A 72,089-nucleotide genomic window follows, 5' to 3' on the forward strand; every position below is an offset into this window, starting at 1 on the left:
TCTACTAAATGATGTAAGACTAAAAACAATTACATGAATAATTCTACACTTTAACAGTGAGGCGTACAACTAAATAATGAGTAAATAAACTTGTAGTAGAAGACTTAATGGTTCAGTACTTTCTTTTCAGATAACATGCAGAGAATATTCTGCAGTTCCTATCTCAGTAGAAACAATTTTTCTTTCATTTATACACAGAGGCCGGGAAGCTAAAAATCTTGTGCCGGTAAGCAGTGTCTTACGGTGCTGGTTTAGTTCAATACAGCCTGATGTGGGCTGTGACCATAGAAAGCCCTGGTTGGCAAGTTGGACATTTTCTGTGAAGGAGACGATAACCACACATAGACTATTATGAGGCGTGATTATTCATATATCTTGTAAGTGCAATTTTAATCTTTTATTTGATTTGAATAAAGAACACTGTGAATCACAGATGCGCTTTTCTCTTGCTTTCTGTTTATTCATTTTTTATTATTGGTTTTCCATGTTGGTAGCATTTCTTGTTTGATATGCAAAATATCCTTTATTGTGCACCTCATTCAGCACCAGATGTTACTGGCATGAACACCTACTAACAAAACCTAGTAAAAATAAGTGAAGTAATTCATTGTTTGTTAAATAATCTCACTCCTCAGTAATGTCACATGCATTTTAGAGTGTAAGCTTTTATGTTCCTGTCTAAACAGGAAATCTTGTTCAAGACCTCAGCTTATGCATAATAGTTTCTAATAGTAATAATAAAAAAAAATCTATCTTTTTGAGATTATAATGCTGACAGCTAGTGACTGATTTGTTGATGCTCATTCACATCAAACATTAAACATCAAGAGAGAATTTTGCCTTTTGGGAAAAAAAAATTAGACGCAGGCATAAACTTCTGATCTTGTGATAGAGGTGTCTTGGAAATGTACTTAATTTGAAATTAGAAAATCTGTAGCTTTTGATTTAATTTATTTTTTACATGAAAAGAGAATATTTCTTTTGAATGGAGTTTTTTTTTTTGCTTCTTAAACCTTTGGCTTAAAGATAAACTGTAGTTCAAATTAAATTGTTTACATTTTAAGGGTCCATTAAAGTAAATTTTTTGTATAGTCATCCAGCAATTAAATATTAAAGGGATAGGAAAGTCAAAATTAACCCCTTAACAATCGTGACATACCCTGTACGTTGCTGGTCATTAAGGGATTGTGTAGCTATAATAGCTCGGCAAGGCAACGCTATTAGACCCACCCACCCTCGCTTGCTAGGCGAGACCGCACTATAGAAAGCATCACAAGGTATTTTGCTGGTCATTAAAGGGTTAAACTTACATGATTCAGATACAGTATGTAATTTTAAGACACTTTTAAATTTATCCTCTTGGTATCCCGTGTTGAAAAAGAATATGCTTATATCTTACACTAGTGGGAGCTAGCTGCTGATTGGTGCCTGCACACATATGTCTCTTGTGATTGGCTAACTAGATGCGTTCAGCTAGCTGCCAGCAGTGCAGTGATGTTCCTTCAAGGGATAGGAAACTCACAACATTTCAATATTGCTTTGCATAGAACACTGCATTCAAAACACTTTTGCAAATACTGATTATCAAATATTTACAATTTTTAAGCATTTTACCTTTAAAAATCGATCCCAGACCTCCTTAAGCAAATGGTAAACTGCCAATAAGTGCGATTGTACGCACGTATCAGAATCTCCAATCATGGCCGCCAGCAGATGCGCACTATTAGCTGTACGCTACAGTAACTCTCATATAGATCCAGACAAGTGTTTTACTGTGAACGAGCAGGCTAGATGAAGGGCTGGGCAGAGGGGCGTAATCTAAGAGTGCTAGACACTCCTACATGATGCATAGCAATTGCTTTCTGAACAGCGTGAATTCTGCAAACAGTGTTACTGCATTGTTTGACCCATAACGATCACTATGTTATTCTTTTATCTTTTTCTAAGAAATTGCAACTGGAATTATTATGCATAAATATTAAAGGTTATTTTAATTCATAATTTGTATTAAATTCTTTAAACTATTTATGTATTCATTAGTGTTATTTCAAGGGTTTTTGTGAGAGGAACAATGAATTTTAAACCGTATTTTAGAAATTACAATGATACTGGTACCTCAATCATAAATTAATTTTTGTCTTTGTATTGGATGTTTAAATATTTATATAATTTTAATATATTCAAATAATAATAAATAAATAAATAAATGTATACAGTATATATATTGTTTATTTACGACCCTGTTTTATCCATAAATAACAACAGATTCCGTTTTAAAAAGTTAAATAAAAACTTTGTTTATTTATACATGGAATTGTGTATAAAATCAATGATAATAATTTGTTTTCTTTGATAAATTTCCGCTTGCACTTGGTTCCCCTAGGATACACAGGTATCCTGCAGTGACACAATTTCTGTATATTCCCAGTGCTGGCATTTATGTATGACATCATCAGCACTTGGAGCATGCATGAATACTATATTAAAGGGGCATGAAATCCCAAATTTTTCTTTCATGCTAGAGCATGCAATTTTAAACAACTTCCTATTTTACTTATATTATCAAATTTTCTTTGTTCTATTGGCATCTTTTGTTGAAAAGCAGGGAAGCTCAGGAGTGTCCACGTGTCTGGAGCACTATATAACAGCAGATTTTCAATAGCACTAGATTCCCTGCCATGTAGTGCTCCACACACCTACCTAGGTATCTCTTCAACAAAGAATACCATGGGAACAAAGCAAATTTGATAATAGAAGTAAATTGGAATCTTTTGTTTAAAAATCACACTTGGCATACCTATATTTAGAGGGCCTTGTGCACAAGAAAAGGGATCACAAAGTATTTTTATTTTTCTCAGTAGCAAAGCAATAGTTCAAAATTCTCTTTAGAAATATGCATTTTAAAGGCAGATCTGTTGCAGTGCAGTGCTTTCTGTCATTTGTACAGAAGAGTACTGTAAACGTGTTAATGTTTGCATGAAAATAGTTCAAGCGATATTAAACCGTATGAGATTGTAATATAAAATGTTTCATAATGTGTGGTTAAAAAACTTTGCAATATGCTTTCATTACTTATTTTGTCCCTGTTTCCTGTAATTTTACCATGAAAATTGTTACTTTCTATAATGTAATGGGAGCCGCCCTTTATCTATTTCCCCTTCTGAAGACTTAAAACAGGCAATAAAAGAGACTGTCCAAACAAAGCTGTGGATCATAGGATAATCTAAAAGGGATTTCACACAGCTTTGTTTGCACAAACAGAGATAAATAAAAGTTCAAACATTTAGGCTCCCATTATTTTATAGAAACGAATGTACTTTATAGAAACGAATGTACTTTATAGAAACAAATGTACTTTATAGAAACTAAAGCTTTACACTTATATTTTCAATATTTAAAGAGCTAATATAATTGTAAAAATACATCTACACCTTATTCCAACGTTAATCTTTGCTTTAAATACATCATGTCTGGCGTGTATTTACTGTTTAACATCCCTTTAAAGGGACAGTAAACACCTTGAGATTTGTATATACAATGTTTAGTTATGCATAATGATACTATATTGCAATATATATTCATTATTTATTTTGTCCCCCTTTCATGTAATTTACGTCATGTGTTAATGAATGGGGCTTAGAATTTTTATTGCTTTTAAATTTTGAATACAAGGAACATATTTGCAATACACTTATATTAGTAAAATGTTTCCGGTGAATGTCACCTTCAGCATTATTGCCAACATGATACAAATTATATAGTTTGTTTTGATAACAGTTTCTACATGGCATATTATGTGCATATGCTCTGAATGATTGTGCCCAATAAAGCTATCACTGAAACAGGGATAACTCTTATTAAAGGGACAGTCAAGTCCAAAAAAAACTTTCATGATTTAAATAGGGAATGTAACTTTCCGATTTACTTTTATCTCCAATTTTGCTTTGTTCTCTTGGAATTCTTAGTTGAAAGCTAAACATAGGAGGTTCCTATGCTAATTTCTTAGACCTTGAAGACTGCCTCTAATCTAAATGCATTTTGACCACTAGAGGGCATTAGCTCATGTGTTTTATATAGATAACATTGAGCTCATGCACGTTAAGTTACCCTGGAGTGAGCACTGGTTGGCTAAAATGCAATTCTGTCAAAAGAACAGATATAAGGGGGCAGTTTGCAAAGGCTTAGATACAAGGTAATTACAGAGGTAAAAAGTGTATTTCTATAAAAGTGTGAGTTATGCAAAACTGGGGAATGAGTAATAAAGGGATTATCTTTCTTTTTAAACAACAAAAATTCTGGTGTTGACTGTCCCTTTAAACATTTTTTATTAAGTGTATTAAAAGAAATTATTCTATTTAAAATTGAATTGAACTGATGTGCATTTCTATTTTACTACAATATGCCTATGTTGTGCAAACATGCAGTAGTGAACAGCAAAAAATTATTGTCATAGTTGAAAATAAAAAATCATTGAGTTGTTGACATACAATTTCTAGATTAAAAGAAATTCTTACATCAGTATGTAAATAATATAATATAAAAATAATAGAAGCAGCCCAATACAAAATGAAAAAGCTGTAAAATAGCGTGCGTTTGACTTTTATATCAACGCAATACGCATTCAATCATGTTGTATAATCTAGGAAATGAACATGTTAGTGTTGCTATGATTATTCATTTGTTAAGGTTACGACACTTGATTAAAATAAGCAAAGCAAGTATGACCTCTAGAATAGTTCTTTATAAAACAGTGCACTGTTCCATGAACACTGTGCTTTCAAGCTTGAATTCTGTACTTTACAAAGGTAACATAGGATCTATAATAAGCCATGCAATGGTTTACATGCCACTATTTTTAGTAAATACATAGCAGATGAATTACTGTTGGTAAAACTGACCAAGATTGCCTGTCTCTATGATCTTCAAGAAACATAAAACAAATAATTTTATTTACTCTCTGTATCTATACTGTTTTGATATATGCACTCCCCAGCCTAGTAATAAGAAGGTATGATGCTCAAAATTCAATTTATTAAAGAGACACCACTAAAACAGTTTAAAGGGACAGTCAAGTCCAAAAAAAACATTTATGATTCAAATACCGCATGTAATTTTAAACAACTTTCCAATTTACTTTTATCACAAATTTTGCTTTGTTCTCTTGGTATTCTTAGTTGAAAGCTAAACCTAGGAGGTTTATATGCTAATTTCTAAGCCCTTGAAGGCCGCCTCTACATTTAACAGTTTTTCAACACTAGAGGGCATTAGTTCATGTGTTTCATATAGATAACATTGAGCTCATGCACATGAATTTACCCAGGAGTGAGCACGGATTGGCTAAAATGCAAGTCTATCAAAAGAACTGAAATAAGGGGCAGTCTGCAGAGGCTTAGATACAAGGTAATCACAGAGGTAAAATGTGTATTATTATTACTGTGGGGGTTATGCAAAACTGGGGAATGGGTAATTAAGGGATTATCTATCTTTTAAAACAACAACAATTCTGGTGTTGACTGTCCATTTAAGTCATTATTCTTTATTAAACTTTTTATAAAAACTATACATTATTTTCCAGGTTGTCATCTCAATTCTTTACAAAGGTCACAGGTAAATAGTTATAGTAAATAGTAAATAGTTATACTTAATATTAAATAGTTAAAGTCTGACTTAGAAAATAACTAAAAAAAATCCCCCTTTAGCCCTCCGCACTTATATACAGTTAGCTGCTTCCACAAACAACCAGTACTTTGGAAATTTGAAGTCCCCAGTTAGAACCCAAACTTACAGAGTAAAGCCCTAAAAACTTAATTTGGTGCAACTATATAATAACCCAAAGCTGCATACCTCCCAAATATCCCAATCTGAGAGAAGTCCCTCATTCCTAACCAGATACGTCCACCATCTGCTAGACACACCCTCTATCTCGTCCACTATCTGCCATGACTCTGCCCCTCCTGCTGCAGTCCAGCCCTTTTTCCTGAGTCTTGCATACCCAATAAATGTTGGGAGAAATATAACTGTCTCTGGTAGTCTTGTTCAGATTTTAGAAATATATGGGTTGGGGGATTGCAGAGTCTAATATTAAATCTCAGGTATCTCTTGTATATTTATATAAATGACTCAACCTTTGAGTTATCTTGAAGAGATATCTGATGCAGTGAACTGGTTAAGGCAAACATGCAACAACTAGTTAAACTAATTGTAATAGAGGATACAATCCAGTTTAAAAAAGAAAACCAGTGCTGCAATGGTATAATACTAATTAGCTCTGCTGGAGCAAAGGTGTACACAAGTTAAAAGTGTTCCATTTCATTCATACTATTAAACTTTATTAAATCAACAAGGAACTCACACACATTCAGTGACAGGGCTAAGAAATTAAAAACACTTAAACTCAGTTGACTGCGCTGTCGCAATTGAGTATAAAGAAAATTATTCAAAGTATCCGCCAGTCCTCAGTCTGAAATATAATAAAAATAGACTAAGCCCTTACATTCCGAGGGCTAATTATTATTACCATTACACTATTAAAGGCGTCCCTCGAATTCCGATTGGCTGATAGGATTCTATCAGCCAATCGGAATTAAGGTAGGGAAAATCTGATCAGCCAATAGAATGCGAGCTCAATCTGATTGGCTGATTGGATCAGCCAATCGGATTGAACTTGAATCTGATTGGCTGATTCCATCAGCCAATCAGATTTTTCCTACCTTAATTCCGATTGGCTGATAGAATCCTATCAGCCAATCGGAATTCGAGGGACGCCATCTTGGATGATGTCATTTAAAGGAACCTTCATTCGGACTTAGGACGTCGGAAGAAGAGGATGGATCCGCACTGGAGGTCTTCAAGATGGAGCCGCTCGTCATCGGATGAAGATAGAAGATGCCGCTTGGATCAAGATGGTTGCCGGTCCGGATCTCCTCTTCTGCCCGGATAGGATGAAGACTTTGGAGCCTCTTCTGGACTTCTTCTTGCCGCTTGATAGAAGACTTCAGCCGGATGATGGATCTCCAGCCCCGGCTTGGGCTTGGATGAAGACTTCGGAGCCTAGAACGATCGGTGATACCTGGCATGGTGAAGACAAAGTAGGAAGATCTTCAGGGGCTTAGTGTTAGGTTTATTTAAGGGGGTTTTGGGTTAGATTAGGGGTATGTGGGTGGTGGGTTGTAATGTTGGGGGGGTATTGTATGTTTTTTTTACAGGCAAAAGAGCTGAATTCTTTGGGGTATGCCCCGCAAAAGGCCCTTTTAAGGGCTGGTAAGGTAAAAGAGCTTTTCTATTTTAATTTTAGAATAGGGTAGGGCATTTTTTTATTTTGGGGGGCTTTGTTATTTTATTAGGGGGCTTAGAGTAGGTGTAATTAGCTTAAAATTGTTATAATATTTTTATTATGTTTGTAATTAATTTTTTTATTTTTTGTAACTTAGCTTTTTTTATTTTTTGTACTTTAGTTAGTTTATTTAATTGTATTTATTTGTAGGTATTTCATGTAATTAATTTATTGATAGTGTAGTGTTAGATTTAATTGTAGGTATTTTATTTAATTAATTTATTGATAGTGTAGTGTTAGGTTTAATTGTAACTTAGGTTAGGATTTATTTTACAGGTAATTTTGTAATTATTTTATCTAGGTAGCTATTAAATAGTTATTAACTATTTAATAGCTATTGTACCTGGTTAAAATAAATACAAAGTTGCCTGTAAAATAAATATTAATCCTAAAATAGCTACAATATAATTATAATTTATATTGTAGCTATATTAGGGTTTATTTTACAGGTAAGTATTTAGCTTTAAATAGGAATAAGTTATTTAATAAGAGTTAATTTATTTCGTTAGATTTAAATTATATTTAACTTAGGGGGGTGTTAGTGTTAGGGTTAGACTTAGCTTTAGGGGTTAATACATTTATTAGAGTAGCGGTGAGGTCCAGTCGGCAGATTAGGGGTTAATACTTGAAGTTAGGTGTCAGCGATGTTAGGGAGGGCAGATTAGGGGTTAATACTATTTATTATAGGGTTAGTGAGGCGGATTAGGGGTTAATACATTTATTATAGTAGCGGTGAGGTCCGGTCGGAAGATTAGGGGTTAATTATTGTAGGTAGCTGGCGGCGACGTTGTGGGGGGCAGATTAGGGGTTAATAAATATAATATAGGGGTCGGCGGTGTTAGGGGCAGCAGATTAGGGGTACATAGGTATAATGTAGGTTGTGGCGGTGTACGGAGCAGCAGATTAGGGGTTAAAAAAATATGCAGGGGTCAGCAATAGCAGGGGTGGCAGATTAGGGGTTAATAAGTGTAAGGTTAGGGGTGTTTAGACTCGGGGTACATGTTAGGGTGTTAGGTGTAGACTTAGAAACTGTTTCCCCATAGGAAACAATGGGGCTGCATTAGGAGCTGAACGCTTCTTTTTTGCAGGTGTTAGGTTTTTTTCCAGCTCAAACTGCCCCATTGTTTTCTATGGGGGAATCGTGCACGAGCACGTTTTTGAAGCTGGCCGCGTCCGTAAGCACCGCTGGTATTGAGAGTTGCAATGGCGGTAAATATGCCATACGCTCCCTTTTTGGAGCCTAACGCAGCCCTTCTGTGAACTCTAAATACCAGCGGTATTTAAAAGGTGCGGGAGAAAAAAAGCCAGCGTTAGCTACGCGGGTCGTTACCGACAAAACTCTAAATCTAGCCGTGTGTCTCTATCAAGTATTCCGTTTATGGATAAGAACAAAAAATATATTGGGTAGCGCTAGTGGAAGCTTAGAGATATAAAAATTAAAATAGTAGTAATAAAACTAGATATGTTAATGTAACAAATATCTACTTTATGTGTTATGATATATATATGTAACAAGTTGTTTATATAAACCTGGTGTGTTCTGAGCCTCTAAAAACTAGGTGGTGTGAAAACAGGTAGCTGGGGTGAAATGTCAGTGTTAGATACCTTGCAAACTAATTGTGAGATAATGTGACGAAATAAGTAAAAAGTTAATAAAAAACAAGTGAATCCTAACTAAGACAAAGCTAGATACATTGATATTTAAAACATAATAGATTTAATACTTGATGCGAATACGAACAAATAAAACAGTATTTTTGTACAAGGGGTGCCGGCACCAAATGTAATAGTTGAATTATAAAACATCAAATTAAAAACATATATTTATATGCAGTTCATATACGTTGTGATGTGATCGTAACTTAGTAATTGGCAATTGAGCCGTAATAGAAGAAAGCAGTTCACTTCCAAATGGATTGGTAATATTACTGCAACTTTATATTTGAAATTACCGTCCTTTATTAGAAGTCCCGTTTGGTCAGGAGGTATAGTGTAGAGTTCTAAGGTAAGGATATCCAATGCGGTGTGTGGCCGCAAAACAATTTTAAACTTCAAAGAGCGGTTGAAATTGCCAAAAACAGCGGCATGCAAGTTAAGTTTGTAGTGTTTATGTAATGGTGCAGGTATTCCTGGGACTGAGGTATTTGCTGGCAGCCACAATCTCCTTACGGGCTGTACCTACAGGTCCTATTACCTGTTCCGGTGTTGGAGGTCACAAAATGCCGTCTGCCGTATAGATAAAGGTTGCTATATAAACAAATGTTGCTAAACAACTTGATGAGGCTAAGATCAGTGAATAATTGGTATATAGATCCTGGGTGAGGAATTACGCATATGTATACACCGCTTAGAATATCATAAACGGCTTTAATGCACCTCACCTACTATAACCAAAATTAGCACAGAGAAAGTATATGGATGAGCAAATCTACGCGTTTCAGCCCGGTAGGCCTTTATCAAGGCACTTTTAAAGCCGTTTATGATATTCTAAGCGGTGTATACATATGCGTAATTCCTCACCCAGGATCTATATACCAATTATTCACTGATCTTAGCCTCATCAAGTTGTTTAGCAACATTTGTTTATATGGCAACCTTTATCTATACGGCAGACGGCATTTTGTGACCTCCAACACCGGAACAGGTAATAGGACCTGTAGGTACAGCCCGTAAGGAGATTGTGGCTGCCAGCAAATACCTCGGTCCCAGGACTTACCTGCACCATTACATAACCACTACAAACTTAACTTGGATGCCGCTGTTTTGGGCAATTTCAACCGCTCTTTGAAGTTTAAAATTGTTTTGCGGCCACACACCGCATTGGATATCCTTACCTTAGAACTCTACACTATACCTCCTGACCAGACGGGACTTCTAATAAAGGACGGTAATTTCAAATATAAAGTTACGGTAATATTACCAATCCATCTGGAAGTGAACTGCTTTCTTCTATTACGGCTCAATTGCCAATTTCTAAGTTACGATCACATCACAACGTATATGAACTTCATATAAATATATGTTTTTAATTTGATGTTTTATAATTCAACTATTACATTTGGTGCCGGCACACCTTGTACAAAAATACTGTTTTATTTGTTCGTATTTGCATCAAGTATTAAATCTATTATGTTTTAAATATCAATGTATCTAGCTTTGTCTTAGTTAGGATTCACTTGTTTTTTATTAACTTTTTACTTATTTCGTCACATTATCTCACAATTAGTTCACAAGGTATCTAACACTGACATTTCACCCCAGCTACCTGTTTTCACACCACCTAGTTTTTAGAGGCTCAGAACACACCAGGTTTATATAAACAACTTGTTACATATATATATCGTATCACATAAAGTAGATATTTGTTACATTAACATATCTAGTTTTATTACTACTATTTTATTTTTATATCTCTAAGCTTCCACTAGTGCTACCCAATATATTTTTTGTTCTTATCTGTTTTGAGGTTGGTCATAGGAGATATTCCAACCTTTTTTGGGTAAGCTTTTTAGAGATAGAGAGTGTTAGTATCTTTAACACCAGTATCCCCCTGTTTATTCCGTTTATGGAGTCAAATAAATATAGGTTTTATTCATCATTTTTTTCAGCTCTGCCTATAAATCAAGTTATAAACTGTTTTAAGGCAATTTATTAAACATTTCTAGTCAACCTGAAAATATATATTATTTTTTTACCTTTTGATCACGTTTTTCTACTGTCCTATTGAAATGTAGGCTGTTAGACGACCGTCACTAGACGTCATCCGCCCACTTATTCAAGAGCACATGCGCAATTACATTTTTCTGTGGATTACAAACCGCGCTCCCGTTTTGTGCATGTATTCTAGTTCCAAGTAGGAATCCCTTAATACGTGGTTGGCAGCATCGGAGAGTAGCGCATGCGCAGTTTAATTGTGAATCATGAATGTGCTGTTGAGAGACGTAGAGAGCGGGTGGGACCACTCAAGACATCACAGCTTGCAGCACAGGGAAGAAGGGCTTGGTAGGAGTCGGCGGCCAAACGGTGAGGGAATTTGAAATATATTTTTACTGATAAATATACCACTAATAATAAAAGAACTTGGACGAATACATTAAGGTACTATTAAGAAATGGTTGGTTAGCTGCAATACCTGATCACTTTACCTTCACTTTAAGACAGCGCAAAAAAATAATAAAAAATAAATAGAAGAAACTAAACCAAATATATTGATTTTAGTAAAATATTTAATATAAAAAAAATGATCATCACAATAAAAAACAACAATTAATACTTGCGCTGCTAAATCTTTAACAGGAAAGTATTTACGCAGTAAACTGCACACTGTAATAAAAAACACAGTCACTGGTCCGTGTGTCCTCCACAAACGGGTGCAACAAGTTACGTGATCACAGATATTACCCTATCATAGTTCCATCTGACTGATAGACAAGCTTACCAGCCAATCATATGTAAAAGGCTAGTAATTAAAAAAACAGATAACATATTCATATAATTTATTTGAATAGGCTATATATCTAAAACATTTCTAGGACTAATTAAATGAATTCACAAAAATCAAACTATCAACCTCTATCCCCGCATAGTTCGTTATAATAACTTCACAATAATAGTATGAAACTTATCACGGTTGATGCTTAGTGGTCATTAAAATATCGAACATAAACAGAAACAAGAGTATTGAGAATACACACCACCTTACTTGAACAAATTTTAAGGGAATAACATATTGTCACATATACGGCAAAAAAGCTAGAATTCTTGTTAAATTGTAAGAGGTGTTTGGTGTGGCTGTTAACGAATACGGCTAGCATTGCAAACTAAATATATAATACTTGCTAGACATTGCTTTTATGATAGTTAAACGGCTAAACCAGATAGTGTAGCCACATATGTCTAGAAAGTTTAATAAGAGATACAGACTTGATCCAAAAATTTGGTCTCATTGGAATAATAAACCCTAATTTGTTTGTGAATATATTTATATGTTATGTGTAAAGTCAGAAATCCGGGTAATGCTAGGATTACCCAAACGGCTGTGGATAAAGCCCGATGTACTGTAATTCAGATGTGGGTAAAGCCCGATGCACTATAATTCGGCTGTGGGTAAAGCCTGATGTACTGTAATTCCCCATCTACACTTTTTTTTATTATTTTTTTTTACCAAGAAATTTTTATTGTTTTTTAGCAAATCAAGAAGTACAACAACTGTACGAGCGACTCGTACAACAAGTTCAATTACACTGAAATAAGAAAACAGACAATACAATCTTGACGTAAAAGTTAATATAAGAAAGAAACCATTATCTCATTAGGACATGAGACAATATTGGGGGAGAGGCAAGGGAAGGGGGGGGGAATGAAGCAGGAGAATCCCTAGGGGGAGGGATCTCACAAAAGGAGTCAAATCGGGCATATTGAATGTGGGGCAGGGAGATCTAATAATATGTCAGGAGTCATTTTGACCTAAGTATCAAAGCTAGGGAGCCAGAGTGTGTCAAACCTACTCTTCCAGTCAGACCAAATTAGTTCAAAGAAATCAGATCTACCTGAGGTGTAATAAATGTTTTTCTCCATGGAGTATATGTAAGCCATAGTTACTATGATATCCGACCAAGCTGGGGGGAGAGATCTTTTCCAAGAGATCGCTATATTAAGTTTAACCGCAGAAAACAAATAAGGCAAAATAGGTTTGCTGTAGGCCGCTTGCATTAGCCGATCCCTAAAGGTAAAGTGGTGAAAGCATCGGATGATACCGATCGTGGCCTGAGAGCCCTTTCCATGGCGTGCATGTTGCCCTCTAAGGGACCCAAGATAGTGGTGAACAGGGAGATAAGGAAATCCTGTAAATTTCCAGTGGCGACCGTCTCTGGAATGCCTCTGAACCGGACGTTGTTCCTCCTGGCTCTGTCCTCCATGTCTGCTAACTTTAGCTCAAGCTGGGAGATTTGCTCCGCCAGACTCTCTGCATAAGACAACAGGTTCAAATGGTCTGTAGCAAGATCATCTTGTTGTCGCTCAAGGGAATCCACTCTATCACCAATTTCAGCGATGTCTTTTTTAAATTTGGCTGAACTTCTTTGGATCTCAGAAGTAATAGATTTGGTCTGAACTGCAAGCAATTTTTGCAAGGTGCTCTCAGTAATGTAGTGATTGAGGTGAGTAGCCGACTGGGAGCTTGACTGTGAACCTTCATCCTGAGACTCAGGATCGCTGACTTCTTTTCTGTCGGGATTAGACACCTTACGTGGCTGAGAGAAATGATCTAGAACAGTCTTTTTCAAAGATGGATTCTTGGAGTTTTTTCTGGAGGAGTGTGACATAGCTGGTCTTGTAAGGAAATCAGATGCTAAATCGTGGATTTATTGTGGAGCCCCACCCTGACCACTTATACACAGAGAAGTTGTTAGAGCATTAGATGGATTGCACAGAGTAGTAAAAATTAACTAGACTATCTTAAAAGCTGAACTACCACATTTAGTTAGAGCATTAATAGCCAATGATATACTGTGAGAGCGGGGCTAGCACAACCCTCAGATACAGATTATACCTGGTACATGATGTTCAAACACATACATTAATTTCAGAGAAGGCCCAACTAATGGACCAGCAGCTGACGATTGTAATGGTCCCTAAGGACCCCCACGCACCTCAGGGAGAGGGGATACAACCAATAGGAAGGGAAAAAGGAGAGTGGCAGTGACCAGCCCAGACAAGCTGGGCCGGAAAGGGGGAGGCGCGAGGGGGACCAAAGCAACCAATCCCTCTCTGTGGGACTCACAATCGGACCCAGAAAAGTACAGTGTAGAGTGAGAAAGGAAAAAAAAAGAGAGAAAAACAATGCTCTTGGAGAGAGGTTTATAGTCTAGCAGGAAGCGAAGATGCAACCTCGAAGCTACAGTAAAGCTCTGGGTATGTCTACATTCAAGTGGGACTAGAGTGCTCCTTAGGGGAACTTAAAGGGTATTATACTAGTTATTTAGCTACCCTCCTGGGCTGCTTCCACAAATGGGGGTAGATATGGAGGGGTTGAAGGCTGTAAGGAGAATTAAAGGGATCTTAGTCAGAATGTAAGGGAGCAAAAGGTGTAGCGGAGCACCCAAAAAATTAAAGAAAAAATAACAGGTAAGCAGATGGTACCTGTAAGGGTAGGGAGGGGATGAGGTTTAGAGAGGGGAGCCTACTAGCATGAGATCAGTGGTGAAAATAGGACTTAGAGGACAGGATAAGCATATATTTATACCCAAGAGACAAACATGAAAATAAAAATAAGAGAAAAAACACTCCACTCTGAGCCTAAGCTGCAGAGGTGCATATGCTAACACAGCAGCCTAAAGAATGTAGCACATAAACCAAACTCCAGGGTGCCAATAGTAGCACAGTCCAGGCCCATCTATATGAACAGTCACCAGGGTAGTGTTAATATAGGAGTATGTCCAGTTCACAACAGGAAGGGAGTCACAGTTAGGGAACAGGAAAGGAGTCACAGTTAAATTAACCCAAATCAGGGCAGAGAACTTCCAAGTTAGGGGAGGCCTATAAACAGCAGTGCAGTCTTGGAAATTAACCAGTAGAATAAACTATTAGCTGTGCCTGGAGAAATCATAGGTATAGGGTTCTCATAAGAGGTAGGATGATTTAGGTAGACCTGCCTCACTCAGCAGTAAGAGCTCTGTAAAGTACATGCAAGGTGTGCCCATATAGGTCTGCAAGGTCCCTGGGGGTTGGTACATGCAGGGATAAGTCCTTGTCTATAGAGAATTTTCAAATACCCTGGCTGGCCCTTATAGACCCACGTTACTCTGAGGGGTAGCTTGATGTGAAAAAGGGGGAGAAGGGGAACAAATCAAATCCCCTCTCCGCTCAGGCCCAGGGACTGCAGGGTGTGTGAAAGTGCAGGCTTACCAGTGTCTCAGGTAAAAGAGGATCTGTTGAGGAGCCGGTCCCTCCGGGTAGTTGAGGACCAGAAGAGGATCAGTACAGAGTGCTTCTCGGCACCTCACAGAGACGGGTAGCCAGATCCGGATCCTAAAGCAGTGGGAGAGAGACGGTCTCAACTCCGGAGCGGAGCCCCGACCCTCCGGAGCTCTGAGAAGGCCTGTGCTGAGCTGTGAGGGAGGAGTCTTGCCTTGCGTGGCCACAGATAGTGAATCTGGATGTGAAGAAGCGGTCACAGGTCTCGCTCAGACAGACTGCGCCACCACTCTACAAATCCTGCACCGGGCAAAATGGCGCCTGTTCGCGCCACTTCAAGTCAGGCATAGGAGACTATGGGCAGGTAAGTGCCGAGTGTTCGGCGGTGAATCCACAAGAAGGGGGTGGAATTAGGCGCCGGAGACGCCAAAGAGGTCCCCTCAAAGACCGGGTACCGGCCCCAGGGGTGTTCTTTCCTCGGCTTCTTCTCAGGCGGTGTCCGCACAGCAGCTGCAACCGGGACGGCTCCGGAGCGGAGCCCCAACCCTCCGGGTCGCCGGTAGTGTTAGGAGGTAGGATTAGCTTTGTCAGATCAGAGGCAAATAGGGGTTTTCAGATGGAGCGTCCGGGCCCCTAGTAGCGTCACAAGCCAGATATAGGGGGTCGCTAATCCGCAGCTCTCAGCAGGGGTTCCCCTCAGATGAGGTACCAGGAGGTGGTAGGATCCTTAAGGGGTAATATAGACTAGTCTTCGATGTAGATTTTGCCTAAAAAACACACTTTTAATCCCCTTTCCGGACGTAGCTCGCCAGGAACACGACCTCTCAAAGGCTAGATCCACCCCCCCATCTACACTTTTTTTTTTTGTCCCACCGATCCTCTGGCATCCACCTCAAGTGAAATTTGGTGAATGTGGAACCTTCTCCCCCCTTGAACCCCCCCAGGCAGAGGCAAAAAATGATAGGGAAAATGGGGGAATTACAGTGCATTGTATATATGTTTGTTGCAGTGACTCTATCAGTCTAAGGGAATTTATGATATACTGTGTATATATATATATATATATATATATATATATATATATATATATATATATATATATATATATATATATAGGCAAAAAGAGTCAGTTGCACTCTCACAAACAGTTCTCCAAGGGCCAGGGTGCTAGAGTAGTTGGAATGTAGCAAAACAGGAAACAGCACTCTCTGGACTTAAGTAAAAAACAAGTAGTTTATTCAGTCACTGAATAAACTACTTGTTTTTTACTTAAGTCCAGAGAGTGCTGTTTCCTGTTTTGCTATATATATATATATATATATATATATATATATATATATATATATATATATATATATATATATATATATATATATATATATATATATATATATATATATATATATATAAAGTTCCTGATGGTTCAGCACTCTCAATTCAAGTCCGGGGTGCACAGCAAAAAGTTAATAACAGAAAAGAAATAAAAAATCACAATTTTTACTTTTCAAAGTGACGTTTCGGGGTTTTACCCCCGTCTTCAGACTTACATACAGTGTTCAAAATATTGTGTATACTTTTACCTACTTACCCCTCTGCTTTCTAAATTAATCAATCAATTAACCCACCTCGTGCAGCTCCCAGCGGTGTGTGCCCGGCGCATAGACTACGTCATCAGCAGGAAGACGCCGCTCATTGTTAGGCACCACCACCGGAAACCGTCAATCACCTTCCGTTGCTAACCCAGCATGTACTCGTCATTAGAGGCACCGTCTGTTGCTAGGGAACCCTCCACTCGGTGACCGCTTGCTTAACAGTGACTATGTGCATGAAATAAAAGCATTTAAAAACATCATGTGCAGTATGTAACAATAATTTATATAACTATGCTCAATACTTCTACCAATATGCGTAAATCATAACTACCAATATACGCAACATTTATAGAATCCTAGCTCTTCATACATTCCTATAGTGTATCTGTAACAGTCTGTCTAAACTATAGTAATTATGTGATAATATTTTAAGAAAATGCTTTAAGATAATGCTACAAGAGAATGCATATATGTGAGATACTACCCAGGTGATACTAGGAGGCAGTAAATAACAATATATAACTGTAGAGAACATATTTACAGAAGGGATGAATAAGCACATAGGTACATTTTTAGTCATGTGTGAAATTAAACACATAGAATGTGAAATTAAATAATAGATAATATCTTTTTAGAAAAATTAAACACATAGCCAAACTTATTCAAAAGAAGCACTGCCAGTCCAATTTCACATTTAAGCCTTTTGGTGTTATGGTGTTCAACTCATAAGTCCATCTTGCTTCCTTTTGTAATAGGATTTTATCCCTATCACCCCCTCTCCTGGGGTTAGGGACATGATCAATCAATGTGTAGCGAAAGTCAGATATATTATGTCCACTCTGCAAAAAATGGCGAGCCACTGGTTAATCTGACTCCTGATTTTTAATTGCTGCCCGGATAGAGCTCCTGTGGTTGGCCATATGGATTCTCAGGTTATCTCCCGTTTTCCCCACGTAAAAAACAGACTACACGGACAGTGTAGTAGATATACCACATGACTAGTGGTGTACGTCATCCTATACTTGTGGATATATTTCTTTCTGCTTCTAGGGTGATGGAAAAACTGACTTGTAATCATCCCGTTGCATGTGGTACACCCACTGCATTTAAAACATCCAGGTCTAGCATCTTCCAGCCATGTTCTGGTTGTATAGCAGTGTATAGGATCAGTTAGCTGTAATATATCTTTCAACGATCTCCCTCGTCTATAGCCAATCCTAGGAACCCCCATCCCCTTAAACGGGAGGGTCTCTTCCGTGCTCAGTATCTTCCAATTTTCTTTCAGGATTACATTCAGGCCATTTTTGTCTGCCGCATAAGTGGTCACCATAGTCATTTTCTCCCGATCTTCTTCAGGGGTCCCTTGTTTTTCTCTTATCTCACTTGAATTCACCTCTGTGATGTGTTGTTGTAATAGTTGTTTTTGATATCCCCTTTTCAGAAAACGACCTCTCATCTCATTAGTTTGCTTCTCTGCTCTGTTCTTATCAGTGTTATTTCTCTTTACCCTTACAAACTGGGATTTCGGCAATCCCTTTTTAGTGCTGGAGGGTGACAACTTGTTGCTTCAAGGAGAGAGTTTCTGTCCGTTGGTTTACAAAACAAAGTGGTACCCAATCCATCATCATCCCTGTAGATTTTTAGATCTAGAAACTCAATTTCTTCTTGGCTCCGATTCATCTTGAATTTAAGCGTAGCATGCTCCGTATTTAGCTCATTGAACCAGACAAGCAGATCTTCCTCTTTTCCAGACCAGATTATTATGAGATCATCTATGAATCTCTTGAAGTATATTACTTCTTTTCTCTTGAAACATCCTGTGCCATTGCTCTCAAATTCCGACATGAAAAGATTTGCATAGGATGGGGCCACATTGGACCCCATCGCTGTCCCCATTAGTTGTTGGTAATACTGTCGCTCAAACCTGAAGTAATTCTTCTTTAGGCAGGTTTCCAAGAGGTCCAAGATAAACTCTTTTGGTGGTCCTACATAAGGATATCTCAATAGTTGCTTTCTTGTCGCCGCCAGTCCCTCGTAGTGGGGTATCACCGTATAGAGGCTAGTGACGTCTAATGTTACCAGCCATTCTCCTCATTTTAGGGGGATTTCTGTCAGAGTCCTAATTACATAATTGGAATCTTTAATGTAGGTACCCATGTTCCGTACCAGTGGTTGCAGTAAGCTGTCAATATATATAGCCAAAGGCTGTAGTAGTGAGTCCACTGCTGAGACTATCGGTCTACCGGGTGGTCTCTCCATGCTTTTATGCACTTTTGGGAGTGTATAGAAGATAGGTGTTTTTGGGTAATCCTTAATTAGGTACTTCATATTATTTTGATCAATCAGATCATCATCCAGGGCTTCCTTGAGGTATTCATCAATTTCTTTCTTAAACCTTATAGTTGGATCCCTTGGTAGTTTAGAATATACATGGGAGCTGCACGAGGTGGGTTAATTGATTGATTAATTTAGAAAGCAATTCTTGTTAGGAAGTTTAAGTTATTGCTGTTCACCGCATATGGCTTGTGAGCACGTCTTTATAAGGGTTCAATTCGGCCTGTTAATGCCTGTAATGTCCTTAGAAATTGTGCTGGTAGTGCGTCTGGGTCCCAATGAACCACGGGGTCCCTGAGTCTAGTCATGGATGTCACCCCATGATGGTGGCCCCAACCTTTATGTCCCTTTAATTAACCAAACAATTCCAGGCTGTGGTAGTGAGACCAGAGTTGGGTTTACCTTATATAACTAGTTTTGTACTAAGAAGCCACACAATCGTAAATCCTGAGTTGCAGCCACTGTGTCATAATGAAAAAGATAATTTATCATGAAATACAAAGTTTTATCACACTCAATTTAACTAGTATATTGCTGAATAGGGGTAAATAGTGTCTTACTGGAAATATAAATTTTTCATGGTGCTCAAGTGCTTTTTTATGCTTCATGTAATATGAATTAAAATTTTTACCTTGGGAAAAAATGTAGATGGGATGATGCTAAAATAAGAACATTACATTTTTTTCAGTATTAGGTTTAATTTTCCATCTCTTAACATATATCAAACCTGTTTTTATGGTCATATATTTGCGGTTTTATAAACTCATGACCTCTTTTGTCCTAATTAGCAATTTCATGTTCTCATGCACACGTTAATATCTCACAAGTGTATTATAGTACTTGTTAAAGAGACATATGCTAAATTATTTAATTTGATTTAATACCTATCCACAAATGTTGGGAAATATGACACAGCATCTTTAACTAATGGTAGTTTATTTTGACCAGTTTTTCATGTAAATAAAATTACATTCTTTAAATACTATAGCACAATATACAGGGGCGATAATTACACCTAAACAGTTTCTGCAAATACCTTTCCCAGCACAATGCCAGTTGTAAAGAACAAATTTAAAGGTACATGATACCCAAATGTTGACCACTTGAAAGTGTTGCAGCATAACTGTAAAAACTAATAAGAAAATATCATCTGAATATCTCTATGTAGAAAAGGAAAATTATTTTACCTCAAAATGTCTTCAGCTTACCCGAGTAAGTGCTCTGTGTGTAGAGATTTTTTTTACAGTCATCTTCACCAGTACTGAGTTCAAATGTTACGTTACTGTAGTCTCATGAGATTTCATAGTAAACTTCCTTAAACTGAGGAGGGAAATAAAGTAACCTTGCCTACACATGCACTATCTCTTGCAAGACTGATTGGCTGCTGAATGTCCCTTTACAATGGGCTGTGGCTACTGAGTATATTTTGAGGTAAAATATCTTTATTTTTTACATAGAGATGTTCGGGTCATATTTTCTAGTCAGATTTTTACAGTTATGCTGCATCACTTTCAAGTGCTTCAACATTTGTTGGTTATTATGTCCCTTAAAATGCGTTCTCTGACTGTCGTGTTCAAATAAGGTATTTGTAGAAAATGTTTAGGTGTGATTTTTTCCCATATATATTGTTCTATAGCCATATTCACCAATGGGTATTTAAGGTGTGTCTAATGTCGGCTCGGTTTGTCGGCTCGGTTTGTCCGCATTCAGTAAATATAGTAACATTGAGAAAGGCGTATTAAACGCTGAAACGCGTTTGTGTAATTTATCGGTTCTCACACCTCTGTCACCTGATGCCGATGTATGCAGTTATCGACCAGGAAACAGGGAGGTGTGGGACCGTATGAATGTTATTTTTAGCGTGGTGGAAGCTGTTGTAAACGGTTATCCTGAACTATTTTATACCTATATATTAAAAGTTATATTTTATATTGTTCAATACTAGTTACTACAATCCCTTTCTTTGCCCCACTTTCTCTTAGTTAGGGGTTTTGTTGCTCTATCATACCTCCCAACATTTGTGGCTAAGTATTAGGGACTTGGGAAGTTGAGGGGGCGCCATCACTGTTTTGGGGGAGTTATGGGTAGATAGTGGGTGAGATCGTGTGCATGTTTGGGTGGTACATGAGCATGCCTGGGTTAAAGGGATATTGAACTAAAAAATGTTCTTTCACAATTCAGATAGAGCATGCAATTTTAAGTAACTTTTTAATGTACTCCTATTATCATTGTTTCTTTGTTCTCTTGGTATTTTTATTTGAAAAATCAGGACTGTAAGCATAGGAGCCGGCCCATTTTTCGTTCAGCACCCTGTATAGCACTTGCTGATTGATGGTTACATTTAGCCACCAGTCAGCAAGCAACATCTAGGTGCTGAATCAAAGATGGGCTGGCTCGTAAGCTTACATTCACTCTTTTTCAAATAGGCTTGGTTGTACTACTGCCTTTTAGTTAACAAATAAAAATAGCTTTATTTTATTTTTGTTTTTATTAAATTTCCAAAGTGTGTTTTTGGTCTGTCACTGCCTATGTGGGTATTGAACCCAGGACTGCTGGTTAGTATTGTGTTACTGCTGAGCCACAAGTTAACCTTGGATTTTGCTCTATTTTTCTTTTGAAGATAAGGGATGTGGTGTTTCTTAGCAAAGCCAAAGTCTAGGAAGTAACCCGCAGAAGGAAGAGTGCTGGAAGAAGGATTTTAGTCTTGGAAGAATCATCTATAAGGTCTAACCATATGAGTTAGACCTTCCCTTTTACTGTACAATATAGGCAAAGACCCAGTGTTCTCCTTAGTTTCTCTACCTCAGTAAGACAAAGGTAGTTAATATCCATAGGCTCTGCTGCATGTTTGGACTGTACTACAGGTAAAACTTCCAGCAGAGATTGAATTCAGGGAGCCAGACGAGAAGTTGGACAAATGACTTTATGCGCTCGATTGCGCTTCTGCATTCTTTCATGATATCTGGCATGAAATCGAATGCATAAATCAATATAGGACTCCAAATCTTATGGAAGATCCTTGTAGACCAATAAATCTTTTATTTATGAAAAGCTGAATCCCAATGTCTTACCTCTGACACCAGCCAGTGGAACTCAACAGCCTACTGTGCCACTTTTTTGCGTGCCCTATTGGATATGCTGGAGAAAACACTCATCGGCAGCAGACCTGACAGTCTTATGAAAGACTGTCTTAAGTGACAATAGGTACTTTTAAGCATCATGCAGAAGTGGATTGTTACACTTCAAATAAGGTGAGACCCAGGCTAAGGCCTTCCCTTTAAGAAACAATATGATGAAAGTCATCTTACCATCAGAGGAGGAAAAGAACTCAGAATGATTTCTAAAATGTAGGCAACAGACATTCAGAAATCCTCTGCAGTCCAGTTCACCCCTGAATTTTCAGGCAAAGCTAGTTTAGGATTGCATAGACACAGCAGGCAGCAACACAGCAGGCAGCAACACAGGAGCTGAAACTGGTTCAAGAGAGGGGTAGTACGGCTATGCAGTAAGGTTTTCATCATATTTGTGAGTTCATCCAGCTTGGCATCCATTGTAGTGAGATGATTCTCTTAGGTTCCAAGTTGCTGTCACTGAAGTGTGATAGCCTTCAGCAACTCAGCCGGGTCCACTGACGTTGTGGCCTATTTGTGATGTAAGGTCTGCAGCTAGGTATACCCTCTGCTTCTGGATGCTAGTCAGCGCCTGTTGATATAGTTTGTGGTGGAGAAGTGGTAGAGGCCAAAGCAAAGACATAGTGGAACAGGTAAGGTTGGCAACAGGCAGGCAATGTGGCATTAAAGGGTTATACAAGAGAGTGGTCGAAACAGACATGAAGTCATCACACAGTATGGCAATGAGATACAAAATCAGAAAGCAAAAGAGTAGTCAGGTTCAGGCAAAAATGGTCAGAGGAATAAATTGGCAATATGCAGCAAAGCATAGGAGCAAGTCCAGTAATCGGGCATGGATGCCAGGAAGTGCTGAGTACTTATAGCAGAAGCTGATATAAGATCTACTGGGGCTGGCAGGCAGGTGGAGCCAAAGAGTTAAGAAAACAAAACAAAAGAACAAGAATAGAGCAGAAACAAAGCCTAACATGTGGCTCAGCTGTAACACACTGCAATACTAACTAGCAGTTCTAGGTTCAATACCAACACAGGCTGTGACAGGCTGTGACTGTCTCACAAATGTAATAATGTCCAGTATTGACCCTCATTGAAAAAAGAATATGGAATAATTTGGTCTCAACTTTAAATATTTTAATATTAAATACAGTAGAATTGCATAGTTAACAAATGCATAATAAAAATACAATGCAATAATGCTTACGCTGATTTTCAAATAAGCGGTAGATAATTTTTCTGACAAATTTGTTTTCCCCATTTGCCGGCTTCTTGTTTAATGTAACAACCAATCGCCAGTCACAGAGAAGTATATGTATACCTTGTGAGCTTTTGCACATGCTCAATTGCAGCTGGTGCATATAAAAGTTTGATCATTGAAGTAAATTGTGAAGTCTCTTAAAATTACATGCTCTTTTTTGAATCATAAATGTTTAATATAAACACTAAATACATAAATAAATCATCCAAAACTGGCCACCCTTCTTTACCTACCCATACCCTCAGCTATAAATGGGAGTAGGACAGCAGAATATATTGACACCTTAAAACATAACATTAATAAACAGATTAAAATATATTTAATACAGTTGGGATTACATACCCTTGCAGAATTTATGATTTCCTGGCCATTTTTCAGAGAATATGAATGATAACACAAAAACTTTTCTTTCACTCATGGTAAGTGTTTGGCTGAAGCCATTTACAGTACAACTCCAAAAATCCGGACTCCAGAAATCCGGACAACCTGAGAATCCGGACTCTGGAGTGATTACAACTTCCGGGTGTTGGTTTGTCACTGTGCATGTGCAAATTGGCATTCAGAGCTGCAACAAGCGACGGCACACGAAGGCAGTGAGAAATCTGAGCTCCACAACTGTGCACTACAGTTTGCCATACATGACCGGTACCTGTGCAGGTATTTACCATCTTTACACTGCACAGTACTGTTATACCTTTATATACTGTACTATATTGTACAGTAGTGTACTGTACCAATGTTTCCTAAAGTGGATAAGGGTTCTAAACAGAAGCAGAGGAGAAACACTCTGAAATCACTGGGCAAAGCAGAAGCACCATCCACAAGCGGTTCACCGGGCGCAGCAGATGCTAGCGCTCCGTGAACAAGCAGTTCAGCATGTGCCAAAGAAATACCTGTAACGGAAAGGAATGTACATATGCAGGTGCAGTACTCTATTTTAATAAACAAGGTGATCTGTACAGTATTTATTTATAATAAAAAACATTAGCACGTCTTCTTTTTTATTTACAGGTATTTTATCAGCAATGTCCGAGAATACGGAAAATCCAAAAATACGGACCAGGCAAATCCCCAAGCAGTCCGGATTTTTGGAGTTGTACTGTATTATCAATCAACTGTGTTTACTCTTTTTAAATCATAATGACAACATTGACTACCCAAATGACCCTGATCAAAAGTGTACATACCCTGGTGATTTTGGCCTGATAACATGCACCCAAGTTGACACAAAGGGGTTTGAATGGCTATTAAAGGTAACCATCCTCACCTGTGATCTGTTTTCTTGTAATTAGTGTGTGTGTATAAAAGGTCAATGAGTTTCTGGACTCCTGACAGACCCTTGCATCTTTCATCCAGTGCTGCACTGTTGTTTCTGGATTCTGAGTTATGGGGAAAGCAAAAGAATTGTCAAAGGATCTGTATAAAACAGGAAAGGGATATAAAAAGATATCCAAGGAATTGAGAATGCAAATCAGCAGTGTTCAAACCCTTATAAAGAAGTGGAAAATGAGGGATTCTGTTGAAACCAAACCACGGTCAGGTAGACCAACTAAAATTTCAGCCACAACTGCCAGGAAAATTGTTCGGGATGCAAAGACAAACCCACAAATAACTTCAGGTGAAATACAGGGCATGTGGTGTGGCTGTTTCAAGATGCACAATAAGGAGGCACTTGAAGAAAGATTGGTTGCATGGTCAAGTTGCCAGAAGAAAGCCATTACTATGCAAATGCCACAAAGTATCCCACTTACAATATGCCAAACAGCACAGAGACAAGCCTCAAACCTTCTGGCACAAAGTCATTTGGAGTGATGAGACCAAAATTGAGCTTTTTGGCCACAACCATAAACGCTACATTTGGAGAGGAGTCAACAAGGCCTATGATGAAAGGTACACCATTCCTACTGTGAAACACGGAGGTGGATCGCTGATGTTTTGGGGATGTGTGAGCTACAAAGGCACAGGATATTTGGTCAGAATTGATGGCAAGATGAATGCAGTATGTTATCAAACAGAATGCCTCATTTTCCACTTCTTGATTAGAGTTTGAACACTGCTGATTTGCATTCTCAATTCCTTGGATATCTTTTTATATCCCTTTCCTGTTTTATACAGTAAAACTACCCTTTTCCCAAAGATCCTTTGACAATTCTTTTTCTTTCCCTATGACTCAGAATCCAGAAATGTCAGTGCAGCACTGATGAAAGATGCAAGGGTCAGTCAGGAGTCCAGAAACTCATTGATCTTTTATACACACACACTAATTGCAAGCAAACAGATCACAGGTGAGGATCGTTACCTTTAATAGCCATTTCAACCCCTTTGTGTCAACTTGTGTGCATGTTATCAGGCCAAAATCACCAGGGTATGTAAACTTTTGATCAGGGTCATTTGGGTACTGTTGTCATTATGATTCAAAAAGAGTAAACACAGTTGATTGATAATAAATGGCTTCAGCCAAACACTAACCAGTGAAAGAAAAGTTTTTGTGTTATCATTCATATTCTCTGAAAAATGGCCAAGAAATCATAAATTCTGCCAGGGTATGTAAACTTATGAGCATAACTGTATATACAAATAACTAAATAATTCACTTGGGATTTTTTTTAATATGATAAAGATACTCCTAAACAGAACTTTAGGATTCCAACCATTATATACGCTGTTTCACAATTATTTTCTGTCTATCCATGCATTTAAGAAATTAAGCTATCAGGCATACTTCATTAATCTCAAATCCAATTACATGGATACATTAATTAGATGTGTCATGTGTGTCAAATATACCTCCAAGTTATGTTACTTAATTACCATTTCATACCGTTTCTAAATGTTAAAGGTACATACAGTTGCATTGCATTCAGATTATTTTCTTTATTATAAAACTTGTATGTGAACTATTGTTTTTTTTTAGCCCTGCTTGAAATAATAATTGTTGTTTGTTGCAGGTAAGGGTATTAATTTATGACCACATGTTTCTAATAATCTTAAAGGGATACTAAACCCAAATTTTTTTATTTCTTGGTTCAGATAGAGCATGCAATTTTAAGCAACTTTCTAATTTACTCCTATTATCAATTTTTCTTCGTTCTCTTGCATAAAAGGTGGCCCATTTTTGGTTCAGAACCTGGGTTATGCTTGCTTATTGGTTTGCTAAATGTAGCCACTAATAAGCAAGCACATTCCAGGGTGCTGAACCTACAATGGGCCGGCTCCTATGCTTTACATTCCTGCTTTTTAAATAAAGATAGAAAGAAAATGAAGAAAAATTGCTAATAGGAGTAAATTAGAAAGCTACTTAAAATTGCACGTTCTATCTGAATCATGAAAGAAAATATTTGGGTTTAGTATCGCTTTAAATTAAGTAATAATGATAAGTTTAAGTGTCTTAACATATTTTGTAAAAGTGAGTATAACATGTCAGGATAGGTTAATGATTGCTTGTTTTTTATTCAAAGAAAAGATTAGTCTGAGAATAACATGTAGATGTATGTTTTAAAGTTTCATTAGCTATTTTAATAGCGGCAAAATAACTAAAGTTTTAGGGGCTGATTTATTACAGTGCGAGCGGACATGATCAAAATTCTTGTGCAATGCTGTCCCCTGCACATTCGCGGCTGATCGGCCGCTAGCAGGGGGTGCCAATAAACCTGATCGTATCCGATTGGGCTGATTACTGTCCGCCTCCTCAAAGATGACGGACGAGTTAAGAAGCAGTGGTCTTGCGACCACTGCTTTTTAACTCCTGTTTACGGCGAACCTAAAGTCTTGCACGGAAACAGCTGCATAAGGCAGCATATGGGGTGTGTTAAATCGGCCCCTTAGTGTCTATTAAACTCTATAAAACGATAGGAGCCACCATGTTGTAACTTAGGTTGTCTTCTTTGCTGTGGCCAATTAGAGACAGGTAAAAATAAGTCACTAGAGTGTGCAACATGAACTGAAAAGCTCACAATTTGAGAATGGAATTACAGGAAAAGGGGACAAAATAAATAAATAATGAAAATATAGTGCAGAGTTTATATATATATATATATATATAATATATATATATATATATATATATATATATATATACACACAGTGTATATGTGTGTGTATATATATATATATATATATATATATATATATATATATATATATACAGGGAGTGCAGAATTATTAGGCAAGTTGTATTTTTGAGGATTAATTTTATTAGTGAACAACAACCATGTTCTCAATGAACCCAAAAAACTCATTAATATCAAAGCTGAATAGTTTTGGAAGTAGTTTTTAGTTTGTTTTTAGTTATAGCTATTTTAGGGGGATATCTGTGTGTGCAGGTGACTATTACTATGCATAATTATTAGGCAACTTAACAAAAAACAAATATATACCCATTTCAATTATTTATTTTTACCAGTGAAACCAATATAACATCTCAACATTCACAAATATACATTTCTGACATTCAAAAACAAAACAAAAACAAATCAGTGACCAATATAGCCACCTTTCTTTGCAAGGACACTCAAAAGCCTGCCATCCATGGATTCTGTCAGTGTTTTGATCTGTTCACCATCAACATTGCGTGTAGCAGCAACCACAGCCTCCCAGACAATGTTCAGAGAGGTGTACTGTTTTCCCTCCTTGTAAATCTCACATTTGATGATGGACCACAGGTTCTCAATGGGGTTCAGATCAGGTGAACAAGGAGGCCATGTCATTAGATTTTCTTCTTTTATACCCTTTCTTGCCAGCCACGCTGTGTAGTACATGGACGCGTGTGATGGAGCATTGTCCTGCATGAAAATCATGTTTTTCTTGAAGGATGCAGACTTCTTCCTGTACCACTGCTTGAAGAAGGTGTCTTCCAGAAACTGGCAGTAGGACTGGGAGTTGAGCTTGACTCCATCCTCAACCCAAAAAGGCCCCACAAGCTCATCTTTGATGATACCAGCCCAAACCAGTACTCCACCTCCACCTTGCTGGCGTCTGAGTCGGACTGGAGCTCTCTGCCCTTTACCAATCCAGCCACGGGCCCATCCATCTGGCCCATCAACACTCACTCTCATTTCATCAGTCCATAAAACCTTTAGAAAAAACAGTCTTGAGATATTTCTTGGCCCAGTCTTGACGTTTCAGCTTGTGTGTCTTGTTCAGTGGTGGTCGTCTTTCAGCCTTTCTTACCTTGGCCATGTCTCTGAGTATTGCACACCTTGTGCTTTTGGGCACTCCAGTGATGTTGCAGCTCTGAAATATGGCCAAACTGGTGGCAAGTGGCATCTTGGCAGCTGCACGCTTGACTTTTCTCAGTTCATGGGCAGTTATTTTGCGCCTTGGTTTTTCCACACGCTTCTTGCGACCCTGTTGACTATTTTGAATGAAACGCTTGATTGCTCGATGATCACGCTTCAGAAGCTTTGCAATTTTAAGAGTGCTGCATCCCTCTGCAAGATATCTCACTATTTTTGACTTTTCTGAGCCTGTCAAGTCCTTCTTTTGACCCATTTTGCCAAAGGAAAGGAAGTTGCCTAATAATTATGCACACCTGATATAGGGTGTTGATGTCATTAGACCACACCCCTTCTCATTACAAAGATGCACATCACCTAATATGCTTAATTGGTAGTAGGCTTTCGAGCCTATACAGCTTGGAGTAAGACAACGAGTATTTTGACCACATCATCCTCTTTATGCATGTTGTCTTACTCCAAGCTGTATAGGCTTGAAAGCCTACTACCAATTAAGCATATTAGGTGATGTGCATCTTTGTAATGAGAAGGGGTGTGGTCTAATGACATCAACACCCTATATCAGGTGTGCATAATTATTAGGCAACTTCCTTTCCTTTGGCAAAATGGGTCAAAAGAAGGACTTGACAGGCTCAGAAAAGTCAAAAATAGTGAGATATCTTGCAGAGGGATGCAGCACTCTTAAAATTGCAAAGCTTCTGAAGCGTGATCATCGAGCAATCAAGCGTTTCATTCAAAATAGTCAACAGGGTCGCAAGAAGCGTGTGGAAAAGCCAAGGCGCAAAATAACTGCCCATGAACTGAGAAAAGTCAAGCGTGCAGCTGCCAAGATGCCACTTGCCACCAGTTTGGCCATATTTCAGAGCTGCAACATCACTGGAGTGCCCAAAAGCACAAGGTGTGCAATACTCAGAGACATGGCCAAGGTAAGAAAGGCTGAAAGACGACCACCACTGAACAAGACACACAAGCTGAAACGTCAAGACTGGGACAAGAAATATCTCAAGACTGATTTTTCTAAGGTTTTATGGACTGATGAAATGAGAGTGAGTGTTGATGGGCCAGATGGATGGGCCCGTGGCTGGATTGGTAAAGGGCAGAGAGCTCCAGTCCGACTCAGACGCCAGCAAGGTGGAGGTGGAGTACTGGTTTGGGCTGGTATCATCAAAGATGAGCTTGTGGGGCCTTTTCGGGTTGAGGATGGAGTCAAGCTCAACTCCCAGTCCTACTGCCAGTTTCTGGAAGACACCTTCTTCATGCAGTGGTACAGGAAGAAGTCTGCATCCTTCAAGAAAAACATGATTTCCATGCAGGACAATGCTCCATCACACGCGTCCATGTACTACACAGCGTGGCTGGCAAGAAAGGGTATAAAAGAAGAAAATCTAATGACATGGCCTCCTTGTTCACCTGATCTGAACCCCATTGAGAACCTGTGGTCCATCATCAAATGTGAGATTTACAAGGAGGGAAAACAGTACACCTCTCTGAACATTGTCTGGGAGGCTGTGGTTGCTGCTGCACGCAATGTTGATGGTGAACAGATCAAAACAATGACAGAATCTATGGATGGCAGGCTTTTGAGTGTCCTTGCAAATAAAGGTGGCTATATTGGTCACTGATTTGTTTTTGTTTTGTTTTTGAATGTCAGAAATGTATATTTCTGAATGTTGAGATGTTATATTGGTTTTACTGGTAAAAATAAATTATTGAAATGGGTATATATTTGTTTTTTGTTAAGTTGCCTAATAATTCTGCACTCCCTGTATATATACACACAATTTTTCATTTTATATTACTATCTCAAAGTGTTTAATGTCCCTTTAAACCTCCAAACTGCTGATTGCAACCATAAACTGACATTTAGATTAATGTATTTACTGTGTGTACAAAGTTCATAGTTTAAAACTGATTTTAAAGGGACAGTCTACACCAGAATTGTTATTGTTTAAAAAGATAGCTAATGTCTTTATTACCCATTCTCCAGTTTTGCATAACCAACACAGTTATATTAATACACATTTTACCTCTGTTATTACCTTGTATCTAAGCCTCTGCAGACTGCCCCCTTATTTCAGTTCTTTTGACAGACTTGCAATTTAGCCAAGCAGTGCTGACTCCAATGTAACTCCACGTGTTCTGAGCACAATGTTATCTATATAGCACACATGAACTAACCTACTTTAGTTGTGAAAATCTGTCAAAATGCATTCAGATAAGAGGCGGCCTTCAAGGGCTAAGAAATAAGCAGATGAGCCTACTTAGGTTTAGCTTTTAACTACGAATACCAAGAGAACAAAGCAAAATTTATAATAAATTGGAAAGTTGTTTAACCCCTTTGCGACCGAGGACGTGTCAGACACGTCCTACAAAGGGTGTCGGTTAAGGACCAAGGACGTGCCTGACATGTCCTCAGGTAATCTGAGTGCTGGAAGCGATCGAGATCCCTTCCAGCCGCTCAAACAGTATTGCAGCGATGCTTCAATGTCAAGGCATCCTGCAATACTGTTCCTGACTGCCGGGCTCTGTTTTGATTGTTCCCACGGAGCGATCACTTCTGGCTTCACTCCACGTGGAGCCCAGCAGTCAGGCAGAGCATCTGAAGCCATCAGGCAGGCTTCTGATGTTCTGTAAGTGTGCTAAGTGCCTCGCTGGGTCGAGGCACTTAGTAAAATAATATAATAAAAAATAATAAAAATATGTTTATTTTGGAATAAAATAGCCCCATATAGCCCCCCTCCCCCATGTGGCTTAAAAGATGGTGATGCCCAGTGAATCATGGGGCTTCTGTGGTTTCCCTAGCCTGCCTCATCATAGGGGCAGGCTAGGGTCATCCAATCTGAGCTTTCCACAATAATTAAAAAAAAAGATAATAAAATATTCCATTTGTCTGTTCATGTCAATATTAGTAAATATTGGACTCTGACCAGTGTGGATATCCCTCTCTTCACTTGCGTTTTTGTGGGAGAGAGAGAGAGATCTGTGTTTAGGAGAGTGAGATATATTTGTTAAAAAATTATGAGACCCAAAGGTTCTTTTCAGAGTCATTAACCTCTAGCTTGCCAGTGATTACTATAAATCACTGGCAGTAGAACAGCAGCACTTTTTTGCTCTCTGTGCATTTTATTAGGGGTTATTTTTTGTAATTTTTTGTGAGACTCAAAGGCTCTTTTCAAAGCCATTTAGCTAGTTTTAATTACTTTTTGTAAAAATTTGTAAGACCCAAAGTCCCTTTTCAGAGCCATTAACCCCTAGCTTGACAGTGATCTATATAAATCACTGGCAGTAGCACAGCAGAACTTTTTTGCTCTCTATGTAATTTTTTAGGGATTCATTTATCTTTAGTAATTTTTTTGAGACCCAAAGGCTCTTTTCAGAGCCATTTAGTTTATTTAGTTAATTTAAATTTTGTGTTGATTTTTTTTTTAGTAATTTATTTTCTCTGTGACAGATAAAAATAAATCATGTCACAGAGAACATATAGTGCTGAGGAGGCGTATGCCATCCTTGCATCAAAGTCAGACGCCTCTGACTCTGCCATATCCTCAGATACATCATTAGATACAGTTTCAACTGATAGTGATATATCTGTTGCTGCTAGCCACCCTGCCAGAAGGAGATGTGTTGCTCCAGCTGCCATTGCTGTTGAAGAGTGGGTAACACCTCATCACCAGAGGCCAGATATCTGACCCTTCACTGCAAATCCTGGCATCAATGTGGATGTGGCAGGATTTAGCCCCCAACAGTTTATGGAGGTGTTTCTGGGCAATGATATATTGGGGAACATTGTCGCCCAAACAAATTTATAAGCCCATCAGTTCTGTGCGGCAAAGCCTGACACTTTTTTGGCAAAGCAGCAATGAGCCCACATTGATGTGCCAGAATTTTAAAAATTCTGGGCATTGACTATACTGATGGGCATCATAAAGAAACCCTCTATCCGCTCCTACTGGAGTAGTAGCCCCATTTGCTATTCCCCCATTTTCTCCCAGAGTATGTTGAGGTAGAGGTATGAAATGATTCTACATTTCATGCACTTCAGCGACAACAGCCTGTGCCCCCCTCGGGAGCATCCCCAGTTTGACAGGCTGTATAAAATTTGCCCCCTAATTACCCACTTTGCTGCCAGGTTTGCAGAGGCTTATACACCTGGAAGGAATATATGTGTGGATTAATCCCTGATGAAGTATAAGGGAAGGCTGGGATTCAAGCAGTATATTCCTTTCAAGCGCTCCAGGTATGGAGTAAAGGGTTATAAGCTCTGTGAGAGTGAGACTGAGTATACTCAGGCCTTCCGGGTGTACGAGGGAAAGGATATCCACCTTGACCCTCCAGGCTGCCCAGAACATATGGGAACCACTGGCAAGATTGTCTGGGACCTGATTTTACTTCTGATGAACAAAGGGTACCACTTGTATGTATATTAGAAATATTGGGTATCTCTAGCGCCAACAAAGCCACCACACAAGCTCCTCCCAAAGAAAAGAGAGATCTCTCAACCAGATCCCAAAGGTTAAGTGTAAAAAAGTGTGCGGCAGGGGAGCGCTAAAATAACCTCCAAAGAGGAGGTTAGAAAAGCTTAAGGTGGAATCCAAAGGTTAAAGAGAGATAAAATCACATAAAATATTTTAATCATATCAAAAGTTAAGACAAACAAATGATATAATGAACAATGATTATTAAAACGGATAGTTATTCCATCAAAAGCAGAATGTGTGATACTAGCGACAATCTCAACTAGTCATCTAAAAATGTCAACATATCATCTAAAAAATATACAATTAGTAATGTCCTAAAAAATGGATGACTGCACAGAAAGGAATAAAAATAGTGTTATAGAATGTGATGTGAGTATATCCTATGTCCAAATAGATCTAAAATAACTGTAATGACCTTGACATTAGAAAAGTAAAATAAAAACAATTATATCCAATATTGATAATGTCCCAAATGAGATCCAATATAATAAGTCCAATGTGATCCGATACAATAAGTGTCTTAAAGTGTGTCCAATGTGTATCCAAAAAAATGTGTCCAGGTGAAAATAGTGTCCAATAAAAAATAGTGTCCAATAAAAATATGTGTCCAAAAATTAATGTATAAAAAAATGGAGAAAATTAAAAATGTGAAGTGAAAATATATAGATGAAAAAAATGTGAAAAAAATTTGGCCAAAAAACAGGTGTACACCTTGGAAATAGTGATATAAAAAAGAATATAAAGCAGTGAGCAAAAACACCCTATTAAGGGTAGATTGCTATTTGGCAAAAATAAATAAATAATCCAAAGCTGTAGAACCTTAGCAAAAAGTCAGAAAGTGCAAAAATCCTATATCCTATAGTCAGGTGATGCTAAATGATTGAATAGGGTCTCTTCTTAGAGGAAATCCACAAGAAAGATTCACAAGTCTATTCCACAAGTGATATTTAGAGCATACGCTGTCGGCATTTATCATTGCACAAGAAGTTCAATCTGCCACTATCAGGGGGTGTCAATCAACCTGACCATATTCCATTGGACGGATTGCTGTATGCTACCTCAGAGGAGGCGTACGAGTTATGTATATATATATATTGTGAACCTCATTTGCATATCTTACCCAGAATCCTTTGCTGCATTGCAAACAATGTAATTCAGAAGTTTAGTTTTCTGTGGGAAAAACAAGCCTTCTGGCCTGTCTAGATTTGTTAATGAACTACACAATGAGTTATTTTCTCTATATTTTGTGTGTAGTGGAGGATTTTAAACCCACTTTTTACCTCCCCCTAATTTTAAATGTTGTTATATATATATATATATATATATATATATATATATATATATATATATATATATATATATATATATATATATATATATATATATATATATATGTGTGTGTGTGTTAATATGTGTATATACACATATTAACACATTGATATATATGTATATAAGCATATACATATATATTTACTGGGAAATTATACTTTTTTTTAATAAAAAACTAAACTATTCTTTAATTGGGTTCCAATTGGTTCACTTTTAAAAAATTAACCAGAGGTCTGACCTCTGGTTAATTTTTTGAGCTCTAATTACTACCGCAAGCTTGTGGTAGCAATAACCAGCCACTTGTTATTGCTGGTTAATTTGCCGTTTGCGGGCGGGCAATAAATGAGCATTCCACTTGTAATCTAGCCCTAGATGTATTCAGCTAGGTGCTAGTAGTGCACTGGTTTTCTGGTGCTAGCATTAAAGCAATGGTAAATTTAACTATTTTCAAAATAAAAAAAGAATCACATAGGGGGCGCTTCCTGCTTACTCCAGAGTTTGAAATTAAACCATACAAACAAATTGAAAATAAAGTCCATATAATCTAGAACAGGCAGCTCTCTGTCAAAGGATGGTTGAATCCTGGTACTTGACAATCGGCAGAAAGATAAACAGAGGCGCCACAATGGCCTAGTACCACCAAAACAGATGATATGAATGGAGAAACTTGGATAATACTCACTAGTGTAATGCACCCAATGGTGCTAATGAGGCAGGCTGGAGCTTTGCAGTAATCCAGCTCACTGTTACCAATCGACTGTCAGATCAGGTCTGGAACACTTGAGAAGGTAATCCTATTATCTTGGAATGCAGGGCATGAGGTTAATGGAGCAATAGATTAGAAGGTGGCACTCAATTGAACGGAGATTAGGATCGTAGGCCTGGTTCAGTTATTGTGTCATTCTAGTTGGGTGTAAAACATATAGAGATGATCGTTCTTCTAGACAATTACCTTGCTATCCAATGTTGTTGTTTTCTTTCTAAGTACACGGTAAGTCCACGGATCATCATAATTACTGTTGGGAATATCACTACTGGCCAGCAGGAGGAGGCAAAGAGCATCACAGCAAAGCTGTTAAATATCACTCCCCTACCCACAATCCCCAGTCATTCTCTTTGCCTGTTGCAAGGAGTTGGTAAAGTTTTAGGGGTCTGATAGAAGATTCTTCAATCAAGATTTTTTTTATTTTAAAGCAGAGCAAGTTGTTCTGGTCTTTCCTGGGTTCTAGTCGTAGTTCAAATCAGTCTCTTCAGTAGAGCAGTGGTGGCTTTTAAGCATCTGGGAACTTGTGGGGTATAATCCTCACTGCGCCTCCCAAACTGTTGTTGCTGCCCTATCTTGGAAGCCTTTTTAGGATTATTCAGTCTTTCCTTTGTGTTCCACGGGTCTATGTGGGGGAGGATGCCCTCTCATACAAGCTGAGCTGCCCTGCTGCCGGTCAGATTGAGAGTCAGGTAAGTGCCTATTTTTATTTTCTTAGGAAATATCGCACTTTGACAGTTAAATCGTTTTTTGGGACTAGTAATCCTATTTGGGTTTAATAAGATTGTGTTAGGCAGTATATGCAGGTACTGGGGATGCTATCTTTGTGGCATTGAGACGGTTTACCCTTTATTAGTTCTGAAGGGGTTAAACCGGAATATTGGGGCTCTATTTATTTATTTATTTATGCTTCATGGCGGCAGTCTGTAATTTTAATTTAGATGTAATGGTCTCAGGAGTTCAATCATGTTTTGCACTTTGAGTTTCTTTTTCTCAGGAGCGATTTTGCATCTGTTTTTGATACGCAGCGTGTGCTTTGTATAGCTTGTTGTGGTGGTTGAAAGTGCAGCTTTTCCTCAAACCGATTTTGGTTTGCACTTATTGCCTTCTGCTCCTAGAGTTAGGCGACTTTTGGATCGGTGTTGTTGGGGTAGCAGGCTGTTCTGTTAGACCGGGTGGTTTAGTTGCGCACTTTGAACTAGTTGGTGCCTTTCAGATGTCTCCGCCTTTCTTCTTAGTTTTCTTGCAGAGTGGCGCCATTCTGCAGTTTTTTTTTACAGTTTGTCAGGTTGTCAGTATATTTATGAAAATCTTAGCAGTGCTATCCAAATAATATATATAAGTTTATGGCAGGGTTATAAACACAATACAAAGAAATAGAAACCCTTATCAACCATGCATCTACTAGACCATACAATTAATATAAATATCTGAATTCTTTTATTTAGTTAATATCCATAAACATATTGAACTATATTTGCAGTAAAAGGAAACTAAATAAAAGTTTATATGCGTAAAACCAACTCTTAAGATATGCTATCCTTCTTACAAAACCCAGAACAATATACCTTCACAATTCAGCCTTATTTATTTAACACAATGGGACTAAAAACCTTTAACATCCAAGCAATACAATTCTAAACAGTGTTTATAAAACAATAGGATAAAATATATATTCTGTTATTTAACTGCAATTTATCCTAATACAAAATTAACCGACAATATCAGAACTTGTATAGATGAGTTACTTAGCCAATTCAGACACAGATTTGAACAATACCTAGGCTTATAACTACCAATTTAAAATACAATATACTTCACCAATTTTGAACCAATTCGTAGCGGTCTTTAGGTCATCTCATTTGAAAGAAGGTTTTTGCACAAATCAAGGATAAGTTTTAAGCTCCTTGCTGAAGTGAACTTTTTTTTTTTTTTTTAGGTATATCGCAGCCAAAATCAGATCACTAATTTTCAACAAGTTACAGACAACTCTCTCTTGTGCATTCAACACTCCCATTATATAATCATTGATGACATCATGTGGGTGGCACTACGGGAGCTGACCTTCCCATTGGTTATCTGGGAAGTCTAAATCGGATTGGCCCTTGGAAATTTCATTTTTAACAGCCAGAAAGAACCTTCTGGCTGTAGTTCTCGCAACATAACACCAGGTGGCAGCATACAGTACAACATAGCAATACAATACAGCATTTCTGACATTTTTAAGCAAGTTAATTTTTTTTTTTTCATAAAATGGTTATTTAATCAGATTACACTCTCTGCATTAATCATATATAACCCCAATTACAGATGGTTAATATTAGGTTATTTTTTTCTGATTATTCTGATACCAAATATGTTATATTATTAACATTTTATTATATCAAGGCAATTTAATACTGCTAATTAGTAGCTTAAAATGCATTACAATTTTATCGGTATCCTGGCATTTATATGTGAATAATAGCTTATTTTTAATTCAGTATTGTACTGTATTCCAAGTGAATCCTGTCTATGTAGATCTGAAATAAGAAAATAAATGTTAATAATCACTTCTCTTCAGGTCCATAAACATCTATTCATGTTTTTAAACACACAGAGGCTAAGTAAGATCTTTTGTGTTTTCAAAACATATACATCATTTCTATGTATATCTGAATTTATTTCCTATATAAATATCCCCTGCAGCAATCATCCACCTAATACAATGTGCTTAATTTTAATATATATATATCATGAATCATAATGTAAGTCATTTGTCTTCACTGTATTATCCTAACATTCTAACTTTTCAGTAACTTCAGTTGCCAGACTTTTTGTCTCATACTCACCACATGGGGTCAATCCATGAGGAGTTGTAAGAGTCTTTAAAACAGCATATTTCCTGTTTAGCCAGAAGTGCAGATGAGTATTTGATTTTATTTGTGTCACCTTCCCCCAAGAGGGGTTTTTGCAGTAAGTCTTCAAATAGAGATTCAGTGAGATAGAACTGTTGTATCACACGTGTCAAATTCCAAAGGGGTCCTTGAACACATTCTTTTCTCACCTCACCAAATGTTCTGAGGTTATAAAATCTGCATATATAGTCAAATGAATAGGGTCACTGAGCTATTTCCTTTAGAAAAGAAATGTTTGTGTTTCAAAAAGGCTCTACTGATCGTCAATCCTGATAGACGTGTATTAGAAGCTGTGTTCAACAAACTCATGTTCAATTAATCCTGAGTTCTCATCTAACATATACAGTGTATAAAATATACATATATATATATATATATATATGTACACATATGTAATATTCATCATAATATTCATATACTCTGACATAAATCCCCCTTCCAACTTCAAATAGATGTAGGACACATGTATTTGAATTGGCTTAAAGTCAGTGGTATTTGATGAGGATCAACCGTATACCTCATAGACAGTCTCTTATGAAGAAAGTTTGTTATTTTGAGCTTTCATGTTTATCAGTTAGGCATCTTTAAATTACAGTATGTCTTTAATGCATTTGGGGATATGACACTTCATTCTCCCTCTATGACTTGTAGTTGGGACCTGGGATGACATGCCCGCAGTTGATTTATATGTACCCATTTATCTATGAAACCTTCATTTTTGGGGATCCGTATTTTATAGGCCACTGGAGATATTTTGTCAGTAATGACAAAAGGACCTTTCCATGAGGGAAGAAATTTCTTCTCCCTAACCTGATCTCTTCCAAAGTTATAAAGATAAACTTTATCATTTATTTCATATTCCTTTTTGGATGTTTTGAGATCATAATAGGTTTTAGTGGCAGTTGTGGCTCTTTCTAAATTCCTTTGAGCAAATGCAAAGGCATGTTGCAGGTGTCTCCTTAGGTTTTCCACATATTGATGTGTATTGGCAGCGTTTATCAAATTTTGGTCTGATGTACGGTACAGCAGATGCTGAGGTAGAACCATTCTTCTACCAGTCATCAGCTCAAAAGGTGACATCTTGGTAGCACTACTTGGAGTTGCTCTTAATGCCATTAAGACTAGAGGTAGTTTTATATCCCAGTCTTTACCTGTTTCACTCACAAACTTTTTGAGGATTTTAACAATGGATTGGTTGTAACGCTCTACACCACCACTTGAGGCAGCTCTATAAGCAATATGGAGCTTTCTTTTAACCCCTAGTATTTTCCACATTTTTGTCATCACTTCGCTAGTGAAGTGGGTCCCCCGATCTGACTCGATTCTTTGGGGCAGACCAAATCTGGAAAATACATGGTTGATGAGCAATGCTGCACATGTTTCAGCACTATTGTTAGGTGCACTAATGCACTCTACCCATTTAGTGAACAGGCATGTCACGGTTAACATGTATTTGTTACCTCTTGATGATCTTGTTACTGGGCCAATAAAATCAATTTGTATATCTGACCATGGCATTACCATCCCCCTTTTCTGCAATGGCGCTCTATGCGTTGGTGCAGTGGGTTGGAACTGTGGACAGATTAAACACCCTTGACAGTAGGTTTGAACATCTTTCAACATGTGTGGCCAAAAAGCATAATCACGCAATATTTCATACGTGAGTTTGGCACCCCGATGACCAGATGTGGGAGCATCATGGGCATGTTGAAGCATTAGACCTCTGAACTTGGTGGGTACTACCCACTGCTGGATGCCAGTTTTGGAGGTTCTAATTAACAAACCATCCTGTAACTTGAATTGTGATCTAGATTTCATTAAGATTCTAAGATCTTCTTTGCCAATGCAATCATCTTTTGAGATGGGGTTGCTTTCAGGATCTTCTATGTGTTTATAGAAGATGCCTACAATGGGGTCTTCTTTTTGACTAGTGATCAGGTCCTCACTAGGAGAATCCTGACTCCATTGTACCAAGTTAGGCTCACTCTGTTGTTTTGCCTGGTTTCTGGTAATGGCTTCTACCTGAATTGCACCCATTAAGTGTTCAATATTAAGGAGTTCTCCAGTTATGGCTCCTTGTTTGGCTAATGAATCCGCAAGGTCATTGCCTTCCTTATCCGGACCTAGAATTCTGGAATGACCCTTGGTCTTTTTCCAGTGTATGGTTAAATCATTGGATACTACCAGATTATCAATCTCGCAGAACAACTTGCCATGCTTGACTGGTTTGTTATTGCTTTTCTGCATGCCATTTCTTTTCCAAGTTGGCAGGTATTCAACAAAACTGTCACGCACATAATTTGAGTCAGTTATGATCACAAATTCATGAATATCATGTTCAATAGCCATTTCAATGGTTTTGAAAACAGCAGTTAGTTCTGCAACTTGACTGGATCTTGGTCCAATGTTGAAACCTATAGATATATTTGGGAATCCATTTGCCCCAGTTATACCAATGCCAGCGACTAATCTGCGCTCATTATCAATAGTGGCATGGTAAGAACAACCATCAACATATACCCAAGGTAATGTTTGACAATGGTCCTCATTGTACATTTTATATGGGGAAAGCAATTGTTCCTCCAGAAAATCATCTTCTGATAATTCTTTCCCAGGATCTCTATCAGTACAGTCGTGGAGCTCAGCAAGTCCTTGTGCGACTGGATTCTTTTTATTCTGCTTGTAGCGAATTTCTAATGGCCAGCCTTGCAAGGAAAGAGTCCACGCTGTTATGCGGCTATTAGACAAATTCCCATCTCTTATTCTCTCACTTTGCAAATATAGCAAAGGCTGGTGGGCCGTTTCTACAATAATTTTCTCGCCCTGTATATAGCTGCAGAAATTTTGTAGAGCCCATACAGTAGATAAGAGGGCTTTTTCGCAATCGTTAAACTTTATTTCTACTGGGGATAGATTTTTGCTCGCATAAGCAATGGCTTTGTTCAAATTATCATGCTTTTGGTATAGTACAGCACTCATGCTTATATCTGTGTAACCTGTCTCTAAGAAGAAAGGTTTACCACCTTCAGGGTACGCTAAGCAAGGTGCTTGAGTGAGTTTTCTCTTCAGCTCTCTGATGGCTGTCTCTTGAGACTCACTCCAGTGCCATTTCACATCTTTCTTTAGAAGAAGTAGTAGTGGTTTAGCTAATTCCGCATAATTATCAATGAATTTGCGAGAATAATTCGTCATACCCAGGAATGATCTCAATTCCTTTAAGTTAGTTGGGTTTTTAGAATTCACTATCGCTTCCACCTTTTTCTTCTGGGGATTTAATCCGTCAGAGGTAACTTCATGTCCCAAGAAGTTTACACGAGTGCGGCACCATTGAGCTTTTTGCAGGGATAATTTGACACCTGCCCTTTTAAGTTGGCTGAGGACGTGTTTAAGCTCTGCGATGTGTTTTTCAAAGTCTGTGCTTTTGATTAAAACATCATCAACATAAGATAAGGTCCCCCTTTCCAGTGCGTCAGGCATAGCCTTATGCATGAATACAGCAAATTCATGTCCAGAATTTATGTATCCAAATGGAAGTCTCTGGAATGCATACTGAACCTTTTGGAAGGAGAATGCTAGCTTATATTGGTCCTCTTCATGTACCTTTATGGTCCAATATCCCTGTGCACAATCAATGGCAGTGAATATTTTGGATCCCTGCATTTGTGCTAGGCACTGGTCAATGTATGGTACAGGCCAGCCAGACATGTATACTCGTTTGTTTAGCTGTCTTAAGTCAGCACACAAACGCCATTGTCCATTGGGCTTAAGGACACCTAGAATAGGATTATTATAAGAGCTGTGCACCTGTCTGATAATACCTCTTTCTTCCAAATTCCTTATGATCTCTGCAAGAGAATCATATGAGGCTAAGGGAAGTCTATATTGTTTGACAAATACAGGTGGTGCATCGGGATCTGTTTGTATTCTTGCAATGTGCAAGTCTGTAGTACCACAGTCATAAGAATCCTTAGCAAAAATATCCTTGTACTCCATCAGGAGTTCTCGCAGCTGTTGGCGTTCATCATCGCTGGAACAGCCATTAGCTAAGGATATTTGCTCTTCGACTATTTGCTGAAATCCTGGAAAGATTTCAGGCTGTCCTATTTCATAGGCTTCTTCCAGTCTAGAGGTGAGATCCCCTTGATTATAGTTTACATTGCTCCCATGACTCTGGGTATTGGGGTAATCTTGCTGTTTGATTGGCTGATCAAACACTAGAGAGGCTTCTTCAATTTTACAGATGCCTTCCTCTGAGCTGAAGGGATAAATAGATTGAACATTAAATAGACCCTCTGGCATAGATGCAAAGGATTGTTCTATTAATTGTTCTTCAGTTAGGTATCCTTCAGGTATTAGCCCAATTACATTATTCTGGAATCCAAAAGTGTAATAACTTGATTCCAGTGCATATCCTATGGTAGTTCCCTTGGATAATGTTATATCCTGTGGGGTCATGTTATGCACAATAATATTTATTGGAACAGTTCCAATATTCACCATAGGAGTGTAGGTTACTGAGACACCCAGATTTTGTATTCTATGGGAGAGGCAAATCAGTGTTTCAGAAGTTTTTAATTTCTGACCTCTCTTTACCTGTAAGGGTAAAAGAAATTTATCAGCCCCAGCAGGAATTATAACATCGCTAGATACCTGCATATTCACAGCATATGGCAATTGCTGGTTTGATTTCAGGGCTGCATTTTCATCCTGAAATACTTCAGGGTCCCCCTTTAACCTGCTCCAGAGGCAAGAATTAATCAAATCTATTTGTATGGCATATCTATGTAAGATATCATTGCCAATGTATATTTGATTATGGGGAGTATTTAAAACTAAAAACAGGTGCTTCACTGACTTATTACCAATAGAGATAGATAATAAGCACTTAGCTGTGATGTTATAGCTTTCAGACCTGTCATCCAGGCCGTTGACACAGTGGTCTTGGGGAGAAAGATATTTAATCACTTTAGGTTCAGCTATTTGCGCTAATAAACCTTCGCTTATATAGCTAGCTTCCTGTTTTAAATTTATTTTAGCATACTTGGTTTTACCAAGGTCATGTACTTGTATAGGGATAAATAGATCCTCTTTAACTCTCTCAATCCCTGTGAGGTATTGAGCATGGTCTCCCCCTTTAGGGATTTTAGGATCCCCCTTGTGGAGTGATATGGTTAATATATCGCCATCTAGGGAGATATTTGCTATCTTTCCGGGCGAAATTTTAAAAGTATTACCATCAGAGCCACTAAAAGGAGTCTGATCATCTATTTGTAGAATAGTGATTTCAGGTGTAGAGTTATTCCTGAAATGAATCTCCACAGCATCTGGTTTCTCTTCCACCACGTGACAGCTGTGTCGGGTGCGAGATGTACCAGATTTTTCATAATTGATAGGCCGTTTAACTTGCGACCAAATTACATTATTTATGCAATCAATTATGGTGCTTAATCGCTTCAGGAGATCACTACCAATAATTAAACGATCAGTTGGCAGATCCACTATAATGACAGGGTGTCTTATGACCCTGTTCCCCAATTTAAATTTTAACCAGGCAGTACCGTAAACTTTTAGGGAGTCACCCCCAACACCTATTAGAGAACCGTCAAATTCTTTTATTTTAGGTTTGTGGGATGTTAGCTCATTTAGCTGTGTGTAGTATCTGTGGGATAAGATAGTTGCCTGTGACCCAGTGTCAATTAATCCCCTGATAGGGTTGGAGACTGAATCTTGCAGCTCAACTAGTACATAATATCTTCCTGCAGTTTCTATCATTTCACACATAAAATTTGCATTCTCATACATTTGTGGGCTTCGCCACGTATTACCTGAGTTTGCCATGCTTTCCGATGCAGAAGAAGCTTCATACCTACCTGTTTCCTCTATGACAGGGTCGGCTGGATTCTTTTGTACTGCATCTGTGGAAACAAGGTTAAGAGAGAGCTGCAAAGGAAGAGATTTGTTAACTTTTTCCGGCTGATGTCGCTCATTGTCACAGCTAATTTGTCCGTTTCCGGTCTGTGGGGAGATAACATGATTAGTATCATTGATATTTATTACTACATTTTGTATATCTCTCCCCTCCCCTTCAGGTGATATTGCAGTATTTATGACTGTGCCTGTGGTCCACTGCTGACCACTGGCTGTACCCCTAAAAAAATATTGTTCGGTTGCTGAGCCGTAGATTTTTGACTCATATTAGCGATTTGTTCGCTCAACCGATTTAATTGGGTAAACAGCATATCTACCTGATTGTACAAATTACCTCTACCCCTGGGCCTATCTCTTGGTGCCCCATTGTACTGATTCCTGGACCATTGGGTTCCCTCAGAATCAGGGCCACTATTTCTATTCTGGCGTGGTTGCCCCTGGGGTTCAGCTTGTTCAGCATTAGTACTTTGGGGAGCATTATATACCTGGGGTGTCTGGTTACCCTGAGAATATCTTCGCCGTCTATTGTATCTACCCTTGCGCGGATACCAATTATTCGGTGAGTATTCTCTTTGTGAGTAATTATTCACCTGATTATGTCCCCCACTTTGGTTATAGTCTCCCTGCGCCTCAACCTGTGTAGGGGGAGGGGCAGAATTAAACCTCTGTGGAGATGGCCTGTTTTGACTGGCCACCTCTGCATAAGTTCTCTTGTTAGACTCCAAATTGAGGGGTTTAGGTGACACCCTAGTTTCTGCTACAATTTTGGGTTTTGATTCCTTTTTAACCCCCTGCTCACTGGACTGCTGAATAGAGTATAATTTTGTACTCTCTTTGATCAGCCATTCCAATGAGCAGTCCTCATCAAAATCTCTAGCTAAGTTAATTTTGATGGGTGTAGGCAGTGCTTCAAAAAATAAATTTACAAATTCTGAGCCGTCAAATTTGGGATTATCTTCAGCCATACTGTACGCATTTTTCAATACAGAAAGGAATTCGATTGGACTCTGATTCGCACGACACTTTAAACCATATACCGCTATCTTCGCAGCAGTTTTAGTGCGATATTGCCCGAATTCTTTTCTGCATTGTCGTTTTACCCCATTCCAGGAATGAATATTCATATCCTTTAGTGAGGCAAAGAATTTGTGATGCTTACTGTCAAATACCCAAGGTAGAAATTCAATTTTCAATTTCTCACTTGTAACATTCATTATAGCTAACGCATTTTCAAAAGCCTGTAAATGATCAATTACAGATGTTGTTCCCTTATTGGAGAATATAGGTACTGCGCGTTGTACGAAGGTGATTATTTTATGGGAATCATAGACTTTATCAGACTTATTTTGGGACTCTCTGTTAGAGTTTCCCTCCCCCGCATCAGCTGCGCTACAGCTGTCCTCTGGATTTACATCCTGAGGGGATTGTCTATTTGGGAAATCTACTTCTGACCCGTTAGGGGTCATTTGTCTATGTTGTTCTATATATTTTCGTACCTCGTCCCTGACGCGTTCGCTAAAGGAGTTAGCATTATCTGTATTATTCTCATTGCTAATATAGGGGTTTTCATTATGGCGATATGACCTTTTTAAATCGCTTAATTCTCTCTGGCTTTGCGCAAGCTGTTTATTTAAATCTTGTATCTGCGCGATTAAGTCCATATTGTGCTTATCTAAGGTGGCTAGGTTTTGGGCAAATTCATCCATTTTATTTTTGGCTATTTTTAAACCCTCTTCGCGTCTGCGCGAGGAACGAATACTATTTTCTAGCTCCTGTATTTGCAATCGTTTGTCCGTGACACAAAACGACATTTCGTCAATTATGCATATTAAAAGGGGCCAGGATTTTAGTATTAGTTCGTCTCGCTTTTTGGGAGCTTCGCATTGATTAATCATTAATAATTCCTGGAAGAATTCATTCTCTTCATTCCACATATTATTATTAACGGTAATATTTTTAGCCCTAGTTTCAAGCATATCCATAAAATCATTTAATTCACCCGCAATATTAAACTTCCCTTTAAGGTAACTTAAGATATCTTTCTTAAGGACCTGACCTTTAGTAATAGGTATGGTTATGGGACCAATTTCATTGCTATGTATAGAATTAAATGAGTCACTTCTGGCTACAGACATTATTGTATTGGTTTAGTATTTATTTAACTAAAATGCTAATACAATTTTTGCCAATAAAAAGAGAGAAAAAATTTTATATTTCAAAAAAAAAAAAATATATTATTAATTTTGAAATATGAAAAATTAATATTCCGAAATATGAAAAATTAATATTTTTGATTAACTTTGAAAATATGAAAAATTTATATTTTTGATTAATTTTGAAATATGAAAAATTAATATTTTTATTAATTTTTCAAAATTAATCTTTAATAATATTTCAAGATATTAATGTCAATCTCGAAATATGAAAATTAATATTTCAACTTTTCAAAAAAAATTATATCTTCGAAATATGAATTTTTTTTTTTTTTTCTCTTTTATAATAATTTCTATTTACTTACAAATATATTATATCAATTATGATGGATATTATTAAATCTCATGCAATGCCTCCAATTATTATGTCAGTATATTTATGAAAATCTTAGCAGTGCTATCCAAATAATATATATAAGTTTATGGCAGGGTTATAAACACAATACAAAGAAATAGAAACCCTTATCAACCATGCATCTACTAGACCATACAATTAATATAAATATCTGAATTCTTTTATTTAGTTAATATCCATAAACATATTGAACTATATTTGCAGTAAAAGGAAACTAAATAAAAGTTTATATGCGTAAAACCAACTCTTAAGATATGCTATCCTTCTTACAAAACCCAGAACAATATACCTTCACAATTCAGCCTTATTTATTTAACACAATGGGACTAAAAACCTTTAACATCCAAGCAATACAATTCTAAACAGTGTTTATAAAACAATAGGATAAAATATATATTCTGTTATTTAACTGCAATTTATCCTAATACAAAATTAACCGACAATATCAGAACTTGTATAGATGAGTTACTTAGCCAATTCAGACACAGATTTGAACAATACCTAGGCTTATAACTACCAATTTAAAATACAATATACTTCACCAATTTTGAACCAATTCGTAGCGGTCTTTAGGTCATCTCATTTGAAAGAAGGTTTTTGCACAAATCAAGGATAAGTTTTAAGCTCCTTGCTGAAGTGAACTTTTTTTTTTTTTTTTAGGTATATCGCAGCCAAAATCAGATCACTAATTTTCAACAAGTTACAGACAACTCTCTCTTGTGCATTCAACACTCCCATTATATAATCATTGATGACATCATGTGGGTGGCACTACGGGAGCTGACCTTCCCATTGGTTATCTGGGAAGTCTAAATCGGATTGGCCCTTGGAAATTTCATTTTTAACAGCCAGAAAGAACCTTCTGGCTGTAGTTCTCGCAACATAACACCAGGTGGCAGCATACAGTACAACATAGCAATACAATACAGCATTTCTGACATTTTTAAGCAAGTTAATTTTTTTTTTTTCATAAAATGGTTATTTAATCAGATTACACTCTCTGCATTAATCATATATAACCCCAATTACAGATGGTTAATATTAGGTTATTTTTTTCTGATTATTCTGATACCAAATATGTTATATTATTAACATTTTATTATATCAAGGCAATTTAATACTGCTAATTAGTAGCTTAAAATGCATTACAATTTTATCGGTATCCTGGCATTTATATGTGAATAATAGCTTATTTTTAATTCAGTATTGTACTGTATTCCAAGTGAATCCTGTCTATGTAGATCTGAAATAAGAAAATAAATGTTAATAATCACTTCTCTTCAGGTCCATAAACATCTATTCATGTTTTTAAACACACAGAGGCTAAGTAAGATCTTTTGTGTTTTCAAAACATATACATCATTTCTATGTATATCTGAATTTATTTCCTATATAAATATCCCCTGCAGCAATCATCCACCTAATACAATGTGCTTAATTTTAATATATATATATCATGAATCATAATGTAAGTCATTTGTCTTCACTGTATTATCCTAACATTCTAACTTTTCAGTAACTTCAGTTGCCAGACTTTTTGTCTCATACTCACCACATGGGGTCAATCCATGAGGAGTTGTAAGAGTCTTTAAAACAGCATATTTCCTGTTTAGCCAGAAGTGCAGATGAGTATTTGATTTTATTTGTGTCACCTTCCCCCAAGAGGGGTTTTTGCAGTAAGTCTTCAAATAGAGATTCAGTGAGATAGAACTGTTGTATCACACGTGTCAAATTCCAAAGGGGTCCTTGAACACATTCTTTTCTCACCTCACCAAATGTTCTGAGGTTATAAAATCTGCATATATAGTCAAATGAATAGGGTCACTGAGCTATTTCCTTTAGAAAAGAAATGTTTGTGTTTCAAAAAGGCTCTACTGATCGTCAATCCTGATAGACGTGTATTAGAAGCTGTGTTCAACAAACTCATGTTCAATTAATCCTGAGTTCTCATCTAACATATACAGTGTATAAAATATACATATATATATATATATATATATATATGTACACATATGTAATATTCATCATAATATTCATATACTCTGACAAGGTGACCCCACATTTTCCCTCTGAGAACGGAGCGGGGAGTTTGGTTTCCATCCCTGTTGTCAGAGAAAGTTCTCTAGGGGGCTGGGGTCCAGATGCCCTGTTAATCTTTTATTTTTTCTTGGAAGACTTCTGCTGAGATGGCTCAGATTCTACATAGCCTAGCTGCAGTATCTGTCCAAACATCAGGGTTGTAGTGGCAACATAGTTTTTAATCTCCCTAGATATGAGTAACCATAAGCTGTTTTTTTTTCAGCTGTCTTTAACTGGTTAAGCACTTTAGCCCCCTTGGGGTTTAAAAATAATTGTTGCAGGGGGCATTCAATCAGTACCATGTATGTTTGAAGCTAAATGTTACTATAGCTTTCTCAGGTCCTCCTTAAAGTGACAGAATATTTTTTATTATGCTATTTATATCCGTTACAGTGGCAGCACAGATTTTAAGATGTTTGGTGTGCTTGTTTGTGAATTTGTCCACGGAGGGAGTGATTCTTCTCTTATGGATTCACATGTTTTTATTTCTCCTATTTTTATGAGAACTATTTAATTTTATCCTGAGCTCCATGTCTCTCAGGAGATACTGTTTAGGCAATGCTGCAGTTTTCTCCTTAAGCGTCCCAAGCCTTCATGTTGTCACATGCAGTGTCCTGCTGTTAATCTTAGTCTCCTGGGAGTTATTTGTTGCAATTTGTTTGGCCCAGGTCTCTGTTTGTTATCTGTGGAACCATGATTTGGTTTTCCTCTATTGAAGGAAAATCGTGAGTGGAACTTTAGAGAGTCAGTTGGTAAGGTTTCTGTTCTGCCTGCTGCTATTTGGGTGTCTCTTTTTCATAGGTCTGATGAGGAAAATACAGGTTGTTCTGAGGATGAATCTTCAGATTTCGACACTATCATTCCTTCTTCTGATGCTGAAGTGGTATCCTGCAGGTTTGTGCCTAATGCCTCGTGTTTTGTTAAGGAGGTTTTGGCTACCTTGTTAGACTCCGATAGTTTGCTGGTGGCAAGCCTCTGCGGATGTTTCATTTAAGTCCAAGCTTTTGGCGATTCCTACAAGGGTAAAGTCTTGTTTGGTTCGAGCTTGGCTGTATTTATTGCAGATATTTCCAGAGGAAAAGGGCATTTCTTCCCTCAGGATAGGAGAAATAATAAGATAGGGGGCTTCAGAGTAATTTTCGTTACTTACAAAACTTTAGAGGTAAACCTTCCCCCCTCTCTTCCAAGCAGGAACAGTCCAGGCTTTCCTGGAAGCCCAGTTGTTTTTGGAACAAGGGGGAGCAATCTAAGAAGCCGCAAATGAAAGTCAGCGTGATGACTTTCTGGTTCAGGCGCCGTCTTTTCAACGGATGGAAGGTGAATTTGAGAATCAGTTCTCTGGTTCAATCTACAAGGGTAGTGTTCTTGGGGGACCATCATAGATTCCTTATTAATTAAGTTATTTTGACAGAGGCAAGAAAGTCACAAATTTGTTTCTCTTGTTTTGCTCTTCAGTCCTTTCCGCGGTCGTCAGTGGTTCTGTTTATGGAGGTAATTGGTTTGATGGTAGCTTCCATGGACATCTTTCCATTCGCTTGGTTCCATCTTGGGGCTCTGCAGCTTTTCATGCTAAGTCTGTGAAGCGGGGACCTGTGGATCTGTCTTCGCGAATAGATCTGGCTCAGGCGTCATAAGATAGTTGTCTCTGGATCACCTTTCCCAGGGAGCTGGCTTCTGCAGACCTTCATGGATGATTGTGACCACGGATGCCAGCCTGCTGGGGGAGCAGTCTGGGGCTCAGGGTCTATGGACTTGGGAGGAGTCAGATCTTCTCTTAAGCATCCTAGAGCTTAGAGCGATTTTCAATGCTCTACTGGCCTGGTCTCCGTTGGCTTTAACCGGTTTATCAGGTTCCAATCATACAACATAGCTTCGGTGGTGTACATCATCAACTAGGGAGGAACTCGGAGTTCCATGGTCATGGCAGTGGTGGCCCGAATTATTCAGTGGGTGGAGACCCACATCTGCTGTCTTCTGCGATCCACAGCTCAGGAGTGGACAATTTGGAAATGGATTTTCTGAGCTTTAAGATTTTTCTTTCCGGGGAGTGGGAACTCCTTTGGGAAGTGTTTTCCAGCTTGACTTTCAAATGGGGGGTGGCTGGAGCTGGATTTCATGGTATCTCGACAGAGTGTCAAGCTTCCGAGGTATGGTTCAAGGTCAAGGGATCTTCAGGCCATCCTGATAGATGATCTGGTAGTCCTTTGGAATTTCAGTCTAGCATTCCTGTTTTCCCCATTCTCTCTCCTTCCACGAGTCATTGCTCAGATCAAGCAGGAGAGGATAGCCCCGGCATGGCCTGATTTGTAGACCTAGTGGAATTGTCATCTCTTCCACCTTGGAGACTTTCTGTGAGGAAGGACCTTCTTCTTCAGGGTCCCTTCCTTCATCCGAGTCTCATTTCTCTAAATCTGTCTGCTTGGAGATTTTTTGCTTATTTTTTCTAAGCATGGGTTCTCAGTGTCCGTCATTGAGACTTTCATCCAGGCTCATAAGCCGGTGATAAGTAGGATTTACCATAATCTATGGCGTAAGTATCTGTATTGGTGTGATTCTGGAGGGTAGAGTCCGGATTCCTAGGATTTTGTCTTCTCTCCAGGAGGGCCTGGAGTAGGGATTGTCGGCAAGTACTCTGAAAGGTCAAATTTCTACCTTGTCTATTTTGTTGCATAAGTGGCTGGCAGATGTGCCAGACATGCAATCTTTTTGTCAGGCCTTGGTCAAAATCAGGCCTGTGTTTCAACATGTTACTCCTCCTTGGAGACTTAACCTGGTTCTTAAGGTTTTCAGCAAGCACAGTTTGAGCTTATGCATTCTTCAGATATTCTTGTTGTTATTTTTTTCTGCTTGGATAGTTTTGGTACTCTCGGCATTGCAGTGGGATCTCATTATCTTTTCTTTCATTCTAATAAGGTGGTTTTGCATACTAGTTTTTGTTTCCTGCCTAAGGTTCTTTCGGTCAGGAATATTTATCAGGGATTTGTTGTTCTTTCTTTGTGTCCTAGCCCTTCTTTTCCTAAGGAGCGTTTGTTGCACAACCTGGATGTTGTGCGTGCGCTGAAATTCTATTCTTCTTGTGTCTAGGAATTTCGTCAGTCATCTGCTTTGTTTGTTTGTTTCTTTCTTTGAGAACGTAAGGTTCAGAAGGCTACGGCTATTTCTCTTCCTTTTGGCTGAAGAGTATTATTCGTTTGGCCTACGAGACTGCTGAACAGCTACCTCCTGAGAGAATCATAGTTCATTCCACAAGGGCTGTTTCTTCTTTCAAAAATGAGGCTTCTGTGGAACAGATTTGCAAGGCTGCTACTTGGTCTTCTTTGCATACTTTTTTCAAATTCTATAAATTTTATACTTTAGTTTAGACTGAGGCTTCTTTTGGGAGAAAGGTTCTTCAAGCAGTGGTGCCTTCTGTTTAGGTTACCTGTCTTGTCCCTCCCTTATCATCTGCATCCTCTAGCTTGGGTATTGATTCCCAACAGTAATTATGATGATCCGTTGACTCACCGTGTCATTGTAATGCTTGTGGGATATTCCTCTATCAGACCGAACTCGGCCAGTAGTCTTGTTATCCCGGCGTCGAGACGGAAAGATAGGGAATATCCCAGAGCAGAGAAAGTAAGCAAGATGAGGTAGGCGGCACTCACCACAGGCAGGACAGTCCCCAGTGAAAATGGCAGATCAATTCAAGGCAAATGAGTAGGATGGTCAGGCAGGCAGGATTCGGCAACAGTAAAGCAGTTCAAGGGCACACCACTAGAATGGTCAGGCAGGCAGGATTCGGCAGCAGTCCAAGGGCACACAACTAGAATGGTCAGGCAGGCAGGATTTGGTCACAGTAAAGCAGTCCAAGGGTACACCACTAGAATGGTCAGGCAGGCAGGATTCAGCAACAGTAAAGCAGTCAAAGGACACACCACTAGAATGGTCAGGCAGGCAGAATTTGGCAACCATAAAAAAGTCCAAGGGCACACCACTAGAATGGTCAGGCAGGCTGGATTTGACAACAATAAAGTAGTCCAGCAATTAAAGGGTTAAGAGGCAGAGAAGTCAGACAGGCAAAGTTCAGCAGCAAAAATCAATCCAACAATTATAGGTTTAAGAGGCAGAGTAGTCAGACAGGCAGAATTTTAGCAGCAATAAGTAATCCAGCAATTATAGTACGATCTATCACACCCAGGAGCACACAAAGTATCACCGTCCTATACTTGGGCAGTGATAGATCGTACTGAACAGATTTAAATAGTGTAGGATTTGCGCCACAGCGTGAGACCGGCATAAAGGAGCGTGCGGCGATGACGTCAGAGCCGACACAGCCCTAGGCAACGAGCAAGGAAGAAGACGCCGCGCCCCTAGCAACGGCTAGAGTGGCATGACAGTCATTAGAAAGAAAATGAAATTTATGCTTACCTGATAAATTAATTTCTTTCTTGACATGGTGAGTCCACGGACCACCCTGTAATTTCAGACAGTTCTTTTTATATAAACCTCAGGCACCTCTGCACCTTGTGTTACTTCCTTTCTCTCCTTTCCCTTTGGTCGAATGACTGTGGATTGTGGGTAGGGGAGTGATATTTAACAGCTTTGCTGTGGTGCTCTTTGCCTCCTCCTGCTGGCCAGGAGTGATATTCCCAACAGTAATTATGATGATCCGTGGACTCACCGTGTCAAGAAATAAATAAATATATCAGGTAAGCATACATTTCTGCTCACTAATATCTCTGTAGAAAACAACGTTGGACAGCAAGGTAATTGTCTAGAAGAACGGTCATCTCTATATGTTTTACACCCAACTAGAATGACACAATAACTGAACCAGGCCTACGATCCTAACCTCCGTTCAATTGAGTGCAACCTTCTAATCTATTGCTCCATTAACCTCATGCCCTGCATTCCAAGATAATAGGATTACCTTCTCAAGTGTTCCAGACCTGATCTGACAGTCGATTGGTAACAGTGAGCTGGATTACTGCAAAGCTCCAGCCTGCCTCATTAGCACCATTGGGTGCATTACACTAGTGAGTATTATCCAAGTTTCTCCATTCATATCATCTGTTTGGGTGGTACTAGGCCATTGTGGCGACTCTGTTCATCTTTCTGCTTATTTTCAAAATAAGTTTTTTTAATCTATCCATATTTTTAGAAACAGCACAATAAAAAGACAATGCAAAAACACTCTGAATTTGAAATAAGCAGTAGATATTTTTTTTTCCTGACAAATGTATTTTTTCCTCATGTTTTCTGGGCCCCCTGTATCATGTGACAGACATCGGCCAATCACAGTCTAGTATATGTATACCCTGTGAGTTTGAGCACATGCTTAGTAGTAGCTTGTTCCCCAGAAAAAAAATAAAAAATAAAAAGACTGCAAAAATTTGATACAGGAAGTAATTGGAAAGAGTCTTAAAACTGCATGCTCTATCTGAATCATAAAAGTTTATTTTGACTTGAATGTCCCTTTAAGTAACAAAATAGAACATGCTGAAATCAAATAAAAATAAAAATTGAATTGTATTGGCTGCATTCCAAACATTTGTTTGTTACTGTCATTGGCAACTGTCCCATTACAAGATTTGAAATCTAAAATTAAAAAAAGTTTTCAATTTTGAAATTGGATAGCGGCTCAGTTAGTGCATAAATAAAATGTATGTGTATTCTTTACAGAATATGGTTTTCCTTTTATACATTACAAATGTAAGCATATTGAACTTGCTGCTGGGATTTGTGTAAATGCTGAAAGGGTGTGGTTCTGACAGTTAAACATCTGTTACAACCAAGATTGCCAGCTGCTGTAGGTGGATAGCTGAATGGCCTTGCTCAGTGGTTCTGTGAAGACAGGAGATAATCAACGAAGAGGAACTTATGAATTTGTAGCTCCAGTGGTTTCTCTGCATCTGGTCTCATGTGTACGAAAATATGACAATGAACCCGCTGTATATTGTAATTTCTCCATGTGTTCTGAAAAAGATAGACAGCTGCAACACAGCACCACTAATAGTGTGATATATATATATATATATATATATATATATATATATATATATATATATATATATATATATATATATATATATATATAATGGTAATGTTTAAAGGAAAACAAGTCATGTTCATGAATTGTATTGAAGTGGGGCCACATTAAGTCCTATAGAAACTCAACCAAAAGATCAGTGCAAAAATATAGAAAATAATTTATTGCAACCATTATGATTTAAATCTATTTCCTTAACCTTATTGCGTGCATGTGTCTCTGTTTACAGACATTCCATAGAGATTACTCTTTCACTTAAAGGGATATTAAACAGTGCTCCTTTGGTAAACAACAAATATGTTAAATCAAAGTAAACCTAAAAAGAAACAGATTGTGTATAAAAACAGCAAACAACTTACTTGTTTTCTGTAGCACTTATAATTTATCACTGTAGCCCCTGCCCCCAGTGCCATTTCTGAAACTTAAAGGGATATGAAACTCAAAATGTTTCTTTCCAGATTCAGATAGATTATACAATTTTAAGCAACTTTCCAATTTACTTCTATTAGCTAATTTGCTTCATTCTATTGAAATGTTGAAGGAGCAGTAATGCACTACTGGGAGCTAGCTAAAGGCCAATGCCAAGAGACATATATGTGTAGCCCCAATTAGCAGCTTCTGAGCCTTCCTAAGTATACTTGTCAACAAAGGATACAAAAAGAACAAAACAAATTAGGTAATAGAAATAAATTGGAAATTATTTAAATTTGCATGATCTATCTGAATCATGAAAAAAATGGGTTTCACTCCCTAAAATTTTCATTCTGCAAGTTCTGAGCATAATTAAAGCTGGCTCTCTGATTATCTAGTCTATTCACTGAATATTAAACCAACTCTGGAAGTTTTATGACATCATGCTAGATAAGCTTCTTGTAGAGACCACAGCCTCTATGTAGGGCTGTGACCCGAAGTAATGAACACTGCACAAATAAAGTTTAAAAAATAAATAAAAGGTCAAATATATTTAAATAGATGTATAATACATATTGCAATTATTTCTATTAAGTGTTTGCCCCTGCTTAGTGCTTTTCTTTTACAACAACGAAAAACACACTGTTTAATATTCCTTTAAAGTGTCAGTAAACATTTTGTTCTTCAATAGCCAAGCTCCACTCACCATTTGCCTTATTCGAAGTTGCCAATCTTGGTTTAAGACTGCAGACAACAAGGCTAGCCACTGTCATAATATTAGTATAAAGCATGTTATCAGTTAAAATAGTTATGTAGCAGGTTTAACCTTAAGAAGTCAGCAGGGTGCATTTTATATTCTGAGAATTAGAAAATATTCAATTTTCAGAGTTAAATTACATGTAAAGAGGGCAAAATGAATAATTAAACAATATTTTAAAAGTTGTTTTATTATGCATAACTGAACATTTTATATAAAAAGGAAGGTGTTTAGTGGCCATTTAATTAAATTGTACAATTTTATTTTTTTATTAAATATTGTAAATAATGGTATTTTTCATTTGGCATGATATAGCAATGTTTTCTTGCATTTTACATATTACAAATTCAAGGATAAAAGACGTTAAAAGGACTTAACATTAGTATTCATTTGTTGCATCTAAAAGGGCATTTACAAAATGTATTATTTAAAAATGGCTGAAATATAAGCATTGCTTTGTTTTTATGTTTGTGTAATGTGTTGTGTACTATGGGGTGGGAATCTTTGTATGAGCCAGTAAGCTTCTATCCCACAGACAAGCTATAGTCTTCCCATAAGTTTAAGTATACAAATAAACAGCTTTTACTTTAAGGGACAGTCTAATCATAATGAAACTTTCATGATTTAGATAGCGCTTGCCATTTTAAACAACTTTCCAATTCACTTTTATGACCAATTTGCTTTGTTCCCTTTGTATTCTTAGTTGAAAGCTAAACCTAGATAGGTTCATACGCTAATTTCTAAGCTCTTGAAGGCCGCTTTTATCTCAATGCATTTGAAAAGGTTTTCATAGCTAGAGGGCGTTAGTTTATGTGTGCCATATAGATAACTTTGTGCTCATGTGCGTGGAGTTACTTGTGAGAGGGCACTGATTGGCTAAAATGCAAGTCTGACAAAAGAACTGAAATAAGGGGGCAGTCTGCAGAGGCTTAGATACAAGGTAATCACAGGGGTAAAAAAAAGTGTGTTAATATAACTGTGTTGGTTGTGCAAAACTGGGGAATGGGTAATAAAGGGATTATCTATCTTTTAAAACAATAAACATTCTGGGGTAATATATATATTTAATGCACTTTCAAATGCATGATAGAAATTTGTTTTTTACTTATAGAGCTTCACCGCCCATATGAAAAGTCCATTATGGCTTTTTTTAAAAAATCCTTAAAGGGAGGTGAACCCCAACATTTTCCTTTTGATTCAGATTGAGAATACAATGTTAAAAAAGTTTCCAGTTTACTTCCATTATCAAAATTGCTTCGTTCTAATGTTATTCTTTGTTGAAGAGATATCTAGATTGGTAGCGTGCACACGCCTGGAGCACTACATGACAGGAAATAGTGCTGCTAGTGTATAACATGGTTGCAAAACCGCTGCCATATAGTATTGGAGACACGTGCACTCTCCTGAGCTTACCTTCCTGCTTTTCATCAAAGGATAACATGAAATTGAAGAAAATTTGATACTAGAAATACATTGGAAAGATGTTTAAATTTATATGTTCTATCTGAATCATGCAAGAAAAAAAACTTGGTTTTATGTCCCTTTAAGGCATCCCTGCCTCTGGTCATTACACTGTCCTCCAAATATGATCTTATGTGCATTGTTGCCCTACCTGCCCTGGATTGGTTGTACTTTCACTTGTGGGCGCAATATCTTAGAGCATGTGTTCCGCATGTAGAGTAAATCGGCACAGGCAGCTGTGCCTTTGGATCTTTCATATGGAGCAGCCGTAGTCTTTCAACAAATGTAAGTTCTCCATACAAAAAAAAAAAAAGAATATATATTTTCCTTAATTCCTTTTGAAAAATAAAGGTGGTTTTAAGTCCCTTTAATGCAGAAACGTATTTTGCGATACACCTTGCAATTCAACAAACAATACTGTCTAGTGAGTATTTGTACGTTGATGTAAACTTCTGATTCACAGGAAAATAGCTTAAAAATATAATGCTCGATCAGAAATCTTTACTATATATTAATTTGGGGAACAAATTGCAAAAGTGTTAAATCTACTTTTGAATTCTACTTTAAATTTTTATTGGAGAAAAAAAAATATATTTGTTAGAAATCTGCTGTCTTAAAGCAACATCAATTTTACTTATTTTTATTCCCTTTTCATTAATAGACCCAGGGCAAGATTACATATGCGGCGTCGCCCGCAAAAGCCGGGGGCGCCGGTTTTTACGCGGTTTTGGTATCACATATAAATGTGGCGCGTATATTTCACCCGTCGTCCGCAATGTTTACACCCATAAGCTAACATAGAACCGCGTCACAAATCAGTATCACATATTCAGCGCAAGGACTTAGGTGGCGAAAATGGAGACATTTTACTCCATTTTCACCTCGCCACACATAGGCAGGCGCGCAAACCTTGCGCTGAAAATGTGAGCACCGTAACTGAATGAAAATATTAACCAACACCTAACGCATGCGCAATATCTATCTACCTGTCAAACGCAATCCCCCACCCCAATAACTAATAAAATATATTAACCCCTAATCCGCCATTAACCCACATCGCAATAAACCTAAAAAAACTACGAACCCCTAATCCGTCATTAACCCACAATGCAATAAACCTAATAAAACTATTAACCCCTAATCCGCCAAACCCACACAGCAATCCTAATAAATCTATTAACCCCTAAACCACCAAACCCCCACAATGCAAATAACTAATTAAATTACTAAGCCCCCTAACTTAACACCCCCTAAATTAACCCCAATTACCTAAATTAAAATTTGCTAAGTTACAATTAAAATAAAAAAGCTAACATTACTTAAAAATAAAAACAAACTAAGATTAAATTCATTTAAGATTACAAAAAATAAAGTCTAACATTACATAAAATAATAAACCAAATTATCAAAAATAAAAAAATTAAATCTAATCCCTATGAAAATAAAAAGCCCCCAAAATAAAAACACACCCTAATATAATACTAAACTACTAATAGCCCTTAAAAGGGCATTTTGTCAAGTTAATATTTTTTAAGCAAAAGAGCTTTTTAAGTGCCCCCTCTAACAGTAAATCCCTCCACCCACTAAACCCCCCAAAATAAAAAACCTAACACTAAAAAATCCTAAACTACCCATTGCACTGCCCTTAAAAGGACATTCAGCTCTTTTAAGTGTGCCCAATAAATTCCTAATATAATAAAAACAAACCCCCAAAAATAAAAAAAATCCTAAGTCTAACCCCCAAATAGGTACTCACCATTCCTGAAGTCCGGCGGAGAAGGTCCTGTTCCAGGCGGCGGTAAAGTCTTCTTCCAAGCGGCCGACATCTTCTTCCAAGCTGGAACCTCTTACTTTTTCATCCAGGACCAAGCCGGCGTGGAGCAGAGATGAGCGCAGAGCAGGACCGGCGACCGCGGAGCCATGGAGCGTGGAGGATCCTCTTCGTACAATCACTGCCATACACTGAATAGTGAATTCAAGGTACGCGTTTAAATATGGCATCCCTTGCATTCCTATTGACTAATTTAATTCTTCAAATTTAAATCAGCCAATAGGAGAGCTACTGCAATCCTATTGGCTGTTAAAATCAGCCATTAGGATTTCAGTAGCTCTCATCCTATTGACTAATTTGAATTTGAAGAATCAATCAGGCAATAGGATTGCAAGGGACGCCATATTTAAAATGTCCAAATAGAAAAAGTCCAATACCCTAATCTATACTGTTAATAGTCACTAAAATACTGTATAGGACTGTCTCATAACTGTATTCATATCACAATATATGATCCTATTATTCAGGGCACAATATGGAAAAGCGGTAAATGTCAGTGTAGTATGTTTAGTATGCACTACCAACCGACTGCTTATGGGCTTACCTCCTCTGCATCTTCTGATACAGCTCAGTTGCTCAGCTGTCTCCAGAGCAGGCTGGTGGGTGTATCTTGGAGATGCTGATGCTTTCGCTATACAGCATAAACTCACCCTTGCAGCTCGACCGCCTCACGCTGTTCTGCTGAGAGGTACTCTGTAAAGAGATGAAGCCTTCAATGCTGAGCAGCGTGCAGCTACCCACACGTCTCTACAACTGACACCGCTCCCAGTCTTCGGCCCTCCTTGAACTTAGTATTTTATAATTTATTAATTGGGGTTAAGGTTAGGGGGTTTAGTAATTTAATTAGTTATTTGTGTTGTGTGGGTTTGGCGGATTAAGGGTTAATAGTTTTATTAGGTTTATTGTGTTGTGGGTTAATGGCGGATTAGGGGTTAATAATTTTATTAGGTTTATTGCATTGTGGGTTAATGGCAGAATAGGGGTTAATAGTTTAATAAGGTTTGTTGCAATGTGGGTTAATGGCAGATTAGGGGTTAACAGTTTTAATAGGGACTTTGTGATGTGGGTTAATGGCAGATTAGGGGTTAACAGTTTTAATAGGGACTTTGTGATGTGGGTTAATGGCAGATTAGGGGTTAACAGTTTTAATAGGGACTTTGTGATGTGGGTAAATGGCGGATTAAGGGTTAATACATTTATTTGGTAGTTTGCGATGTTGGTGGATTTAGGGGTTAATACTTTTATTAGGTAGATTGCGATGTGTGAATGGCGGGTTAGGGGTTAATAGTTTAATTAGGCATATTGCATTGGGGGGGTTGTCGGTTTAAGAGTTAATACTTTTATTATTAGTTACGATGTGGGTTTGATGGAGGATATAGGGGTTTTACGTGTTGAGTTTATTTTTGGGAAGAGTGTTAGACTTTTACAGGAGATTTTATTATTTTTTTTTATTTTCTTAGGCGCCGGCAGTTTCTAAAGTGCCGTAAGTCACTGGCAACTCCAAAAATTTGGACATCGCTAGTTTATCCGATATACGGCACTTTATTAACGGCCGGCGCCGTATATGTGATACCCCGATGTGTGAGGTGAAATTACGGGCAGCGCGGGTTTCAGCGGTTGCACTGAAGCTTACACTGCATATGTAATCTTGCCCCGAGTGTCTTGTCAATTAAAAGTCCTCAGGTGTTTTTTTTATGCAGCCAATATAAAGAATAATTAGTGACTATTAGGTGCGTTGTGAAAAAGTGGTCTGAAACAATCAAAGTTTTTTTTTTTTTAAATAATTTGTTCTAATCATGGATATAATGAACTGATGAAATCAGAAGAGTAGTTTCTTTTATTTCTCTTGTTAAGTGTATCCAGTCCATGGATCATCCATTACTTGTGGGATATTCTCCTTCCCAACAGGAAGTTGCAAGAGGATCACCCACAGCAGAGCTGCTATATAGCTCCGCCCCTCACTGCCATATCCAGTCATTCTCTTGCAACTCTCAACAAAGATGGACGTAGTAAGAGGAGAGTGGTGTATTATAGTTAGTTTTTTAACTTCAATCAAAAGTTTGTTATTTTTAAATGGTACCGGAGTGTACTGTTTATCTCAGGCAGTATTTAGAAGAAGAATCTGCCTGCATTTTCTATGATCTTAGCAGAAGTAACTAAGATCCATGGCTGTTCTCACATATTCTGAGGAGTGAGGTAACTTCAGAGAGGGAATAACGTGCAGGTTTTCCTGCAATAAGGTATGTGCAGTTAATGTATTTCTAGGGATGGAATTTGCTAGAAAAATGCTGCTGATACCGGATTAATGTAAGTTAAGCCTTAAATGCAGTGATAGTGACTGGTATCAGGCTTATTAACAGAGATACATACTCTTATAAAAGTGTAATATAAAACGTTTGCTGGCATGTTAATCGTTTTTATATATGTTTGGTGACAAAACTTATTGGGGCCTAGTTTTTTTTCCACATGGCTGGTTTGATTTTTGCCTAGAAACAGGCTTTCCACTGTTGCAATATGAGTGGGAAGGGCCTATTTTAGTGCTTTTCTGTGTAGCTAAAAATACTGACAGAGACATTCAGCTTCCCTCTGCATGATACAGGACATCTCTGAAGGGCTCAAAAGGCTTCAAAGTTGTGTTTGAGGAGGGTAACAATCACAGTAGACTGTGGCAGTTGTTGTGACTGTGTTTAAAAAATGTTTTTGTCATTTATTATTCTGTTTTTGTTATTAAGGGGTTAATCATCCATTTGCAAGTGGGTGCAATGCTCTGCTGACTTGTTACATACACTGTAAAAAATTTGTTAGTGTAACTTCCTTTTTTCACTGTTATTTCAAATTTTGTCAAAATTTGTTTCTCTTAAAGGCACAGTAACGTTTTTTATATTGCTTGTTAACTTGTTTTAAAGTGTTTTCCAAGCTTGCTAGTCTCATTGCTAGTCTGTACAAACATGTCTGAAACAGAGGATACTTGTTCATTATGTTTAAAAGCCATGCTGGAGCCCCATAGGAGAATGTGTACTAAATGTATTGATTTCATCTTAAACAGTAAAGATCAGTCTTTATCTATAAAAGAATTGTCACCAGAGGGGTCTGTCGAGGGGGAAGTTATGCCGACTAACTCTCCCCACGTGTCGGACCCTTCGCCTCCCGCTCAAGGGACGCACGCTAATATGTGTAATATTGCAGGACATGGCTGCAATCATGAATAATACCCTGTCAGAGGTATTATCCAGATTGCCTGAATTGAGAGGCAAGCGCGATAGCTCTGGGGTTAGACGAGATACAGAGTGCGTAGATGCTGTAAGAGCCCTGTCTGATACTGCGTCACAATATGCAGAACCTGAGGACGGAGAGCTTCAGTCTGTGGGTGACGTCTCTGAATCGGGGAGACCTGATTCAGAGATTTCTAATTTTAAATTTAAGCTTGAGAACCTCCGTGTATTGCTTGGGGAGGTATTAGCTGCTCTGAATGACTGTGACACAATTGCAGTGCCAGAGAAATTGTGTAGGCTGGATAAATACTATGCAGTTCCGGTGAGTACTGATGTTTTTCCAATACCTAAAAAGGCTTACAGAAATTATTAGTAAGGAGTGGGATAGGCCCGGTGTGCCCTTTTCCCCACCTCCTATATTTAGAAAAATGTTTCCAATAGATGCCACTACACGGGACTTATGGCAGACTGTCCCTAAGGTGGAGGGAGCAGTTTCTACTTTAGCAAAGCGTACCACTATCCCGGTTGAGGACAGTTGTGCTTTTTCAGATCCAATGGATAAAAAATTAGAGGGTTACCTTAAGAAAATGTTTATTCAACAAGGTTTTATTTTACAGCCCCTTGCATGCGTTGCGCCTGTCACTGCTGCGCCGGCATTCTGGTTTGAGGCCCTGGAAGAGGCCATCCATACAGCTCCATTGACTGAAATTGTTGACAAGCTTAGAACTCTTAAGCTAGCTAACTCATTTGTTTCTGATGCCATTGTTCATTTGACTAAACTAACGGCTAAGAATTCCGGATTTGCCATCCAGGCGCGTAGGGCGCTATGACTCAAATCCTGGTCAGCTGATGTGACTTCAAAGTCTAAATTACTCAACATTCCTTTCAAGTGGCAGACCTTATTCGGGCCTGGTTTGAAAGAAATTATTGCTGACATTACTGGAGGTAAGGGTCATACCCTTCCTCAGGACAGGGCCAAATCAAAGGCCAAACAGTCTAATTTTCGTGCCTTTCGAAATTTCAAGGCAGGTGCAGCATCAACTTCCTCTGCTTCAAAACAAGAGGGAACTTTTGCTCAATCCAAGCAGGCCTGGAAACCTAACCAGTCCTGGAACAAGGGCAAGCAGGCCAGAAAGCCTGCTGCTGCCTCTAAGACAGCATGAAGGAGCGGCCCCTATTCGACAATGGATCTAGTAGGGGGCAGACTCTCTCTCTTCGCCCAGGCGTGGGCAAGAGATGTTCAGGATCCCTGGGCGTTGGATATCATATCTCAGGGATATCTTCTGGACTTCAAAGCTTCTCCTCCACAAGGGAGATTTCACCTTTCAAGATTATCTGCAAACCAGATAAAGAAAGAGGCTTTCCTAAGCTGCGTACAAGATCTCCTTGTAATGGGAGTGATCCATCCAGTTCCGCGGACGGAACAAGGGCAGGGGTTTTATTCAAATCTGTTAGTGGTTCCCAAAAAAGAGGGAACCTTCAGACCAATTTTGGATTTAAAGATCCTAAACAAATTCCTCAGAGTTCCGTCATTCAAGATGGAAACTATTCGAACCATTTTACCCATGATCCAAGAGGGTCAGTACATGACCACAGTGGACTTAAAGGATGCCTACCTTCACATTCCGATTCACAAGAATCATCATCAGTTCCTGAGGTTTGCTTTTCTAGACAGGCATTACCAATTTGTAGCTCTTCCATTCGGGTTGGCTACAGCCCCAAGAATTTTTACAAAGGTTCTGGGCTCAGTTCTGGCGGTCCTAAGATCGCGAGGCATAGCGGTGGCTCCTTACCTGGACGATATCCTGATACAGGCGTCCAGCTTTCAAATTGCCAAATCTCATACAGAGATAGTTCTGGCATTCCTGAGGTCGCATGGGTGGAAAGTGAACAAAGAAAAGAGTTCTCTATCTCCTCTCACGAGGGTTTCCTTCCTAGGGACTCTAATAGATTCTGTAGAAATGAAAACTTACCTGACGGAGTCCAGGTTATCAAAACTTCTAAATGCTTGCCATGTTCTTCACTCCATTCCGCACCCCACGGTGGCTCAGTGCATGGAAGTAATCGGCTTAATGGTAGCGGCGATGGACATAGTGCCATTTGCGCGCCTGCATCTCAGACCGCTGCAATTATGCATGCTCAGTCAGTTGAATGGGGATTACACAGATTTGTCCCCTCTACTAAATCTGGATCAGGAAACCAGAGATTCTCTTCTCTGGTGGTTATCTCGGGCCCATCTGTCCAAGGGTATGACCTTTTGCAGACCAGATTGGACAATTGTAACAACAGATGCCAGCCTTCTAGGTTGGGGTGCAGTCTGGAACTCCCTGAAGGCTCAGGGTTCATGGACTCAGGAGGAGAAACTCCTCCCAATAAATATTCTGGAGTTAAGAGCAATATTCAATGCTCTTCTGGCTTGGCCTCAGCTAGCAACACTGAGGTTCATCAGATTTCAGTCGGACAACATCATGACTGTGGCTTACATCAACCATCAAGGGGGAACCAGGAGTTCCCTAGCGATGTCAGAAGTCTCCAAGATAATTCGCTGGGCAGAGACTCACTCTTGCCACCTGTCAGCGATCCATATCCCAGGTGTAGAGAACTGGGAGGCGGATTTTCTAAGTCGTCAGACTTTTCATCCGGGGGAATGGGAACTCCATCCGGAGGTGTTTGCTCAATTGGTTCTCCGTTGGGGCAAACCAGAATTGGATCTCATGGCGTCTCGCCAGAACGCCAAGCTTCCTTGTTACGGATCCAGGTCCAGGGACCCAGAAGCGGCACTGATAGATGCTCTAGCAGCGCCTTGGTTCTTCAACCTGGCTTTTGTGTTTCCACCGTTTCCTCTGCTCCCTCGTCTGATTGCCAAAATCAAACAGGAAAGAGCATTGGTGATATTGATAGCGCCTGCGTGGCCACGCAGGACCTGGTATGCAGACCTAGTGGACATGTCATCCTTTCCACCATGGTCTCTGCCTCTGAGACAAGACCTTCTAATACAAGGTCCTTTCAATCATCCGAATCTACTTTCTCTGAGACTGACTGCATGGAGATTGAACGCTTGATCCTATCAAAGCGTGGCTTTTCCGAGTCAGTAATTGATACCTTAATACAGGCACGAAAGCCTGCCACCAGGAAAATGTACCACAAGATATGGCGTAAATATCTTCATTGGTGTGAATCCAAGAATTACTCATGGAGTAGGGTTAGGATTCCTAGGATATTGTCCTTCCTCCAAGAGGGTTTGGACAAAGGATTATCAGCTAGTTCTTTAAAGGGACAGATTTCTGCTCTGTCTATTCTTTTACACAAGCGTCTGGCAGAAGTTCCAGACGTTCAGGCATTTTGTCAGGCTTTAGTTAGAATTTAGCCTGTGTTTAAACCTGTTGCTCCTCCATGGAGCTTAAACTTGGTTCTTAAAGTTCTTCAAGGGGTTCCGTTTGAACCCCTTCATTCTATTGATATCAAACTTCTTTCATGGAAAGTTCTTTTTCTGATGGCTATTTCCTCGGCTCGAAGAGTCTCTGAGTTATCTGCCTTGCATTGTGATTCTCCTTATCTGATCTTTCATTCAGATAAAGTTGTTCTGCGTACAAAACCTGGGTTTTTACCTAAGGTGGTTTCTAACGAGAATATCAATCAAGATATTGTTGTTCCATCATTATGTCCTAATCCTTCTTCAAAGAAGGAACGTCTTTTGCATAATCTAGACGTAGTCCTTGCCTTGCAGTTTTACTTACAGGCTACTAAAGATTTTCGCCAAACATCTAACCTGTTTGTTGTTTACTCTGGACAGAGGAGAGGTCAGAAGGCCTCGGCAACCTCTCTTTCTTTTTGGCTTTGGAGTATAATCCGTTTAGCCTATGAGACTGCTGGACAGCAGCCTCCTGAAAGGATTACAGCTCATTCTACTAGAGCTGTGGCTTCCACCTGGGCCTTTAAAAATGAGTCCTCTGTTGAACAGATTTGCAAGGCTGCAACTTGGTCTTCCCTTCATACTTTTTCCAAATTTTACAAATTTGATACGTTTGCTTCTTCGGAGGCTGTTTTTGGGAGAAAGGTTCTACAGGCAGTGGTTCCTTCCGTTTAAGTTCCTGCCTTGTCTCTCCCATCATCCGTGTACTTTAGCTTTGGTATTGGTATCCCACAAGTAATGGATGATCCGTGGACTGGATACACTTAACAAGAGAAAACATAATTTATGCTTACCTGATAAATTTATTTCTCTTGTAGTGTATCCAGTCCACGGCCCGCCCTGTCCTTTTAAGGCAGGTCTAAATTTTAATTAAACTACAGTCACCACTGCACCCTATGGTTTCTCCTTTCTCGGCTTGTTTCGGTCGAATGACTGGATATGGCAGTGAGGGGAGGAGCTATATAGCAGCTCTGCTGTGGGTGATCCTCTTGCAACTTCCTGTTGGGAAGGAGAATATCCCACAAGTAATGGATGATCCGTGGACTGGATACCCTACAAGATAAATAAATTTATCAGGTAAGCATAAATTATGTTTTGTAATTAATTTGGAAGCAAAGATTTGTGAAAGTCCTCTCAGGCATAATTTTATGTTAAAGGGATATGAAACTCAATTGTTTTCTTTCATGGCTCAGATAGAGAATGCAATTTTAAACAACTTTCCATGTTATATTTCATTCAGTGCGAGCTTTAGTGCAGGTGGACTATTGATTTTTGGGCGCACAGTTATTTCCTTGGCGCAGGAAAGCTGTTTATTTTTAGGTACACTGTAAGTTTTAGTTTAAGAGATCTGTTGGCTGGCGCGCTGAGGATATTGGTATGGCACTGTAGCGCTATTCACATATTAACTCAGGTGCTATATATATATTTTGTTTGTGTTTAGTGCCCTTTTTTCCATATTTTCCCTAAAAGAGAATTCCTGCTTCCTTCACTTTGCTTGTCCATAGGTTTGTGCTTTATTGGTGTTTATTGGATTTCTCGCTGCTGACCTTTAATCTTTCCTGTTCACCTGCTCTCGGATTATCCTCTGGTACCTCGGCTTTCTGATAATTGTTGCTGGTCCGGCCTGAACTTTGACCTTAATCTGTTAAACCCTTGGGACTTCGATATTCGGTGTACCCATTGCTGACCCTGACACTGAGTTCTGCTTATTCTGTATCACCTGTCGTCCTGTTACAGCCCGTGGCCTTGTAGAGACTCTTGTTGTTTTTTTATCCTTTTCTGCATCCTTGTGTTATTCTCGGCTGTGGGATTTCCTGCCTATCATTTCAACTGACGCTGGGTAAGAAGACTTCAGACCAGGCAATTGGAGTGATGAGTGGGATCTCTCTGAAAACCTGATATTCCAATTCCCTTCTATTATCTATTTTACTTAGTTATCTTGGTATTCTTTGTTGAAAGACATTCCTAGGTATACTAAGGAGCAGCAATTAACTTTTTTGAGTTAACTGCTGATTGGGGGCTGCACATATATGCCTCTTCTTATTGGCTCACCTGATGTGTTTAGCTATCTCCCAGTAGTACATTGCTGTTCCTTCAACAAAGGATACCAAGAAAAAGAAGTACATTTGATAAAAGAAATACATTGGAAAGTCGTTTCAAATCGCATTTTCTATCTGAAAACAATAAATACATTGTGTTTCATGTCCCTTTTTTTTTTTTTTTTTTTTTTTGTTTAAAAGTTTTTTATTGAGGGAATAACATTTGCAGAGGCAGCAAACCGCTTGCTCAAGCAAACTCATGACAAATAGTAAATATACAAACAATTATCATGGACATAAGAAATACACAAGAACATATAAAGGGTAGATCCCTTATCATAACAGTTTGAATTACATGCCCAAGTCAAAACATAGTTCAAATGAATAGGGGTTAAGGAGCAAACCTACAAGCGCCCTCTTTTCCCCCCAAAGACACCTGAGGCCACTTTTGGACCCCAATAGATTTAATTCGCTAATCAGAGGGCTTTTAAATAATACAGGCCCATTCAAGGCCTATACTTACTCGCTCCTTCATATGCCTGCTAGGACCATAGATAGGTCCGGAAAACTAGAAGTAGGATTGAAGGAGAAGGCAAACTTAAACATAACAACATTGGGAATGTACATACTAGATATTGTAACAGAAAAATAGGGCTGCTTTAACTGTTACCCCAATAAGGCTAGGTATTAATAGGTAAAAGAATACAATCCATCATAGTCAAGTTCAATCATATTATGTTGGGACAGGAGCAAATATTTCATCCATAGGTAACCATATGCATCTGAATGCTAGTTAAGATACTCAATGCCATTTATCATTGTTATACATCTCATCAGGATCTCATTCTGTGAAGAACATAAGAAACACTTAGGTTGGTTACCCCGACCCCTTTAACTCTAAAGCATCTTTCCAGCAAGTCGATCAGATCCAATAAGAATATACCTAGGTTAACAGTTATATAAAAAATTGCAGAGATAAACAGTTTGCAGTCTTTGGAGCACACAATATTAGTCATAATACATCGTTCAATAGTGAAATCCGGAGAGCCATTCTTACATATATGCATGAACAAATCATAACAGAGGCTCTACGAACAGGACAGAGACTACATAACTCTGTCATATAGTGAGTATGGAGGGTAAACCAACCATCCCATACCATACAGTGAGGGGGTGAGAGTATAAATGCGGAGGATAATTTACTCCTCCCCCACCACAAAGAAGGGGGGGAGGAGGGGGGGCAGAGTAATTGGTGACAAACTAGCGGTATAATGCTCTACAACTGCTGGCCTGCACCATGGACCCCGCTATCATTGCTATGAAAAGAATTAGATAATATTAAACATAGATACATTTAATCCAGTGAGATCCAGATGAGCATAGATATTTATGACAATGGCTGCTTAAAAACTACTCAGAGAAATGCGCACAAACTTTTGCATATCTTTGCGAGAAGCGACCAATACATACAAGATAGGTACTATTCTAAGGGATAGTTTGTCTAAATAGTAAACATTTATAACACAGGCCAGCGACTAGCACACAGTGAATATGTAAAAAACTGCTAGTCTCTAGATCCTTATTATTATTCTGGAACATAGGTACATTTAATCCAGTGAGATCCAGTTGAACATTAATATTTATGAAAATGGCTGCCTAAGAACTACTCAGAGAAATGTATACTAACTTTTGCATATCTTTGCGAGAAGCAATAAATACATACAAGATAGGTACTTTTCTAAGAAAGAGTTTGTCTAAATAATAAACATTTATAGCACAGGCCAGCAACTAGCACACAGTGAATATGCAAAAACTGCTGATCTCTAGATCCTTATTATTATTCAGAAATAGAGATAGTTAAATAGGACTTCTCAAAGCCCATTAGACTACTAGGGGTACATGATATACAGTGGGTAGTCTAACAGACTAGAATACCAACAAGGCATAGTGTAGGTGTTAAATATTATATGCTGCGTGAGTTAAGAGAGTAAAAACAGTAAGATATTAAACAATAACCCGGTTACATATGAGAGGTATTCCTAGGCAGCTAAATAAGTACAGTCGCTGTCGTTAGATCTCCATGAGATCTACACATAATGTCGACATCAAAAGTAGTTAGGTGCACAGTCTGCGTAATCTATGTTATTCTTCATAAATGCAGATTCAATGGTTCTAACTTTTAAGGCAGTTGTGTGGCAAGCCCAAACCTTAAATTCAATCAGGAGCGTCTAGGGTAGGCAGAATCGCGCAGCATTCCAAACATTTGGCATCCACTGCCTCTGTCAGGTTTTCACCCGACACCGACTTTCGTGATGGCCCCACCAAACCTACCGGAACCTCGGGAAGGTGTCAGCCGCAGAAGGATAGCAGAGCGGCTGCAAAGAAAAACCCAACAGTGAAGAGAGAGAGTCCACATGGTGAGGCAGAGTGTCTCTGTAGTTATGGCCACCTGGACGGACACAGCCAGAAACCCTCGCACAGACATCACGAGGGCCCCGCCTCTAGCGTTCCCCACAGCCGCTCCATCCTCAAGGGGTGGTAAGGTTCTATGCGAATCGCAGGCACTGGTCGTATCCCCCAGGGGAGAGGGATATGATACGCGGCCACCGCTCCTGCGGAGTGAGGTAGGCTCTGGCGAGTAAGCAGTCTCTGATAGCGGACGTCGGGTAGGAGACCCCTGGAAAACAATCACGGGTTTACCCGAAGCTTCAGCCTCTCCTGCACAGGATTCAGCGCTACTCTCTTCAGCGCTACTCTCTTCCTCGTCTTGGGGTGCAATGGCTGCAAGAAGCCGATCAAATCTGTCCCTGAGGTTGCGGTCATATTCCTTAAAGAGAACTAGAATAGCCATGTGGGGATCTTCCATGTTAGTTCCTCTGCGTGGCAAGGCCCTCACTAAGTCTCTCAACCAAAGGGTCATAAAAGAATCTCCTGAGTCTCCTCAAATCTGCTTTGCAAGCTCTTAGACAGGGTTCAGAATATATCTGCTATTTAATAGGAGTTAACAGGGCAAAAAGAACCCCTTAATTATCAGTTGGAGCTAGGAGCAGGTTATATGTGCGTCCAGTTGCTTTGGTGGTTAGCTCCGCCCCCCTTCATGTCCCTTTTAAAGGGACAAGAAACCTATTTTTTTCTTTTATTATTCAGATAAAGTATTGGATTTTAAACAACTTTTCAATTTACTTATTGAATCTTATTTGCTTGATTCATTTGGTATCCTTTGTTGAAAGAAACAGCAATTCACTACTGGGAACTAACTGAACACATTGGGTGAGCCAATAAGAAGAAACATATAACTACAGCCACCAATCACCATCTAGCTTCCAGTATAAGACTAGGTTTTCTTTTCAACAAAGGATACCAAGAAAACAAAGCAAGTTACATAATGAACATAAATTAGAAAGGTGTTTAAAATGTAATGCTTTATTAGAATAATGAAAGAAAAATGTTGTTTCATGTCCCTTTAAGTTAAAGTGATAATTCCAAAACAGTAGTTTGAGTTACAACAGGATGTGGCGAAATCTGATAATATTGAAAACTTACAGTTAAAGGGACAGTATACACCAATTTTCATTTAACTGCATGTGACAGACACTACTATACAAAATAATATGCACATATACTGATAGAATAAAAAAAGTATAAAACCTTTTAAAAACTTACCTAGAGGCTTCCAATTTAGCGCTGTTGATTAGGTTAGGCAGGGACACCCAATAAAAGGGGCTGAGAGCAAACCTTCCACCTCCCCCCCCCTGCATATGAAAAGACCCTTTATTCAAAAAGAAGCAGTCTGAAGTCTGTTTCCATCTAAAACTTTGGGGCTTGATTAGGCAAAAACACCCCCAGATTGGCTATATAAATGAATCATCTACAAAACAGTTATGCAAAGAAAAATCTAGTGTACAATGTCCCTTTTAATTAATGTACAATTTACTTATATTGTGATCTCTTTTACTTTTTGAAAATAAAAAAATGTCCATCATATTTATTATTAATGAAAAAAGATACATCTCCTAAATATGTATTGGGAGTTTTTACTTTTGGTCTTATGTTGCTATATTGAACAGTAAATAAAGTAAAGTGTAATAATTAAAATACATATTCTC

This window comes from Bombina bombina, chromosome 5 (assembly GCF_027579735.1).
Source record: "Bombina bombina isolate aBomBom1 chromosome 5, aBomBom1.pri, whole genome shotgun sequence".
NCBI classification, from domain to species: Eukaryota; Metazoa; Chordata; class Amphibia; order Anura; family Bombinatoridae; genus Bombina; species Bombina bombina.